Source organism: Corvus kubaryi, unplaced genomic scaffold, assembly GCF_017639235.1.
Source record: "Corvus kubaryi isolate FWS band 111438036 unplaced genomic scaffold, C.kubaryi_AGA036_p1.0 37367, whole genome shotgun sequence".
Taxonomy (NCBI): Eukaryota; Metazoa; Chordata; class Aves; order Passeriformes; family Corvidae; genus Corvus; species Corvus kubaryi.
Window position 1 is genome coordinate 1691652 of NW_024581119.1, and position 65420 is coordinate 1757071.

Consider the following 65420-nt stretch of genomic DNA (forward strand, 5'->3'; position numbering starts at 1 on the left):
AGGTCATTTGAGGTCCTGATCGGGGTTACTTGAGGTCATTGGGGTCATTTGAGGTCATTTGAGGGCCTGATCGGGGTTACTTGAGGTCGTAGGGGTTACTTGAGGTCATTTTTGTCTCTGTTAATTGATCCAGGGGTCAAATGAGGACACAGGGGTTAATTATTATGAGCTGGGACAACTTTGGTGTAATGGACCAGCCAGTGCAGTCCAGGGGAGCCCAAGGCCTCGGGGTCACCCAGTGGCCTCCAGTGTCACCCATCATTTGCCCGCTGTCCTCTCAGGGTAGTGACAGGGGCTGGTTATTAGCTTCATCAATATTTTGCATTAATTAGTAGTATATTAGTGTTTATTATCATCTCCTGTAGTATTGGCATTAGCTATTAGTACAATTATCAATAAATTCTACTGTTAAATTCTATTGACAATATTATCTTGTAAGATCCAGTGGTGTAATCACCTATTACTACCTAAAACTAGGATTATTTATTAGAATAAATAGATTTATTAGCATTGGTAGTAATTAGTGTAGTATTAGCAGCCATAGGGGCTGCTGCTAATAATAATATTATTATTTATTTTTATTATTAATAATGATTATTAATTATTATATATTTTAATTTATATATAATATTATATCTATTATATAATTTAATTATATAATTAATAAATAACAAAATAATAATAATAATAATAATAATAAATGTGTCCTGTTGGAACCTCCGTGGGATTATGGAATGCCCTTCCCACCCTCCTGCCTGTGGGAACAAACTCCAGCACTCAGCTTTGAATCCGTACTTTATTTTCACATATATAAAAAAAACCTTGCAAGTATCGGACAAAAAAAAAAAATAAACCAAACCAAACAAAACTCCTGGAAATGTACACACAATCCAACAAAAATATATATAAACCAAAGCTTTTGCTTGGACACCACGTGTAGCAGGTGGGGACGGCTCCCCTCTGGTCAGGGCTGTGCTGGGGACAGCGCTGGGGCACCCAGAGGACAAAGGCTTGTGGCCAGCAGAGCTCAGAGGCCGTGGTTGAGAGGCTGGAGGGGCTGAGCCCTCTGGGGTGAGGCAGGGGAGGGCTGGGACAGAAGCTCAAGGCAGGTTCTTGCCCGTGGCCCCGCCCCAGCGTGGGGCCAGAGGTGCCACTGAAGCACAGAGGGGAGTTGGACCTGGGGCTGGCAATGGCTGAGCACAAAAAAACCCCTGAGACGTCACTGACTGGCTCTGGCTAATGTTGATTTGAAAGCTGTGGGAGCTCTGGGACCTGCTGGTGCAGCAGCTGTGCAGCGTCCCTAAAATAAACCCAGTTCAGAGGGGAGAGGGGAGCCCTGCCCCTCGGGTCAGCACAGCTCCGAACCAGACACCCTAAAGCCTTTCTGGAGACTGGCGGCCCTTCCTTGCTCTGCCAGGTCCTCTCCTCCCACGGGATCACAGCCCCGACGGGATACACGGGGCTAAGCTGACTCAGAACAGTTCAAAGGCAAAGCAAAGCACCAAAAACCTCTCAGCAACTCACCAGCTCTCTACCAAACCCCCTCTTCCACTCCTCTCTCCTCCAACCTGCACTCCACTACAGCTAAGGTGCCTCGGACATCCCAAAAGCCAATTTCACCAGCCTCTCTGAGCAAGGTCAGGGTAAAAAAAACACATCAAAACCTTCCCACACCTGTACAGAACAGATTACCTGAAAGAGCCTCAAATCCTTCCACCAAGTAGGGATTAATGGGATACTTCTTCCTAATATTGCTGTGGCTTCTCTGGAGTAGTAAAGCGAGTCCAGCTTTGCTGCTAAGGCAACACCTGCAAGCCCAGGGCTGAGGTAATGGCCAGGTGAGTCAGGGAGGTGGCCCCTGCACGCCCAGCACGGTGACACACGGGTGGGCTCTGGCCGTGCTCCCCAGGGGCTGGAGCAGGGGTGGGAGAAGGCAATCCAAGAGCAGGAAAGGTTCGAAGGAAGAAAGCACTTAGTAGGTTTCCTCTCTAGTTTCTCAGATCGATGTATTTCTCGCTCTTCAGTTCCGCCAAAACAGAGAGAGGGGGAGGGAAAACACACGGTTAGGGATGAACACGAACCAAATCCTCTGCTGCAGGTGGGGCAGTGGCACACACGGTGGGGTGGAGGACAGCTGGGGCACCCCAGGGTGGCTGAGCCAGGCAGGGGCTCTCTCCCGGCCCAAGGCAAATATAACCTCAGTGGGCTCAGGGGCTGCATCCTGTGGCTGGCACGGACAGTGGTGGCCCAGCAGTGACACTGTGAAAAGCTGCTCCATCCCAGGTGAAGGGAAAGCACATGGCCCAAAAGACTCATCCCAAGAACTCTGGCTGAGAGCACCCATTCCTGCAGCCGCTGCCCTGACTTCTGGCCAGAGATCTTTATATTTCACTTCCTACTCCCAAAGGCCCCTGGGGAGCCCGGCTCCTGCTCCACAGAAGGAGGCAGAGCCCAAGTAGGACAGGCAGTGGACACTGCCACGGGGCAGAGCTTTGTCCCCTCCCGGCTTTGTCCCCTCCCCTCCCTCCCACAGCCCCCCCGAGCGCTGCTGATGGATGATGGAGGCCCGTGCAGGGTGGGCAGTGCCGGAGGAGGGGAGCGAAGCATTACCTGGGTGCAGCCCCGGCCCTGAGCTGCGCTCCCGGCCCCGGCCCGGCGCTCTGTCCTACCTGGTCAGCTGCGGCTCTCTTCTCGCCGTTGGCGCCCTGCAGGAGCCCCGCCTCTTCGGAAAGTTTATCTGACTTAACTTCAACTACAATCTTGTCTTTACGGGCCTCTGGCTTTGTGCTAGGGGAGGGAGGTGACAATTTTTGAGACACGTTTGCGATACCCGGGAGGGCACGTGGCCGGCCAGGCCCTGGGGCTCCATCTCAGGGGATGCTCTGCAGTGGGGCCGGGGCTCAGAGCGCTGGGGTCAAAGAGACTCCAGCTCACAGAAAGCTTTGGGCTGCGCAGCCGCTGCCCAGGGAGAGCCCCCCTGGCTGCTCTACCACTCTGCTGTCTCCTCCCTGCACGGCAGTGCCCTGTGGGAAGCTGGAAAAGCCGCCGAGCCCCCGGCGCGGTGCCCCCGAGGCCGCGCTCCCGCCTCGCTCTGCACTGGGCAGGGAGCAGCTGGAGCGATGGGATGGGATGGGATGGGAAGCACGAGCGATGGCAAGCACCCCCAGCCCCACGGCAGTGCTTACATGTCCTGCTTCCCAGCGCGGCCACACGGGATCTTGCCTTTCTTGTGCAGGAAGTAGATGACAGCGCCCAGCACGGCCACCACGAGGATGGCCACGATGATGGCCACGATGATCACCCCTTGGCTCTCTGCTGTTGACTTTTGATCTGAACACAACAAGGAGAGGAAGAAATTAATGCCTGTCCCACCATGATCCTCTCCAGCTTCCCCTGTGTGTTAGGAAAGGGCCCCTTCTCCCAAAAAAGCTCCAGTGCTTCCCCAGCTGCCTGCAGGATGCAGATTTCAGCACAGAAACGCTCTGTTGGGGCAGTTTCTGTAGGAACACGGAAATTCTGCTCCAGGCTGCCATGCCCCCGGTGCCACAGCAGGGTGGATATCAGGAATTCCTGCAAGGCACCAGCCATCTCTCTGCTTCCTTGCCCAGCAGGTCTGGGCTGAAAGAAGCTGCCCTTGGTGGCCGCGCTGGGGACAAGCAGGCAGCTTTCCCCCCGCTGGAGCCAGAGCCTCCGCCTCCCTCCTGGCTTGGCAGGGAGAGGAGCAGGGAGAGCAGCAGTGTAGAGCCAGCAGCCAAGCTCCCTCCCCAGGCTGGAGGTGAACATAACTCGTGTCCTGACAGACACCATCAGCAGACTGACCTTTCCTGATGGAATCATCTGGAAGAGCAGGAAGGCAGGGAAAGAAAAGCACCGAGCTCAGCCGCCCCACGGCAGCATGGCACAGCCGGCACCGGGGCCACGGCCGGGACTGACACTGCTGGGGGGTCCTGGGACAGCGCCTGACACTCACCCAGCAGCTGGATGTGCTTCTCACTGACGCCCAGCGTGTTGGACACCCGGCACTTGGCTCCCGCCTGCAGCAGGTCGTGGCTCACCCGCACCGTCAGGTTGCTGGCGATGTGCTGGTTGTCCATGTACTCGTGAGCCTGGGCAGGGCAGGCAGAGCAGGATTCAGTGCCTGGGCAGCCCCTGGGACATCCCAGCCTGGCCCCTTCCAGCTCTCACCGTGCCGTTGATGCTCCACTGGACGGTGGGACGGGGGAAGGCGATGGCCTTGCAAGTCAGGTTGACCACCTCGTCCTGCCGCACGTACAGCGGGGAGCTGATGGCCACGATCCGCGGCTTCCCTGCGGGCAGGGGACATCAGCACCCACAGCTCCTGGGGCAATGGGTGCTGGGCAGGCAGGGGTCACTCTGCACCCACAGCTCCTGGGGGATGGGTGCTGGGCAGGCAGGGGTCACTCTGCACCCACAGCTCCCAGGGAATGGGTGCTGGGCAGGCAGGGGTCACTCTGCACTCACAGCTCCCAGGGAATGGGTGCTGGGCAGGCAGGGGTCACTCTGCACCCACACCAGGTCTTACCCTCAACAGTCACGAACACCTGCTTGCTCTGCTCCAGCCCTGGCACGCTCGGGGCCATCACCTTGCAGCTGAAGGTTTTGGAGGTTTCAAAGGTGAGGTTCCTCAGGACGAGCTGGTTCCCTTCCCCCACCTTCTCGCCCTGTTGGGAAGGGATGTCCCCAGCAATGAGCCCTCTGTGCCCACATCCCAAAGGGGTTCAGATGCACAGGGAGGGAGGCTGCAAGCACAGGACTTCCCTGCAGTACTGGCCAGGAAGTGACAACATTGGGGTGGACAATGCAGGCCCATGGGAGAGGGAATCCTCCCCCTGGCCTCTCAGGGGAGATGGAGCAAGCTCCTGACTCTCCCCAATTTGCTGCAAAGCCCAGGCTGAGCCTGAACACGACAGAACTGGGATGCCTGCTCACCTTCCCATCACTCCACTGGTAATTCAGGGCCACGGGGCTGTGGGCATCACAGCTCAGCTTCACATCATCCCCTTCGCGAAGGTTTGAGGATGGCTCCATCTTCACACGGACCCCTTCAATGTCTAGGAGAGGGATGGAGACCAGAGCAGGGTGAGCAGGAGGAACAAAGCACCCACCGTGAGATCCACAGGGTCCATTCCCCCCCGTCTTACAGTTCACAACAAGATCCACATCCTCCTCTTTCTGTGACAAATCATCCAGGTCCAGTGACTGGCACCTGTACGTGCCACTGCTGCTCTTGTTCACGTCGTGCAGGTTCAGGACCCCGCCGTCGGACTCTGGCGACGACAGATCCTGCCACTCATCCAGCTGCAGACAGTGGGCACAAAGCAGAGTCCTTAGCCCCACACAGGCCCCCTGCCACCCAGCCACTGCATCCCCCTCCTCAGAACCCTCCGGGCAGGGGACAAGGAGCAACCAGGAGATGTTTGCCAAGGGAAGGGTACCCCGGTCCCCTCTGGCCTCACGTTTTTCTTAAAGAAGCTGAAGACAGGCGGTGGGTTCCCATCAGCCTCGCAGACCAGCGTCACATTGTCCCCTTCCTTCACCAGCGCCGAGGACGACACCACCTGCATCTTCAAGTGCTTGGTGGAGTCTGGGGGCAGGGATGGGCAGGGTCAGTGCCCAGCCCTGCTGCAGGGCACCAGCACGGCTCCCCCAGCCCCAGACTCACAGAAGATGTTGAGCTTGACCTTCTGTGACTCCAGGGCGTGCTGCTGTCCCCGCAGCCAGTAGTGCACGGTGCAGTGGTAGCGGGAGTGGCGGTCCTCGCGCGTGACGGGCGCGTACAGCACGCTGCTCACCGTGTACAGCCCGCTCGACTCGCGCGTCAGCGTCGACTGCATCATCACCTCTGCAGGGGACACCGCCGCTGTTCCAGCCACCCTTGGGTTCTTTGGGTGCCAGCCCCTCTCTTGAGCCGGTTCTCCATCCCCATCCAACTCACCGTTCTCCTTTGGGTGCAGCTGCTCCCCGTTCTTGTGCCATGTGATGTTAGGAGGTGGGAAGCTGTTTCTGCTCAAGCACTTGGCAATCTGTGGTGGCAGAGACAGTTGTGAGCATGGGTTAGGGTCAGCAGGGAGCCTCCTTGTCACCTGTGTGCAGTCTCTCCTCACCTCTGGGACCTCATTGCTCCTCACGGAGATGCCTCCTGAGCTGGGCTCAATCTCAGGGGTCTTGGGGACCTCTGGAAAGAGAAGCCACCCCACACGTGTTAGAAGGGACCGGATGGGATCCCCGCCAGCCCCACAGAGCAGCTGCCCAGCCATGCTGCCCTCCCGCCCTGTCACTCACTGTAGACTCTGAGCTCGGTGCTGCTCTCGCCCATGCCGTAGCTGCCAGCTCCCACCTGGCACATGAAGGTCCTGGCGTCCTGCACCGTCACTGAGCTGATAGACAGGGCCTTGCCCTCCTCCAGTGACAGCCGCCCCTTGTAGTCCGTGTCATCCTCCAGGACGCCGCTGGCCGTGACGTGGTACAGCCTCACCTGCCTGTTGCTGCGGTCCATCTGCAAGGTGAGGGGCGAGGCTGGGCTGGGCAGCCCAGCAGGAAGCCCTGGGCTGGTTGCCACCCCAGCCCACCAGCCAGAGCTGCTCTCCCAGGCCAGCACTCACGTAGAACCAGTCGATGTAGGTGTAGGAAGCATTTTCAGGGATGTAGAAGTTGCACTCGATCCTGGCTGTGCCCCCGATCTCCACTTCCACCACAGCTGGCATGGAGATCTCCAGCTTGCTGGCTGCAGCTGTGGGGCAGAATTTGCTGTTAGGGGCAGGATGAATGGGGAAGAATGGGCTGTCCGAGCACGGCCTGTCCCCATCTCCATCCCTCAAAAGCTGTGGGGCAGAGCTGTGCCAGCATCCCCTAGACACTGTGTCCCAGCCCAGCAGGAGTGACAGCCAGGACCCCACTGCCTTCAGCATCCACAGAGAGCCCATGGGCTCAGGCCAGCGATCCTGTTCCCAAAGAGGGGACAAGACAGGTCGTGCCCCCACCAGGGGGGTGTCCCCTGGAAGTTGTGTCCCCAGGACACCGTTGGGAGGCAGCACGTCCCCAGCCACCACGGCCCTGGCACAGCTCTGACCCTGCTGCCCCAGCAGGAGCCCGGCAGTCAAACATCCATCCCTGCAGCATTCCCAAGGTGTCCCCTCGCTGCTGCTCTGCTCCCTGCCCAGCTCTGCCCAGCCACAGCACCCCTGTGAGCAGAGCTTGCCCATCCCTGCACCCCACCTTCCTCCCAGCCCAGCCGCCCGCAGCAGTAATGGAGCTGCTGGCCCTGCTCCAGAGCGGATGGGAAAGGTAATGGCTATTGATCCAGGACAGGGAACGGAGCAGCTTCCCAAGGGATTGGGAGCAGAGCAGCCCCAGCCAGGCAGAGCAGAGATAAGGGTGGCATCACAACAAGGCTGGGAATGTCACTGCCACCATCCCTGCCAAAGCAAAGGGGGGTCTGCACGCCCTGGGCTGGCACACGGCCCTGCAGAGGGGACAATAGTCTGTCCCCAAGCAACAGAGCCAGCCCAGGTATGGGAGCTGGGGACAAGAGGCTTGGAGGAAGCAGCTGTGTCAACATCTCCCTTGATAGCGCCCGCTCTGTAACAGCCACCACCGAGGCGACTTCAAAGGGCAGAGCCGTGCCCACAGAACGCTCTTTGTTTGGAGTGGGTATGGGGTGGCACATTGCCAGAACGCAGCCAGGGGCCCTTCTGCCACAGCAAAGGCCCCAGCGTGCAGGACCAGCCACCTCAGAACTCCCCAAAACACAGGTTTTGGCCCTCGCCCATCCCATCAGTGCATTGCAGTTGGCACTAGGCAAAGAGGGATGAGCAAAGCACGGCACGGCAAAGAAGGTGCTGGAAAAACAGGTGAAAGTCCCAGAGATAAGCACGCACTGGGGACAGGAAACTGGCTGAGAGTACAAAGCAGCTGCCCACCTGTACGGCCACGACTTGGCTGCCTGCTGCAGGAGGACACCTGCACAACTGGGCGAGCCTGGGGCTCGGGTGTGTCCCTGCTGCCCCTCCGCTGAGCCCTGGCACCCTAGACTGCAGGCAACCAGGCCAGACTTGGCCTCTCTATCATTTTCAGACCTTTAGCAAGGGCCTCAGGCAGACCCAGCCCCTGGGAGAGCAGCTGGTCCTCCCCCTGACCCGCTCGGCATGAGAGCCCTCAACCAGCCAGCGGAGCAACCGAAACCATGAGCTCAGAGCTGGAGAATGGCTGGCATCTGGTGCTGGCATGAGGAACACAACCCTCCCAGCCATCCACTGCCCTTGAGGAGGCCGACACGGTCGCTGCAGCCCCCACACTGCCTGGAACAAGGGCTCGCTGCTGCCCATCTCCTCCAGGACAGGCTGGAAGAGGGACACAAGGGGACACTCACAAGGTCCCCCACAACCCTGGGGACACAAGGCTCGCTTCTACAGCTCCAAGACCTTTTGCTATGTGCGTGGGCACGCTAAAGAGGCACTGGGCACAGCCGGCCTGGCACAGCAGACTCTGGGAACTTGGCGATCCTCCTTTGTGCCCAGCGCAGCTGCAGGTTTGGTGATGGAACCTGGGGAGATCCATCGGCCACGCGTGGAGCAGCCCAGCTGCAGCACCGAGCTCCATCCACCCCAAGTGCCTGGCACAGCTCCAGCGGAGACCTCGAGATCTGGAGAGAGCGTCTGCAGGGAGTGAGCGGGGAAGGAAGGAGAGCCCCCGCGCCTTTTCCATCTGGCTGGCGGACAGCCGGCCGGCAGCCAGAGCTCCGCAAGAACAAAGATTTGCTTTTAGAGCTGGGGAAGGGGGTGGGGAGCAGCTCAGTCCCTCGCCAGCCTCCTGCAGAGCCGAGGTGTGCGGGGAGACGGCGAGAAGTGCGGCTGCGTTGGCGGCGCAGAGCCCCCGGCGCTGAGCCCCCGGCCCGGAGCACAGGAGGGGCACCACAGGGGTCTGGAGCCGCACGTGGGATGCCTGAGGTTTCCGTGGGTTTGTGTTCCCCTCTCAGGGAAACCAGCTGCGGCCAGATCCCGCCTGCTGCCGCACAGCCACACATGCTGCCCTCCTATTCCCCGGGAAAGATGCACGGATCCCCGAGCCGGGGCGCCCCACCTCCCACGGAACAGCATCACCCGCACCCCGGCTTCTTCACAGAGAGAAGAAAGAGGGTGCAGAGCCCCAGCCCTGCACGAAGCAGCACGGCCAGCAGCGCCCAGCACCTCCACACACCAACCACCGCCGCCCAGCCCTCGTCGTGCCGGGGATGGGGACGGGGCCAGGGCTCTGCTGCAGCCAGACCAGCACACTGCACCCCAAAACAACCCCACCAGCCCGCCAGGACCCCGCCATGTGCACCTGGAGAGGCAAAGTTCTCAACCCCACCCCGCAGCTCGGTGACAACATCCAGACACCTCTCTAACAGCCAGACTGCGGTGCACAAAGGGCTGGGGTGGCTCAGGCAGCCCCGGGGTGGGCTCAGCCTCCCGTTCCAGCAGCGCTGGCTGGCCTGGGAATGTCTTGGCCGTGGCTCCTTGTGCTTCTGGGAAGCATCAAGCCTTTCACGTCGCTAGGCTTCCAAATACACCGACGCCGCCAACCATTGAGAGACTCCTGGCTCAGCACATGTGCTGTGGGAAGGGGATCCCGGCACGGGACGGGGGTGGGAGCAGCCTGCTCTAGACTCCGGTCTGAGCCTGACTTTGGCTCCAACACCTCGGCCTGGGCAGGTTCCCAGCGCCGAGGCCACCTCCGCAGCTCGGCGGGGCAGGGAGCAGCCAGCGCACCGGGACCGCTCCCGGGCCCCCGGCGAGGGGAGAGCGGGATGCGGGGAGCGGGGCAGGGCAGGAAGCGCAGCCACCCCCCGAGGGTGAAAATGGACTGGAAAGTGGATAAAAAAAGAAGGCACGAAAAAAGCCAAGAGAAACACAGCGCTCAGGGGAAAACTCCTTAGAAGGAAAGGGGTGGATGCTTCCTAACAACAAGCAGTTCACCCCGGTGCGCGCTGAACGCACGTGGGTCACCCCTCAACCTGCCCTGCCCTGGGGGGCTGCAGAGGGGCCCCGAGAGCGGGACGGGGCACCCAGACCCGCCCCGCCGCGGATCGCCGGGCCGTCCGGGCGGGGACACACGCTGGGAAGGGCCGATCCCACCTGGGCTGCCCCGACCCCGCGATCCGAGCATTCCCGGCGCCGCGCCAGGCACCGCCCGAGGGGCGCAGCGCTCCCGGCTGCCGGCGCTGGCCCCGCCGCGGCTCCGCGGGGACACCCCTCCGGCTGCCACCCCGGGGAGCTGCACAGGGGCAAAACCCAGCCCCGCAACCCCCGCTGCAGCCCGATGTCCCCGGGGCGAAGGACATCCCTGCCAGGGCTCCGCGGGATCCCGCGCCGCGCCCCGGAGCGCTCCGCAGGTGCGCGCGTCCGTCCGCCCCGCACCGCCCGGCCCCGCACCGCCCGGCGCCGCCCTTCCCGCAGCCACTCACCGCAGCAGAGCAGGAGGCAGCAGCCCCAGCCCAGGGCGAGCCCCGCCGGCCACCGCCCCCCAGCCATGCCCGCCGCCGGCCGCCCGAGACTGAGCGGGGCCGTGGGCTGACGTCAGGCGGAGGAGGAGAGGAGGAGGTGGAGGAGGAGGAGGAGGAAGGCGCGGTGCCTGCCCACCGCCCGCAGCTGCTTATCACCCCCAGCAGCAGCCGGGCGGGTGCCGCCGTCGCCGCCCAGCCCCGCAGCGCCCTGTCCGGCCCCGCACGGCAGCGGGCAGCGCTCGGCCCGGCCCCCAGCCCAGCCCCCGCCGCGCTCGGGCCGTTCCCAGCTGTGCCGGAGGGGCTCGCAGACCTGCGAGCTCCTGCCTGTCCGGGCGTGCACGGGCTGAGCCGGGCAGACAGCCGGGCGCTGGAGGTGGGATCGCTCACAGACCCAGGGAAGGGGCCAGAGGCGTGGGATGTGTTTTTCAGAGTGTTTGGGGAACGCCGGCGACAGTCCCTGAGAGTCCAATGTGCGGGTAGCGGTGGCGATAATCAGAAGTGACCTGTTGCCCTGCTCAGCCCCAGCCCCAGCCCCGCATTGCCCTAAAGCTCAGCCACAGCTGCTGGGTCACCTTTGAACCCTCACCAAACAAGGACAGACACAAAATAAGGAGGCAGAACACTCTTTGTCAGTGCCTGGGCTCCGAGAGACACCTGGGGGCAGTTTGGACTGCGGGGCGGAGCGGGGTTTTGTCCCAAGCAGATCATCAGGGTCTGCAGGGTCGGCACCCGAGCCTCGCTGAGCCTCGGTGTCCCCCAGCCCCGCCGGGAGCCCCGTCCTGTCCCCGAGGCGGGGCCCCAGGGCTGCACAGCGATCGGCGGCCCGAGCCCAGCGCAGCTGCTGCTGAATGGGGTGGCTGTGAGAAGCCGTCCCCCGCGGTGGCCGGGGCAGCAGCCTGGCCGGGGGCCGGCCCGGGGGCGGGGGGGCTGGCGGGGCTGCACAAGGCTCCCATTATCCAGGGGTAATCACCCAGCCCAACACTGCCCGGCCCCTCCGGCGGCCCGGGGCAGAGCCGCGAGGAGCACAACAAACCCCGCCAGGTGCTGCGAGTTGGCCACAGCCAGCCACGAAGGACAGCCGGCCCCAGTGTCCCTGCCCTGTCACAGCCTGGCTCTGTGCCTCAGTTTCCCCCGGGTCACTCGGAGCCAGAGGGGCTGTGTTGGAGGACAAAGGTTTTCCCCCCCTTCAAAGCCGTTTTGCTTCCCCATTCCCAGGATTCCCCAAACTCACTGTTTCAGGTTCATCCCACATGAGGAAAGACCCAGGGCCTGCCCCAAACTCCCAGGAACTGTGACAGTGCTCTCCTCCCGCTCTCAGCCCAGAGGCTCTGAACGTTTGCACATCCTTTTCTCTCCTCCACTTGCCTTCCCTGCAGTGTGAGCCGTATTCCTGTCCCTTGGCAGCAGGGGTTGCATCCCTCCCCCCCTCCCTGAGCCACTCAAGGGCTGGGCTGCAGGGTCCCCTGTGCCACAGCATTCCTCCTGGGAATCCCCAGGCACCTCTCCCACCGCCGGCCCCTGTGCTGGCCCCCGGCCCCAGCCCCGCTCCCCGGCTGGTGCCATGCAGCGGCCCTTCCCATGCCCTCCTCCTCCACCTCCTCCTCCTCCTCCTCTGCATGCCTGACCAGCACCCCCCCCCACCAAGGCTTTCCCAGCCAAACACACTCAGTGATTCATCGGAAATGATTAAGTTTTTCCCCAGGAGATCAGTTGCTTAAAATGGCAATGCTGGGCAGAGATAAGGCTCAGAGCCCTCGCGCTGCTGCTGGAGAGGGGAGGCCTCCTCCCTTTGCTGGGAAGAACAAGTGCAAGGGAGCTGTGCCATCATCCACGGGATGCTCAGGAGCTGCTCTCCAGCTTCACAGCCCCAGTTTTGGGATGCTCTCACACCTCATCGCAGGAGCTCCCTGTCTGTGGTGGGGAATCCACCCCCTGAGTGGGTGCCCTGGGCTCAGGGACTCCCCAACAATGTTCTTGCTCTTCCCCTCCCTCCAAAGGGCAGGATGCTGCACTGGAGCAGCCTCAGGCTCTGCACTCCCTGGAGCCTGGAGCAGGGAAAGGGATGTTCCACTTCGCACAAAACACCACAGTTTAAACCCCTCAAATGCCACCCCGAGAGGGAAGCGGGCCCACGGGAAAGCATCCACCAAAGTAAAACAAACAAAGCCGGAGAACTCAGCTGACACACCCCTGGTGCATTTTGTTCTGGGGCTAACTTTTATTCCGCATTAAAAACAAAGCAGAACGTTGCTAAGAAAACCTCTGCAGAAAATTCCCAGCAGTTGGAAAGGGCAATGCCACTCCCTGGGGAAAACAGGCTGGCCAGCCCCTGTGGCAGGGAGCGTGCCACCTTCAGACAGCCCCCTGCTCTCACTGCACGGCTCTGCCTCCAGTTGGTTGGGCTTCAGCCTGCTTAACTTTGAAGAAAACTCACTTTTCCCCCCCCCCAACAAACGAACGGTTCTGGGGAAGAGGGGAAGGATTTGAAAGCAAGGCATGAACAGATGGCATGAAATCGCCCCGCCGCGCTGTGTGTGGCACCCGGCAGGCTCGGGGACTCTGCGTGGGGAGCGTGGCGGGCTGGCCACCTTCATCTTCCCTCCCTGCTGCCTGATCTCACGCCTCCTTGTTTATCTGCTTGCTTAATGGATTTGGCTTCAGTCCCCACTCACAGCGATGCACACAAACTGTGGATGAGGCTCCGGTGTCGCAGTCCCACGCACACAGCTGGGGTGGGAAAGTCAGGGAGCAGAGGTCTGGCTCCACCTGAGGCACAGAGCAGCTCCCACAGCTCCCACTCCCTCGCAGTGGAGGGAATGCTGGTGCCTGGGCCCCCCAGCACTCTCCTGCTCCATCGCTCCTGCCACCTCTCAGATGAGGCTGCGCCTGAGCAGGCAGTTCCGCCCCTGGCAGTGGTGGGGCTTTGCCAGTCCCTGGCACAGCTGCTGGAAACCTGGGATCCACAGGACCCTGCCCAGGGCAGGGCTCATTTTCCAGCGTTATCTGAGCATCGCAGATTGCAGGAATGATCTGGAAGTGTGTAATTGCATTTGCCTCCCTCCTCTGGCTCCCGCTGGGCCTGGCTCTCCGCAGCCGGAGGGCAGCGATGGCCAGCACAGAGCCAGGCCTGGGGCTCTGCATCCCAGCACACACCACAGCCCCTTCCACCTTTTCCTGTGCTCCCAGCAAGATCCTGGCTGATACAGGGCCTTGGGATGCTGCCAGAGGGAGCTGGCCCAGCGCGGGCTGTGCCTGTGCCTGTCCTGACACATGGCTCGGCGTGTCCCAGGTGGGGACGGGGGGCCCGGTGCCTTCCCCAAGCCCTGCAGCCCGCAGCCGTGCCCGTGGGGCTCAGAGCAGCTGGGGTGGGTCTGGGGCGCTCTGTGCCGGCTGCCCCCAGTGAACCCCTGCCAGTGCCGATGGGCGGGGGGCTGGCCCGGCTCCCTGCAGGTCTCCGGGGTGGATGGAGGGCAGCCGTCCAGGGCGGAAGCCTCTGGCTGTGTCCACCCAGGCCTGCACCTCTTCACACAGCACCGTCAGGGCCGAGAGGGCCCCGCTCCCCGGGGAAGGGACGGGATGCAGGCCAGCGCCGAGCTTTCCCACACGGCCCGCGAGCGGCCGGCTGCTCCCCTGCCACTGCTCCCCTCACCCTCGGGGCACCTTCTGCCAGTCCCTGCTGCTGCATTTTGGGGGGGCTCTAGGGCTCACACGAGGCTTTGCACTCTGGGCTAAGTACAGGAACCCTCCTGGGCTGTCCAGCCTTTGGCTCTCTGCTCCCTGGGTGCCATGAGGTTACTTTGGGGTACCCACGCCCCATCTCTGTTCACCTCTGGGAGCCCTCTTCGAGGCCCGTGTCCTCCAGCTCAGGAAAACGCCTCCTTCCAACCCCCTTCCTCGGCTTGGCTCCCAGAGGCTCCTTTGTGTCTCCCCTCTCCTTCCTCTCCTCTTGTGCAGGGCCTTTCTGTGGGGATTATTAACCATGGCTACGGGGCCTTTGTTCAGGAGGGGCCAGGAGCGGGGTGAGGAGCCGGGAGGGTGGAGGAAGGAAGGACAGGAGCGGAAGAGGGGAAGGAAGGTGGGGGGGGGAAAGGAAGGTGACATCTGGATTTCTGTCACGGGGGACTGCAATCCCTGGAGCAGCTGTGTGGGGATGGCTGGGGGATCAGCGGATGCAGAGCAGTGGAAAAGCCCCAAAAAGGAGCTGAGCTGGCAAGGGTCACCCAGCCCAATGCAGAGAGATCCTGCCCTGGTGATGGTGGTGCTGACAGAGGACAGAACCAGCACTCCCGGGCTCCAGGACTGCTTTGTGGTGCACAGGGGTGGCAGGGAAGGCTGTGGAGCCGTGCAGCCCTTCCCTTGCTCCCTGCTTAGGAGCCCAACCCTGGTGGTGTGTGGGGTGGATGGACAAGGACAGCTGGAGCACGCCTGGAAGAACCTTACCCAGCTGAGAGCCACTGCCAAGGCACAGGGGGAAGGAGCCCTCTGCCCAGGGCTGGGCTGACACTCGACATCCTGGGGTACAGGAGCCCCGTGGCCCGGGCAGGTGCAGCCCTGGGACAGGGTGTGACAGCCACGTCCTGCCCTCCCTCGCACACGTCCCGCTGGGCTGCTCACGTCCGTGTCCCAGGCTCCTCTCCCAGCCTGGGAGCGCAGCGGGCATGGAGCAAGGGGCAGGATTTGGGGATAGGCGCTGATGGGGCAGCCAAGGGAAGCCAGGAACTATTTATAAACCGGCCTTTTCCTTGGGAGCACTTCCGAGTCCATCTCCCCCCAGCGCCGGCCGGAAAAAGACCGCATTGTGCTGGCGCCGGACGGGACAGGGCCGGGCACTCGCCCACACAATGGGGGAGATAATAGGTCTGGCTATGGGGTCTGGTGGGGGCTGCCCAGGGGATAGTGAGGGGTCCTGGCCATGCTCATCCAGCACAAGCCAATGCCACAGCTCCCCATAGGAGCGGGCAGGAGGAACGGCCCTGCCCTGTGCTCCCCGTCACCTGGCTTTTCTGGCTCCCTGCCAAGGAAGGGAGAAGCCAGGATGGGGACAAAGCATCACTTCACGCACTTGCCTGCAGGGATCTCTTCCTCCCAGCTCTGCCTGGCTTGGGGCTCCCCCAGGACAGCTCATTAGGATCATCTGTGAGAAAGCCTAATGAGAGATTAGCCCCAGGCAGGCCCAGCTCTGGGAGAGCCCCTTTTGCAGGGGATCCCTTTGGAGGCCTTTGGGGAAGGTTCCTCCTGGAGAGGGGTGAGGGCAGCTGAGGGCTGGCTGGGATGAGGCAGCAAGCAGAGCACAGTCCCTGTGTCACATCCCCACACCACTGGCCCCACAGCACTGGGGACACCATGGAGCACCAGGGCCCAGGGGAATGGTGGGGCTGGCCTGGCCAAAGAGGAATTTCTTCTTTCAGGACTTTCCCATGGAAGACTTGCCTTTCCCAGGGCTGTCTGGCCAGGCTCCAGGAGGAGACAGATATCCCAGCTCCCATCGTGGGGAGACACAGAGCCCTCCGGAAACACGGCGAGCAGCCCTTGTGCTCCTGCTCTTGCCCAGGGCTGCAGGGTGAGCAGAGGCAGGGAAGGTTCCGGCTGCTGGGGACACAGGGCTGGGCTCCCTGCAGCTCCCGGTCCCTCCCGAGGGCTCTCCCCAGCAGCCGCGCCGCGGGGTACGAGCCGTGGGGGGATTCCATCACCTGCCCCTGCAAGGCCAGAGGAAGAGTGAGCCACAGCATCCTGGAGCGGAGCCTGAGTGGGGCCGGGGGGTTTTCCGGAGCGGATGCAGCCAAATGAGCCATTGTTCCCGCCTGGGCTGCGAGCACTGGGCAGGGGCGTCCTGAGGGGACCCGAGGTAAGGCTGCTGGCAGTGCCCAGCAGGACTGTGCTGCCCGCCTTGCCCCGGCTGTCGGGGCTGCCCCACGGCCCTGGATCTGCAGGGGAGGGCACCCTGGGAATGGGCCCCGCTGCTCAGGCAGCTGGGAGCACACTGGGAGCGCTGGAGGGAGTGATGCCAGCAGGACCCACACTCCAGAAATTCCCTCAGGGTGTGCCCAAGGAGCAAGGGAGGCAAGGGAACGTGCTGGGGCTGGGGAAGCCCCCCTGGCACGCTGGGCTCCAGAGAACCCCTCAAGCACTGGGACACCCAGCCCGGGAGTTACTCCCTCTCTCCCGGTGCTTCCAGATAAATCCAGAAGGACTCAGCACCTGCGAGGCAGTGCTGGAGCTGGCGTCCTCTGGCTGCTGTTTTTCTGGGATGCGCGGTGAGCTCAGCAGCGGGAAGGCAGCTCGGAGCCGTGATGCAGCAGCCCCGTGGTCGGGCTCGGTGCCAGCAGCCGGTGCTGCACAGCCCTGGGTCTCCGTGCAGGGCAGAGCTGCAGGAGTCACACACCTCACGGGCTCTGTGCCCTCAGGGTGGGCTCTGGTGGTCCCAGGTAGCAGCAGAGCTTTGTGTGCCCTGTGCTCAGTGAGGCTGATGAGGGGAGGGGGCTCACAAGCGGGGTACCCCCTGTCCTGAGCTGCCAGAGCTGCCACGGGCACAGCTGGGAGCGCAGTGGCATCATCCCAGACCTCCATCAAGTGCATAAACAGCTGGGGGGACTGTCCTTGAGAGGAGGGGTCCCACCCACAGCCCAGCTGCCAGGCACCTTGGCAGGGGCCTCCGTGCCCCTGCAGAGCCCCGGGAAGGGTTTCCATCCAAAGCCCCACTCTACTCCAGCCAAATCACTGTCCCGACCTGAACTGCTACCAGGTGTTCCCAGCCCCCTGCACCCCTCCTCGCCCTGTGCTGGGGTGCCTGAGCCCTGTGCCTCTCTCCTGCAGGCCTGGACGCCCTGCAGCTGGACATCCTACCGGAATGGGAGCAGGCACAGCTCCCCTGCATCCCACGGAGCACAGAGAAACTCTGCTACGGAGCCACGACCTCTGAACGCTGCACCCCCAGCCCGGCACGGAGGAGCCCACCGGGGTGCCCCGGGCATGGCAGGGGCTTGGCAGGCACCGGGAGCGGGGAGGGTGAGGCAGGTGCACAGCTGGAGGCAGGGAACGAGTGGAGCACGCCCAGCCCTTGGCTCGGCTCTCTTTTCATTCTCCTGTTTGGTAAAGCAATGAGAAATCCAAACATTACCATAAATGCTGAAAGCATCCTGACTCCGTCACTGGCGTGTACTCCCTGGGGATCCAGGCGCCGGCTGCCACAGGGCTGGCGGGGGCCAGACAGCAGGACAGAGCCCAGGCAAGGACAGACAGACACGGATGTGCCACCCCGGCTCCTGCCCCGCTCAGGGTGTTACAGGGAGGCAGCTGCAGGAAGGTGACCCCAGCTCCCTTTGGAGCCTCGCTGCCCGGGGTGTGGTGCTTCCCTCCTTGGCCGCACACTGGCCGGAGCCTCCTGGGCTGCACACGGCTTTCCCATGGGTCATCACCCACTGCACTTGCCCTCTCCTTCCTTAAAAAGCCTCGGGCTTCAGGGCTGGATTTTCCTGAACTTGACATCACCATCAAGGCGGCAGGGCTGGACCATCCCCTGGGGCACGGCGGAGCAAAGGCCAGAGGTTTTGACAGCCCCACGCCCTGGCTGGGAGCCAGCAGGGAGGGCAGGACCTGTTCCAGGGCTGTAACCTTGGTCTGAGCCACGGCCATGGCTTTATTTTCGAACCTCCTGCAGGAAACTGCTTGGCCGGATGACCCTGGGCTGATCCTGAACCAAACAGGCCCTGGGGATCCTGCTGGCAAGTGCACACCTTCCCTGTGCCAGGGCTGAGGCTGGCACAAACTCATCTCATGCACGGACACTGAAGGTGGTGGGTGCCTCCTGCACCGTTTGGAACCAGGATGAGGGGGCTGATATCAAACCCTGTCCATCCCGTGCACTGTGCCTGCCGTGTCCTGGCTCCTGAACCCAATCCCATCACTCCATCCCTTGTCCCAAGTCCCTCTCCAGCTCTCCTGGAGCCCCTTTAGGTACTGGAAGGGGCTCCAAAGTCTCCTCCTTCTTCTCTTTTCCAAGCTGGACACTCCCAGCTCTCCCAGCCTGTCTCCAGAGCAGAGCTGCTGCATCCCCCTGAGCACCCCTGTGCCCTCCTCTGGGAGCGATGGGACAAGGGGGAATGGCTTCCCACTAACAGGGGCAGGGTTAGATGGGACATTGGGAAGAAATTCTTCCCTGTGAGGGTGGTGAGACCCTGGCACAGGTTGCCCAGAGAAGCTGTGGGTGCCCCATCCCTGCAAGCGTCAGAGGCCAGGTTGGACAGAGCTTGGAGCAACGTGGGATAGTGGAAAGTGTCCCTGCACCCTGAGCTTTTCGTCTTACCGTAGTGGTCAGGCAGATCCACTTCCACAAAGAGACAGGGAATTACCTCGACATTCTTCGTTCCGCAATTAAAAAACTGCGAAAACCGACGTCGCGCGTGGGGAAGCGGAGCGGTCCGGACTAACGGGAGCTGCTGGCCCTTTAAATGAACGGCAGTGGGCGCGGCCAAGCTCGCGCCGCTGCTGGAAGCCACGCCCCCTCCGCGTCCTGCGAACCGACCAATGGGAAGCGAGTTCAGGCGGAGCCCCCGCCGCTGATTGGCCCCGCGCCGCACGGCGGCGGGTGCCAAGATGGCTGCGCCCAGCGCGGAGGGGCCCCGCGGCTGAGCCGCCGTACGGGCCCCGCGGGGACCATGGACGTGCTGTTCGCGCTGCTCCGCGGGCTGCGCCTGCTCGTCGACCTGCTGCTGCTGGTGCTCGACCTCAACTTCTTCCTGGTGTCCTCGCTGGTGTCCGCGCTGCTGTGGCTGCTGGCCGCGGCCTCCAGCCTGCCCGCGGCCGCGGCCGCCGCGGCGCTGGCGTGCTGGGATGCGCTGGTGCTGGTGCGGGGGTGCTGCGGGGCCATGGAGGGCATGCGGGCGGCCGGGCACCTGGTGTCGCACCTGGCGCTGCGGGGCCGCGAGCTGGCGCAGCGCGGGCTGGGCGCCGTGCTGGGCTGCGGGCAGGCGCTGGGCCGGCAGCTGTGCGAGGCGCTGGCCATCGGCACCAGCCTGCTGATGTACCTGGTCAACAGCCTGGTCAACGTGTGTCTCATCGGCACCCAGAACCTCTTCACGCTGCTCGCCGCCCTCTGGGACTCGCTGGCCGGGCCCGTCCTTAGGGTCACGGACCTGCTGGCCGCGTTCCTGGCGCACGTGTCCAGCGGCGCCATCGCCGTGTCCATCCTGCTGTGGTCGCCGTGCCAGATGGCCTTCGAGCTGCTCTGCTCCGCCACCAACCTCTTCATCAGCGTCTTCTTTGTCAATGTCTACGGCCTGGGCTTGCTGCTGCTCATCGTGGTGGTCAGCGCCTTCGTGTTCAACCCCGGGCTGCTGTGGACGCTGACGGGATACCTGCTGGGCTACTTCCACACGCTGCCCTCCTTCCGCCGCCTGCAGCGGGACGTGTGGCGGCTCTACCAGGTGGCCGTGCTGACCCTGGGCGTGGCCATGACCTCCCAGCCCTGGCGCAGGCTGGTGGACTGGATCCTGCAGGTGACCGACTGGAGCCTGCAGGTGACCAACTGGAGCTGGGGAGGAGGCAGGATGGTGAACCAGGGGAGTGACCAGCGACGGGCTGTGGCTGCCCCCAGAGCCCCGGCCCCCGGCAGGGTGACCCCGGGCCAGCTGCCGGCCGAGCAGGAGGAGCAGCTGGGTGCAGAGCAGGGGCCGCAGCCACGGCCTGCTCTGAGCCGTGCTGGGGCAGGACAACGTCACCAGACATCCAGGGAGGAACCAGGCACGTCCTGGTGGAAAGCTCCGAGGAAGCAGCAGCTGAACGCGACAGCCGGGAATGCTGAGGGAACCCCCGACAACGACCCCTGGGTGCTGCTGAAAGAACAAGAGGAGCGTAAGAAATGTGTCATCTGCCAGGACCAGACCAAGACAGTCCTGCTGCTGCCCTGCAGGCACCTGTGCCTGTGCCAGGAGTGCACAGAAGTGCTCCTGCAGCAGGACATCTACCAGCGCAACTGCCCCCTGTGCCGCCAGATGATCCTGCAGACCCTCAACGTGTACCTGTGAGCCCACGGGGGGCTTGGGCTGTTTTCCCAGGAGGTCAAGGGCACCCCTGTCTGCACTTCCCAGGGCTGCCAGGAGCAGTTTCCAAAGAACTGTGGATGGTGCTGGAAGGGCAGAACACTGTGGGGTGTCTGCTGGTCACATTTGCTGCGTAACTAATTGTAGCTCTTGCTAGCAAGCACAATACTGATCTCTGCAGCAGGCTGGAAGAGTTACCTGTTGTTTTCTTTGACAACTTTTGCTGTTTCAAGGCCTCTTGGTTGCGTTGAGCCTGCAGCAGCCTGAGATCCAAAGCAGAGCACAGAAAACTGCTCTGCTCCCTCCTAGCCAAAGCTGATGGAAAGGTTAAAGGCTGTGTCCTCCTGGGAGTCACAGGGGCTGGTGCAAGGCAAGGGAGGTTTTTCCCCCAAGGTTTCACTATGAAACTGCCTGGCAGGCTGCATCCAGGCTTCTGTTTCCTCCTCCCACCATCAAAGGGGAGGAGCTCCCTGGGAAAAGGGAAGAGTGCCCTGTTTGCAAGGCCTGGGGAGAGCAAGGAGCACACTCGAGTTTTTTAGTCTTTGCTGAACCTGGCTCTCAGCTAGACAACAGGGTTGCTGGGGTACTTCATCACCCCCGTGGCTTTGCTTTCTGAGGGCTCTCCCTTGCCAGGCCAGCGTGGAGCTGTGATGAACTCGGGCTCCCTGCAGAGCTCAGCGTTGCTGCTGCTTCCACGCATCACCTATGCAAGCCTAGCGAGCACACGTCAGGTTACCTGCACGGGGAGGCTGGGGGGAGTCACTCCTTCTGCAGGGCTGGTGGTGCTGCTTGGGGATCCCCAGAAGTGGCCACCCAGCCAGTGCTCCCAGCCCTGGCAGCAGCAGCAGCCCAGGTTTGAGCCAAGGCTGGAGAATCCAAGCCCCACACATGGCTCAGAGTGCCATGAAACAGGGAGGGTCACTCCAGAGCTTGCTGGCTCCTTCCCAGGCTGGGCTGGCTAGAGGGAAGAACTCTTTGGGAGGAGAGGGAGCACCCCAAAGCTCCTGGGAGCTCGCAGACATTCCAGCTCCAGGCACAGTTTCTGCACATCCATGCTGTGGATCTGCAGTTGTGTGCATGGAGCAGTACCAGGACCACGGATCTCTTGGATTAGGGCAGGGCTGGACTGTTGTTTTGTCTTCTTATCTGTCACCAATGTAGCTACTTACATTCACAGGCGTCCCCTGAAGTCTGACGAGGGCATCCCATCCTGGCTGGGGGAGGCCTGAGGTGGCTCATCCCAGCTTGGGGAACCAGCACCATTCCAAGAAATTGCTGGGCTACAGGAGGGTCTTGCACTAAAAAGCTTTTCCTTTTCCAGCTGCTTGCCTGAGGTCAGCCACACGCCACAGCCAATTTTGGCTGGAGCCAGACTGGAGAGAGTCTTGACTCTGGACTGCAAGCCAAGAGCTTGAGGGCAGCTGGCATGGTTTTCCTTCTATTTTCCTTCTTGATTAGCAATTTAAGCCAAAACAGAGGCAGCAGAGAGGCCAGGCCATGCTGGAAGATGCCTCTGAGCTGTAAAGCTGAGCTGTGGCAAGGAACTATCTTCCTGTTGAGAGGCTTTGCTCGGAAAAGCACTGCCAGGGCTGGTTGTTCCCACATTTCCTGGGAGCTGGAAGGTTTCCCTGGGTCCAGCCAGGCTTCTGAGCACTAATGGGTGGTGGAAGGGCTGTCAGCTGCTTCCACTTCACTTCAAAGAGATGCAAAGCTCCCCATGGCTCAGCCTCTTGTCCCTGTGCCTCCCCACACACCTCCCTTGTTACTGTTGGCTCTCTCCAGCCACCAACACTTGGGAGCAGCCAAACCCTCGCCAGAGCAGTGAGCGTGACCCCAGGCTCTGGCTTGTCCCAGGCACTTGCAGAGGAGTCAGGGACCTGCACCTGGAGCCACTCAGGAGTGGGATTGTGGCCGTGCTTCTGGCCACAGGCAGCAGCATTCCCTCGGGACCAGCTCGTGGATCAGGGGGTGCAACGTTCCCTCCATGAGTTACAGGGTGGGGGGGGAAAGGAGACCTCCCCAAAACTGCAGTTTTGTTCCCTCAACCCCTTTTTTTATTACTATTATTATTATTATTATAGCAGTCACGCTTGTTTGTTTAGGGCCTGTTTGCTGTTTATAAGAGAAGGCTTTGCCTTAAGTTTAACTCTTTGCACTATGGACTAGATACTGAGCAGATTAAAATCTCCTTTACCAAAAGCTGGGTGCTGCCTTGTTCTTGGGAAGGTTTTTAGGGGGGAAAATGTGTGTTTGTGTCTCCTCTATCCACCCCTGGACTCCAGGGGAAGCCCACGAAGGGTCAACACCACCTGCAAATCCCGGGGTGTTTGCTCCCAGAAAAGCAGTGCTGTGGGATACCCTGCAGCCAGGCTGCTGCACAGGGAAAATCCAGCACCCAGGAGATGAATTTACACCCAAACCCACTCTGGGTGGGCTTTTCAGAGCTGGCAGCCCCCAACTCCTGCTCTGCCAACCCATGGTGAGAGGAGATGGTTGTGGATATGCCACACCAGGGGACAGGGAGGAGGGGCTGGGGTTTCCCAGCATGTTCCAGGCTGGCAGGAACATGCTGGGACATGTTCATTCCTGTTCCTGCACGTGTCTGATGCCTCAGTGTCCTGTGTCAGACTGTCCCCAGCACCGGGATGGGTCCTGTCTTGCAGAAAGGCTGTGGCAGGCTCAGGGTTGCCGTGAGCAGATGCATTTGCTGCACAAGGAGCTGCTCCCTGGCTTGGATCTGAGCTCCTGGCAGGTTGCTTTGTGCTTTTAAGCACTCTCTGCTTCCCCAGCATCCTTGTAAATTGTTTGGAAAAACGTCTCAGGACCCTGATGGGCAGAGACTCCAGGAGTCCTGGCTTGCCCTGCCCTGGCAGGGCCGTGCCAGCAAAGTGGCTCATTTTAATCAGGATGGAGACCAAGAGAGGGGAGATGGGAGCTGCTGGGAGGCCAGAAAGGGGCCAGATCTGCTCAGGCACGGGGAGGAGGGCAGTGCTGGCAGCCCTGTGGGGACCTGGCTGCACATGGGTGACAACTGGGCAAACTGAGGCACTTCTCTTGCTCCCAGGGTGTGACCTGAGGCTGGCTGGGCACTTGGGGAGGCTGCAGAGGGGGCAGGAGGGTGGGATCAGCAGGGGAATGTCTGCCATGCCCTGCACAGGCAGGATGCTCCCAGCCCAGCCCCCCCAGCAGGGGATGGGAAGGGTGCTTGGCCACCTCAGGCCACTGCGGCCGAGCTTTCCCAGAGAGGACAGGATGTGCAGGACACAGCCCTCCCCCGGGAGCCATCCTGCACACACTTGGCTCCATCTCTGCTCAAGCAGCCAGCAATTGCAGGAGGAAAATGCAACCACCCCCCTGCTAATGGACAAGGTCCGTGAGCCCTGCCTGCCCTGGCAGCGGGTGCTTGGTGCAGGGCTTCGCTGCCTGGGCAGCAGCATCGCTCGCAGACCACTCCAGGGCACGGGATCTGCAGCCCTCGGGGTATCCCCTGCTCCAGAACGTGCTTGGGAGCCTCCCACACGAGCCAAGCGGGCTGCTCTCAGCTCAGCAAAGCGCCAAGACCCTTCCCCAAGGAGGGAGGAGCACGATGCTGCCGGGTGACCCCAGTTTAGGAGCACTGCGGTGGTCGGCACTGGCAGCCCGCTGAAAGCAGGAGCCCTCAGGCGCTGGGAAAATCCCTTTGTCAGCCCAGCTGCAACTCCCCCGCCCTAATGAGCGGCTCGTCGCAGCCTGGGGACAAGAGGCACGGTCTGCCTGACAGCAGGGAGCGGGCGGGACAGGCGGGAGCGCAGATGTGGCACAGCAGGAGCGGGGAATGATACCCGGCCGGGAGGGAGGGAGCAGGTGAGGATCAGCAGCGGAACCACGGGGGGCCTTTGGGCTGCTCCCGGCACCAGCTTGGCTCTCTCATTAGTGACCCAGCACTCATCAGCTGCCTGGATGCAGCAGCGATCCCGGTGTCTCGCAGCCTCAGGGACACGGAGGGGCTGAGGCTGGCGGGAACATCGAGGTCAGGCAGCCTAGAGCAGCTTGCCCAGTCCTGGGGACAGTGGGGCTCCCAATATCCCCGTGGAAGGAAACTCTGCTGCCCCTGGGAGCAGCCCGTGCCAGGCTTTGATCAGCACAGACAAGCTGCCACCTCCCATCCCTGCTCCTTGGGATGGACTCGAGTTTGGAGGAACAGACCCTTCATCCTCTTGGACACCTCTCCAGCACATGGGATTCTCCCAAGGACATCGCTGAAGGAGCCAGTGTCTGCTCTCCTAAAATCCAGGCTTGTGGTCCTTTTCTTGCTCACTCCACCCCCACATGAGCAAGGACTTTCCCCTCTCCTGCCCATTCCCAGGTTAAAGGGCTCCTTACCAGGTCAGCAGTCCTGAAGATGTCTGGGAGTGTTCCCTGCACCTCGTCAGCGATGAGGCCTCTGAACCTGGGCCATAGCCAAACTTTGGGCAGAGCAGGAGCCATCCTGCTGCTGCCAGGAGTCACCAGGACACCCTTCACCTCTGGGGGCATTTCCACGCTCTGGCACCATAAGCACTGTGCAGCTGTAGGGTCTCAGAGATGATCCAGCTGATCTCTTTAATGCCCTCTCTGGTGCCTGCTGACCTCAGATGCCAAGGACACGAGTGCTGCTCTGGAAAGAGGTGCTGACATTTATTTTTGTTTCTAAAAACTCACAAACCAACCACAAAAACCTCAAAAGAAACAACAAAACAACCCAAATGCTGCCTCTGTCAGCTGTATCACAGCACCTGTGGCCTCAGCCTGGCTCTTATATAGGCTTCTCACTTGCCCTGGCTGAGGGATGCTGGCCCCTCCCTAACCTGGCCTCAGCTGGAACAGGGCCTCCAAGCTCTCCTTCCTCAGGGGGAAGCTGGCAGAGCTCATCAAAAGCAGCTGGAGCTCACTGGAAACCTGTCAAAGTCTCCTGTGGCTCTCCTTCCCTTTCCCTTATCCTTTCCTTTCCCTCTTTCTCATCCTCCCTAGGCAGCAGCAGGCACCCCCACGTTCTCACAGAGCTCCCCCGATCCCAGACAAAGTGTCCACACGACCAAGAGCATCCCATAGGAAGCAGAGCCCAGAAAATGCTGTGCCAAGTGCTGCGGCTGCCTCTGCTGTCCGTGCTCCCCCACATCGTGACAGCGACCAGGGAATGCTCCCAGCCCCCACACACTTCATGCAGAAAATTCCCTTTCCTCCTCCCAGAACAGCCATCGATCTGCTCTGCGGCGTTGTTTGCCCCCTGGGCAGCTCTGCTTACAGAAAAAGCCATCTCCAACCCAAACAGAGGCTTCCGCTGCAACCCAACCCCGGGGCTGGCTGAGGGGCCTGCAGGGTGGCTCCAGCACAGCCCCTTGCACCCCAAAGGGGCCCGAGGTGTCACCCCTGCTCCCAGCACCTCCACAGGCCCCCACGAGTTGGGGGTGGCCCAGGCAGGTTGCGCTGATGTGCCCATGGTCCCCGGTCCCGGAGTGGGGGTTTCCCTTGGGGGTGCCGCTGGCCCTGTACAGGGGTGCCCAGGTGTGCCCACGGCTGCTGCAGCTCCCAGGTGAGCAGGGACACGGGGTTTGGGCACAGCCGTAGTCCTGGGGGTCCATCCGGCACGGATGGGGGGCAGGGGGGGATCCGGGGCAGAGGAGGGGTGGCTGCCCAGCTGTGTACGGGGGTCCTGGGCTGGGGAGCGCTGCGAGGTCCCGCTGGCACGGCCAGGAGAAGAGCCGGGCCCAGCTGGCACCCTACGGCCGGGCAGGGCTGCGTCCCAAGTCCTTTAAGGGGGTTCGGCCACTGGCCAAGAGCCCCCTCCCCGGCTAGGACCCTCCCCTAGGGTCCCTAGGGACCTATTTTGGGCAAGGAATGAGGAAGCTCTTCATTCCCCCGCTAAAAATAGAGACCTTTCCCAGCGGCGGGTCACGGCGTTCACACTGGGGCGGGGGGCGGGCACGGGGGGGCTCCGCAAGCCCCGTTCGGGGACGGACGGGCCACCCCCGGGACTCGTGGCTCTGCTCGCCCCGGGCAATCCGCTCCCCGCGGGGTGGCCCTGACAGCATCGGGACCCTCCCATCCAGCGAGAGTCGGTCCTCGGGGGGACCCCGAGGGTGCTCCCGCCGCGCTCCTCGCTCCCGAGCCTTGGGGAGGTGCCGGGGGCTGTCGCAGAGCTGCGCTCGTGGCCCAAGGACGCCAATGCCACCATCTAGCGGCTCCCGCTGGTCCTGCGGGCACATCCCGACGCGGTGGCCCCGGGCCGGTGTCCTCCCCGGCAGGGCTGCGCAGCCCCCGCAGCCCTCGGGGCTCCCGCACCGCCGAGGGTCCCACGGGGGCACAGGCAGGCGGCACACGCGTGGCTGAGCAGCCCTTTATTGAGGGGAGGGATGGGGCAGGACCCGTGGTTCGGGCTCCTGGCCCCGCAGCCCGGCTTGCCCTGCCCCGGGGAGCAGCGGGGAGCGCGCACCGTAGTGCGGAAGAACAGCGAGCTGCTCAGCAGCGCTGCTCCAGGGTTGCTCCCACGGCACGGGGGACGTTTCTCCGCCCTGAGCAGGGCGGGGATCCCGGTGCCCCGGCTCCCACCACGCTGGTGGCTGGGAAGGGGCACATGCCCGGCCCCACCCGCAGCCGAGGGCGAGCTCAGGCGAACACGGCGGAGTTCTGCCAGTAGGAGTAGACGAGGAAGCCGGTGAAGGTGCTGTCCGTCTTGACGCTGGCGTAGAAGCCGATGTAGTCCCCCACGCCCACCTGCACCCACACCTCGTCCTCGGGCTCCAGGCGGACCAGGGTGCCCCCCGAGAGCGAGGTGGGCTTGGGCCAGTTGCCGTAGTACTGGAAGAAGGAGGCGATGGAGTGGCCGTTCTTCATGATGTCGAACTGCAGGCTGGTGCGGTACACGGTGGCGTGCACGGCGAAGTAGTACAGGCCGGGCACCTCGCAGGTGAACTTGCCCGTGGTGGGGTCGTAGTGGCCCTGCTCGTTGATGAGCACCACGTCGAAGAGGATAGGCTGGTCAGCCAGGGGAGGGCTGCGGGACTCGGAGCGCTTGGCGCTGAAGGCCGAGCGAGGGGCCACGGCGCACTCACCCTGAGCCCCCTTCTCACCGTGCAGCCCGTCCACACCGGGGCTGCCCATCTCCCCGCGGGGACCGGGCACTCCTGGGGCAGGCAGGAGGGGACAGGGTTACCTCTAAGTCGCCGACACAGCTCCTCCACCCCTCCTGCCCAATCCCAGTCCCACCAGGGATTCCCTGCCAGGGCCAGGGCATTGCATGGGGAAGCAACACAAATGGGGAGGGCTGGGTGCACGAGGTAATTTAGCTCAGCATCAACAAATCGTTGGAGAAAACTTCAAAGGCTGGGAGAAAGCCCAGCTCAGGAGCCATCGCAGGGATGATGAAACCCTATTCCTGGTGATCTCTCCTAAAGCAGGGCTGGAAGAGAGGGGTGGCATCAGGGATGGGGGCAAATGCAGCTTTGCCAGTGACAGGGAGCTGCTGCCCTTTACAGGAGCACAGGGGCACCACAGGCAGGGCCAGAGGGGTGGTGGTGGCATGGGAGGGGCACTTCTGCAGGACCCACTCTCAGTTTGGCAATCTGTGCCAGCATGCAGGACTCCCCCCCTGGCATGAGGGCATTCCCCATGGGCAGGGAATGGCAGATCCCCCTCCCCAGCTGGGATCTCTCCTTGCTTACCAGGAGGGCCCATCTCGCCCTTCTCCCCTGGCATCCCCGTGGCCCCATCCCGGCCATCTCGTCCGTCTCTGCCTGGCAAACCCTGGCCCCCGTGCAAGCCTGGGGTCCCCGGGATGCCTGGCTGCCCTGAGCACAGCCCAGGGATCTTGTTGTCTTCAATCTGCAAGGACCTGGTGATGAGCCCGAGGAGGAAGAGGAGGAAGAGCTGCGTCATCTTGTCCTGGAGGGGCTGGAAGGGGGCAGAGAAGGATCACAGCTCTGGGGACCGCAGTGAAGAGGGTTGGGAGCGCTTGGCAGGGAGTGCCAGGGGGTCAGCAGGGGACATTCCCCTCTTCTCTTCCCTTTACAATTTGGGCTGCTCCCCTCAGCGAGGCCCCAGTGCTGTCTGCACCTGCCACAGCATCCCCGTGGCCCGGGTGCCATCGCACCACCCTGCAGCCCCCGGGACAGCTCAGGATGTGTGTGCGGTGTGGCTGTAGGGCCAGGGACTGTGCCAGTGGCTTTGTTTGTGGCTGGGGGCTCTTTGGGGTGGGCACTGCCCTATCGTGCCCAGCGATGGGGGAACGGGCAGGGGGATTTAGGGCTGTCAGCTGCTGAGCTGTGAGCGTGCCTGGGGTGGGGTTGTTGCCTCTGGGGGGTGCGTGGTGGGGCGGCAGCTCGGGGAACGCGGGGCTGTGCCGTGGCCCTGCCCTTGGCAGCATCCCGGCTGCCGGCGGCTCCGCTCCAGCCCCGGCCGGCTCCCCGGGGCACCGCTGCCCGCGGCTGCAGCATCCCCGGCCGTGCCGGACCACCCCTCCGCCGGGACCACCCCCCTGCCCGGGCTGCCCTCAGCCCTTCTCACAGCAGCGCAACGAGGGCTGAGCCCCAGGGCCAGCGCTGGCCCCCTCCCCGTGGCCTTGACCCAGAAAAGCTGCTCTCTTCCCTCTCCACGACGGCAACAAAGAGGAAAAGGAGGAGAAAAGCGTCTCTCCTCCGCCCAGGCGCCGGAGCCAGGAAGGCAGGGAGTCCCAGCTGCCCCCGGCTGGTTATCCCCACTCACTGTGATCCCGCGGTTCCTGTCCCGGGACCTCGCTGCTCGCCGCTGTGGAAGGGCTGAGGCTCTTCCTGGCCACTTCGCTCTGACGAAGGCCCTAAGAGAGGCAGCCTCTCCACCCCCCCTCCTCCCCACGTCTCTCCTCCCAAACTCCAAAGGAAATCAAGGGCCTTGGCAGCCAAAAGCTACAAGACAAGGGGAAAAAGAAAAATAATCCCATGATGTCGGAAGTGCTGTAAGCAGGGGGAAGGGAGAGCTCTGCAAACAGCCTGGCTGAGGGAGAGGAGGCACTGGCTGTGAACCACCTCAGCTGGGCACGGCTGGGCACGTGGGCAGCAGGATGGAGGGCAGGAAAACAGGGAAAACAGGCAGCAGAGGGAAAGGAAACAAGATAAAAGCTGAGGGAGGGAAATCCAGCAAGGCAGAGAGAGATGGAGGGGCAGAAAGAAGAGGGAGCTCTCAGGCTGTGCGGGTGCCCTGACTGGCAGCAGAGCTGAGGCAAAGGGGATGGCAGAGCACAGCCAGCCTGGCAGTGCCAGCCCTGGGAGCATACAGGGGAAGCCGCAGGATCCATCTGGGCAGTCCCAGCACGTTGGGCTGAGCGTGCAGGGCAGGTGGAAGTGCAGGCAGAGCAGCGCTGTGCCCGTGCCAGGAGGCAGGGCTGGCCCCAGGGAGTGCGGAGAACGTGGTGAAGCTTTCGAGGCACTTCCAGCTCGCCTTTAACTTGTTCCAGCGCCGGGTGCGTCCAAGGGACACAGTGACACGCTGGCCAGCGGGGCGGGCCTGTGGCTGGGGATGTCCCCATGCCCGGCAGCAGCTGGGACATGCAGGGAGCGAAGGAGCTGGGTGGGCTCAAAGCCCCAGAGCTGCGTGGGAGTGGCAGTGCTGTTCTGGGTACAGGGGCAGAGCCGTGCTGGCATGAGTGGGTCTTGCTCTCAGTGACCCCAGCCAGGCTGGGGACTTCCCCACACGCTCAGGGCAGCGGGAAGCACGGTGGCACTGCTGGCTCTCTCCTCCCTGTGCCTGCAGTGGAGCAGGTGACATTGCTGGCTGATCCTCTCTGACCTGGATGCCCGGGGCCAGGCTGGGTGCTGGCAGGGAACTGCCTGTCTCCTCTCTCCCAAGGTGTGAAGGGACTGTTGTTTTTGGCCAGCTGGACACTGGTTTGTGGCCACGGGTGTTGCCAGGCCTGTGGCCACCAGGGTGGCCTCCAGCCAGCACAGCCAGCAGGGCCACAGCTCTTGGTGGGGCAGGTGGGTCCCTTCCCTGCACCATGAGGTCACCAACTGGACCCCCTCTGAGACCCATCCATCTCCCTGGGACCCTGCAAGCCTCCAGCCCTGTGAGGGCACAGCCAGCTCTCCCCTGTGCCCCTCCATCCCTGCTCAGATCCCCCACCCCATCCCTGGCTTCCCTCCCTCGGCCCATGCCTCAGTTTCCCCTAGGATCTGGCAGCATCCACACACAGTTCCCTCCCCCCAGATGAGTCACCTGCTCCACTGGGTTTGTCAGCTGCTCACACTGTTTATTCTGCTGGCTTTGGGGCTGTGGGACACGGGCAGCCCTGGGCTCTTGTGCCTGCAAGCCTGGCTCACCTCTGCCCAGCCTTGCTCCGTTTGGGGAGCATTCGCCCTTTCCCTGGTGCCCCCAGCACAGCCCCTCCGGCACGAGCCTTTCCCTGTGGGATATGTCACCTGCTCTCTCGGAATTTGGAGCTGTGGGCAAGCCCGTGGTATCCAGGCACCGAACCAAGCACTGGGCAGCGGGGCTGACCCGGCGCAGGTGAGGGGCCACCCCAGCAGCTGGGTATTTACAACAGGAAGAGCACGGGAGGGACATTTGGGGTGGGGAGGGTGGCTTCAGCCCCTGCTCCTCTCCTCTTGCCGGCTCAGGGCTGGAAGCACTCTACGGGGTCGTTGGAGTCGGGCAGGATGTTGCAGTTGATGGGCCAGAGGATGCCGAGGAGGCCGAGGGACTGCTGGCAGCGCAGCTCGGCCGCCAGGCACACGGCCCGGCAGGGCTGCAGCACCCCGCCGTCCGGGGTGCACTTGGGCACGAAGAGGCTGCAGATGAGCAGGCGGAGGTGCTGGTAACACGCCAGCTCCATCAGCGTCTGCGGGACAGCGGGAACAGCGGCGTGAGCCCGGTGGGGTGTGGCGAGGGCAGCCCCGAGGGCAGCCCCGGGCAGCTCACCTGGTAGTCCTGCAGCACCTCGGCGGCTCCCTCCTGGTCTGGGATGGCCAGCCAGATGTTGGGGAAGGAGGTGGCGTTGTAGCCCAGCCCCAGGCACATCTCCACTTCCACGGGCTCGCAGACAGACCCTGCCACAGGGAGAGGGGATTCACCCGTGCCAGCGACAGTGCTGCCCACCGGGACCGGCTCAGGGGGGACCGGGTGCTGGGTGGGGCACCCAGGGGTGGCACTCACCGAAGGCCGGGTAGGACACCCCGGTGCAGTTGAGCTCGTCAGTGCCGTCGGGGCAGTCGTGCCAGCCGTCACACACGGACTCCAGCGCCTGGCACTCGCCATTCCCACAGGAAAACTCCGCGGGGCTGCAGGTCTCTGGGAGGTGAGAGGGCAGGGCATGGCTGGCAGTCAGCCTGCTGACCACCCCTGTCTGCTCTTGGTCACTGGCTAGGGGATTTGGCAGGTCCAGCTTGGGGAGATCCCAAATTCCCTGGGTTATTTGGGGGCAGGCCTCAGGTCATGGATCACGCCTGTGTGCAGGTGAGCCCTTCCAGGTCACACCCCATGGCTATTGGGTTATAGGGTAAACCAGGTGAGAAGGGACCCCGGGGGCCCGTGGCCCAACCTCTTGCTCCAAGCAGCGTCAGCTGTGGAACAAGAGCTGTTTTTCCCAGGTTTTTATCCAGCCTTGCCTTGTAGCCCCCCAAGGACGGCGGTAGCACAGCCCCCCTGGGCAGCATGTGCCCCCCCTTGGCTACCTACTCTCTGTGGCATTGCGGGCGTGGTAGGTGGCAAAGAACCCATCATCTGCTACTCCCTCATCTGCCACGAAGAGGACGGTCATGACATGCCGTGAGGAGGTCAGGGTGGGTGGCAGCTGGTGGCCACAGAACCTGCCGAAGTCATGGGACGAGGGATGGGGTCAGGGGGCTGACCAGCACCTCCCCAAACCCTGCCTTCTGGCGGCTCCTCCCCACCAGCCAGCCCCGTGCCTCAGTTTCCCCAGCTGAGCCATGACATCGGTGTCCCCAGGGTGGCGCAGCAGGGCTGGGGGTGTCGGGGATGCCTGTACCTGCCCATGAGGCTGGCAGCCCCCGTGCCCGCGCTGTCGTGCACCTCCACGAAGTCGAAGCTGCAGTCCCCGTGCGACTCCAGGCTGAAGTTGTGGAAGTGCAGGTCGATGACGTGGCCCAGGGGCACCGAGATCTGCCAGAGGCACAGCTGCGGGGCGGGGGAGCAGCCGGCGACACCCGTGAAGCTGGGCAGGGGCACCCCCCAGCTCTCCCCGGGGGGAGGTTGCCTTCCTCCCTACCCCCCTCGCCCTCACCGTGCTCGCACAGCACCCCTTCTCTCACCTGCTGGTGCGGGTACGGCTGGGGGTGGTTTGGGGTGGACAAGTGTCCCTCCAAGGCGGTCAGCGGCCCCCCACACTCTGGAGGGACACACACACACACACACACACGCAGAGCTTTACCCCTGCCCCTCTCTCCTCCCTCCACCTCCCCACTCCCCGCCCGGTGCCGCGGGGGCTGGGGGCTGCAGGTGGGGTCTGTCCCGCCCACCTCTGTGCTTCAGGCTGCAGTTGGCCTCGTCGCTCTTGTCCGTGCAGTCGTGGAAGCCGTCGCACACAAAGCCCGGCTGGAGGCACAGCCCCTGGTCACACAAGTGCTCGTCCCAGGCGCAGCTCTCTGCACGCAGCCAGACACCCAGAATGGTGGGGGGGTTCCACCGGACACCCTCCCCTCCCCGCGGGCTCTCCCCACGCCCTGCCGGCGCTGAGGGACCCCGGCAGTGTCCTGGGGCGGGGAACTCACTCTCGGCCGGGGTCACGGCGCGGTAGCGGGCGCTGAAGCCCTGGGCGCCCACGCTGCTGTCGGAGACGAAGGTGACCCGCAGGCGGTCGGAGTTGGAGTTGAAGGTCGGAGGGGGCACGTTGCCACAAAACCTGGGGGCACAGCGAGGGCTGGCACCGCTCGCTGCCCCGCCCCGCTGCACCTCCGCGCTCCCCAGGTGTGAGGGGCCCTACCTGGTCGGGGCCCCCCGAGCTGGGGCAGGGGCTGTGCCGCCAGAGCCCGGCTCTTCGAGGAGCTCCAGGCGGTCGAAGAGGCAGGAGGCGGTGCCCTCCACGCTGAACGTCTCCATCCGCAGCTGGATGGCGAGCCCGGCGCCCACCTCGATGCGCCAGACGCAGAGGGCGTTGGGGGGGTAGGGGCCGGGGTAGTTGGGGGAGCTGAAGGAACCCTCCGGGCCCCGCAGGGTCCCTCCGCAGGCTGAACGAGGCAACGGTGTGGGCATGAGCTGGAGCGGGGCACCCCCATCCCAAAACACCGCCCCACGCGCGACTTACCCGGTACTGCTGCGCGGGCCGTGGGCAGCCAGCTCTCGGTTGGGCTGGCAGCTGTTCCGCGGGCCGGAGGGTCCCTTCGGGGGGGTGCTGTGGTGGTGGTGGCAGTGCCACGGGCGGGCAGGGCTGTGGCCGGGGCGCCGGGTGGGTGTGGGGACGTCAGTTCTGTGCCCAGGGAAGAGCAGGGACTGCTCAGCCCCAGCGGGGAGGGACGGCTGCGGTGCAGGGAAGGGGCTTAGGAAGCCCACCCAGCCCTGTGCTCCCACGCTACCCAGAGGTGTGCAGCTCTCCCAGGGGCAGTGATCCTGCCGCATCCCAGGAACGTGGAAATCCACCTTGCTCCTATGCGTGGGGTCATTTTCTCCCCATAGCGGGCAGACCCTGGGGTGTCCCCTGGGTGCCCCTCTCCCCCTCTGAGCCGGTTCTGTGTCCCCCATCCCGGTCACAGCCACCTCCCGGCTCGGCACTCACGGTGGATGACGATGCCGAGCAGGAGGGAGATGAGGAAGAGCAGGATGGTGCTCATCAGAGCCACGCAGAGCCAGGTGAACTTGCAGTCGGCGCGGTACCTCCAGCCCACCTGTCCCCAGAGCTGCTGGCCTGGAGGCGAGGACAGCGGGCAGAGCCGGGGTGCTGCTGAGCCATCCCCCCACCTCCCTGCGCGGCTGGCTCAGCCCTGGCCGGATGCGTCCCCACCGCTCGTCCCCGCGGTGCTAACGCGTCCCCAGGCAGCCCCAGAGCCCAGCACCCCGCCCCCAGCCCCACGGCAGCCCCACGGCCAGGGGTGTGTGTACAAACCCCCGGGCTGGTACCGAGGCGGTCCCGGCGTGGTGCGGGGCCGGTCCCATCCTTGTCTGGAGGGTTCTCCGCGCTCGCTGCCGCCCGGGGCTCCTCGCCCTCAAAAACGGGATTGCAGAACTCGGTCTGTGGGACAGAGAGCGCGGGTGGCACCCTGGGGGCCCGTGGGTGGGGACCATCAGCAGCACCCACAGCCCCAGCCCTACCTTGCTGCGGTCCAGAGCCTCGGGGCAAAGCGTGATTTCGGTGAAGTCTTTCATGGCAGCGGGCGGTTCCCGGCGCAGCCTGGCTAAAATCCTGCCCAGTGCCCTGTGCCCCCCAGCCCCACCGCCCCCTCCTCCCCAGCTGCCCCCATGAGCCCCGGGGGGCTCCGGGGCGGGGGTGGTGGCAGTGCCAGCTCTACACGTGCCAGCCCAGCGCCGGAGCCCACCCGAGGGCCATGCCCGCCGTGCCGGGAGTGCGGGGGCCCCGGGACGCAGCAGCCCCAGTCCCCTCTGCAGGCCCCTTCCCCCTCGCCCCGTTAATCCAGCTCAGCTGAGGATGCCGAGGTCAGGCTCTGGCACGGAGAACCAGCGTCTTAAAGGGGAATGAGTGCTCGAGCCCATCCCGCTGCGAGCCCATCCCAAAGGGACCCTGCTGTGGTGGGGTCCCCACAAGGGACCTTGGTTTTCCAGCTGCCTCCAGGCTCCTCACCGCTCAGAGCAGCACTGAAAGGGCTGTGCTGGGGACCCCGGGCTGAGCGTGTCCCTCCTTCCCTCGCCTGGGCCCTGCCACCTGCATTCCCGCTGCCCCTTAATGCCCGTCTCCGTCCCTAAGCAGGGGAGAAAGGGGCCATTGTTCAGCGGTTTTGAGGGAAGAGTGTGGGCACCAGGGAACTCCGTGGGGCTGGAAAGGCTCCTTCTGGCACCTGCACCCACATCTCCCTCGCTCCAGGCCAGCCCTGGGTGCTCCTGGTCCGTGGATGCTCCTGGGTCTCCACCGGTGGCAGCTCCCCACCCTCTGCCAGACCACGCAGAGACAAAACACGCGCACCCAACGCCCTGTTCAAGCTCAAATTTATTCCTGCACGAGTCTCCCATGTATGAGACACTTCCCACCCGTCTTGCTTACACAGTAAACAAGCCACCTGCCAAGCAGCATCGCTGCCCCAGCCCAGCTCCCGGCGCGGGCAGCCCCCCTTTCCCATCCTGCTCCCCCCCGAACCCCGCTGCGATACCCCAGGCTGGGCAGGATGCTGGTGCCAGCGCTAAGCCCGTGCCCGCAGGGCAGCGACGGCAAAGCCGGCCGGGTGTGGGTTGGATGGAGCTGCCCCGAGGGCTGGGATGGTGCCCGTGTCTCCTCCCGCTGCACCTCAGGCAAGGCAGGACGGGGAGGAGAATAAATTAAAGGCTAAAAAGGCCACTGGCATTTGCTAGCTGGAGGACAGAGCAGCAGGGCGGGTCCCCGGGCACCCAGGGGGGCTCCTGATCACAGGGAGAAAAAAGCCCCGTTTGCAGATGGTCCCGGCAAGCCGCTGTCCTCCCCTCCCTCTTCCGCACAGGTTCCTGTGCACCCCCACGGTCCCCGCTCCCCTAAATGGTTTAAGGCACCGTCGTATGAGGAGGCAGGTAAAAACCACCCCGGAGCAGCTCCCGGCACAAGTCCCTGGAGAGGCAGGAAGTGGCGGGGGGCTCCAGGTGAAACGAAGTCCACTATAAATACATATAAATTCCACAAAAGGTTTTCCTCCCTCCGGTCCGTGAGTCTGGGCCTGGGCTCGGGCTGCTTTGAGGAGTGTGTGTGGGGCAGCTGCTGGGGATGTGCTGCCTGAGACGGGACGGAGGCCACTGGAGGGCTGCAGTCCTTTGCCAGGAGGTTTGGAAGTGCCGGGAGGAGATCGGGAGCAGTTCACGAATCCTCTGGGACGGCCAAGCAGATACAGGAGTGGCAAGAGGCCAGGAGGGATGTGTGAGGCTCTCCTGGGTGCTGTCTCAGGGGAGCAGAGGTCCTGGTTGAGTCAATGGGACAGGTGGCCCCATTCCTGTAGAGTCCCTTGCTCAGGATTTTTATTACACACCAAAGGAAAAAAAAAAAAAAAAAAAAAAAAAAAAAAAAAAAAAAAGAGAGAGAGAAAAGAAAAAAAAGGAAAAAAAAAGAAACTAAAACCCCGAGGTAAGAACCAAATGCCAGCAACCAGAAGGTGCCTGAGCTGCCTGAGCCCTGTCCTGACACGAGCTGCCCTCCTCAGTTCGGAGCTGGGATATCCTTGCCCGGGCTCTGCTCCTGGCTGTCCTCAGCCTCCCTCTGCAGCCACCTCAGGGGTGTCTCCTCTTCGCCTCCCTCTTGCTCTGGGGAGGCCGAATGCCCGAATCCTGGCAGAGCCAGCTCTGAGGGGTGGCACAGGGGGTCCCCAGGGAAGCAGGGCTGGCTACATGCGGGAGGACGGGCTGGCCAGCTCGTAGAAGAGCAGGTAGGCATCGCTGCTGCGCACGTGGCTCGAGGACATCGGGGTGACGCTGCGGGGAGGGGAGGAGGAGAGCTGTGAGCAGTGGGGACGGGATGCCCAGAGCAGGGGGTCCCTGCTCGCCTGTCCCACCCCACGCTCACCGGGAGTCGTTGAAGCTGTGCCACTCGCTGGACACGGGGCTCTTGCAGTAGGCTGTGTAGTGTCCCCCCATGGTGGTGCCCGAGTGGTTGGAGACGGCGTAGAGGTTGTAAACAGCGTGGTCTGTGGGGAGCAGGGGTGCTGCTCAGCCCTGCTGCCCCCCAAAGTGCCAGCACAGAGCCCCTCACCACACCAGCAGCTCCAGCACCCTGGATTCCGTGCCTCCCACCCCTCACGCCTCTGTCCCCCACCACCCGGGGACACGAGGAGACCAGGAGTCATCAGGAGCTCAGGGCTGGGACTCACTGCAGCTCTGCGAGGCAAATTCCCGGAGGTCCAGGTCCTTCAGTGGGAAGTTGACGAAGGTGGTGAGTTTGCTGCTTCGTATCCTGGCCTCGGAGAAGCGCTTCAGGTCTGGAGGGTCCCGTCAAGGAGGCAAGGGACAAAGGGGAGCCTGCAATAACACATCTGCCTCCCCCCCAGCACCCCCTGTCCTCATCCCTCTGCCCGAAGGATACGAAGCACCAGGATCTTGGGGAACTTCTGGATGCTGAATTTTTTTGTGCACCTCGTCCTGGCTTTGCAGCGACAACACGTCTGTGGGAGGCAAACAGCACAAGCAGGAGGGTGAGGGGCACTGAGCCCACAGTCCTGGCAACACAGGCACGGAGGGCAAGGGGCCCAGCCTGCCCCAAGGAGCCCCCCTGCCCTGTACCGGTTTCTCGTCCCCATCCAGCACGTCCTCTTTGGTGAAGAGCCGGAGGCAATCCATGAGCGTCACCTCCCCGTAGCCTTTCTGTGGGAGTGCAGTGAGGGTCAGGGACAGGGAGCATGGGACAGGGGGACAGGGAGCGTGCAACAGGGGGACAGGGATCACTGGGGCTCCCTCACCTTGGGGATGGGCAGGGACAGGTCCCAGAAGGGGTCGAAGGCTGTGGAGCAGTAGCCGCACTCGCTGCAGGTCAGAGAACTCTTCAGCTGCCCCACGAAGAGGTCTGGCGGGGTGGGACAGAGCAGGGTGAGACCCCTGGTTCCCAGCCTTGCTCCCAGCCCAGGCCTGCCCTCCTTCCCCCAGCCCTGCTCACCGCTGATGCGGCTGTCCTCCCTCTCCTGGTACCTCCTCCACATCTGCCGGCTCTTCTCGTCGTCACTGCAAGGATGGAGACACAGCAGGGCACTGAGCATGGCCTGGGGGATGCCAGCACTGCCACCGAGCCCAGAGGGACCCATGTGGTCACCGTCCCTGGGCTGGCCTTGTGGGCAGTGAACTCTTGCAGGGCTTGTGCAGTGCCAGCACTTACGGGAGGTGATCCAGGGTGTCGGTGCTGGCTCGGGGCCGCACCAGCACACGGTTCACCTCGCTGTGCAGCCCGTCCAGGAGGAACCGCAGGAACTCCTGAGCATCCTGCTGGCTGCAAGACACGGAGCACGGCCAGTGAGGGGCTGCAGGGGGCTCAGCTCCCCCCACCACCCTACACCCCCCCCTTACTTGTATCCGACAAAACGTGGGGCGTATCTCTGGATCTGCGTCTTGAAGTCCGAGGGGCTCACGCTCTCGTTGGGGGACGAGGTCCAGAGCAGCTGAATCAGCTTTGCAAACTCTGCAGGCAGGGAGGCAGCTCAGCAGGGGAGGCGGCCCAAGGGGACAGCTCAGGGCTGCGCTCTAGGGTCTCAGGGCCTGATCCTCCCCTGGCTGGGCAGCCCAGAGAGGAGCTCCGAGCTCTGGGTGGGGGTCCCGCAGGACGTGGGGTATCTCAGGGATATGTGGCAGGGATGTGCTGCGGGAGCTGCTGCAGGGAAGGCCCCGCAGCCGCCAGGCCTGGGGCCGGCCATTACCTGTCATGAGCGCCGTGCGCATGCGGCTGTTGTTGTTGAGGTCCCGCAGGTACTGGTTCTGCAGGCAGTAATCCCGCAGCTCCTTGGTGTTGCTCAGGCACTGCAGGATGGAGTTCATGAAGCACTGGGGGAGGCAGAAGAGAAAACCATGGCAACGGGAAGCAGAGGGAGGCAGGCCGTGGCAGGGGGACACCTGGGGCGGGCGGGCAGAGGATGGGGACGAAGCCGTGGGGAGCAGGGGAAGCTCCTCCTCAGGCAGCACCGTGGGGAGCGGGGTGCAGGGAGCTGCCAGGGTGAGGGTGTGGGTGTTGGGGGCCAGGTGAAGGGACAGGGCTCCCCCTGCCCCACAGATGTGCCCGCTGTGAGCCAGAGGCCTGGGGACACACTCACCGTGTTGCCGAGGTTCCGCAGGCCGGTCAGCCCCTGCACGGCCTTGGAGCTCTGCAGAGAGAGGGAACAGGGCTGGGACGGTGGGCTGGCCATGCCTGTGGGCAGCCCAGCGAGGCCATGGTGCCACAGACCTGCCGGTGGAGCAGACCCTCAGGGGCAAGCAGAGGCCCCATCCCGCTGTGACATCATGGGCAGAGCCAGCACCGAGCAGCTCTCTGGGCCAAGGACCTGGTGACAAACCACGGCCGGCCTGCCCCGTCCTGCTGGCCCAGGACAATGCACAGGGCTCAAAGTTCTCTCTGCCTGGCAGCACTTTTGCCCCATGCCCTGGATTGTAGGTGAGGCCGGCAGCCCTGGGGGTGCTGGGGGGTGGCAGTGCCCTGTGCCTGCCCCACGCTGCAGGAGGAGCACAGTGCCCTGTCACTGCCCATCTGGTCCATGCCAGGTGTCCATCCCCTCCAGGACACCCTGCACAAGCGCAGCCCAGACTTTGGCACAGCTGTTTTGCAGGATAAAGTCCACCTGGGAAAGTGCAAGCCCAGCCCTGCGGCAGCGAGCGAACAGGGGAACAGGGCTGTGTGCCCGGTGGTGCCTTCCCAGCCGCTCGCTGCCCAGGCTGTACTGCACCTGTGCCACGGGGTGGCAATTCCAGGTGATCCAGGTGCTCCCTGAGCTGGGAAAAGCAAAGATGGGCATGGGCAGCTGGGCGCTGGGGCCAGGAGGCATCACCACTCTTTGCTGGAGAGACCGAGAGCACAGAGGGGTTTAGGGGTGCCACCACCCCTCTCCCAGCATGCAGGACAGGGGGCAGATGGGGGACACTCCCTGCACAGGGGAGCAGCAGGATGAGCCTCCCTGAAGCAGGGTTGGGTCTGACAGGGCTTGCAGGGTCAGCCTGCTGATTGTGCTCCCCCAGATGCCCAGGATTTAAGGATCCTTAGGCAAACACCCCAGCTGCCCACCCCAGGCTTGAGGAGGAGGAGAGGAGGCGAGAGGAGGGGAGGGGGCCCAGCAGCTCCGAAATAGCAGCAGCTGGTGTGTGTGTGGGAGGTGCTGAGCACCCAGCCCTGACAGCAGCCCAAAATAACCCAGATCCAGTTACACGTGCTCCTTAGCGACGGCACAGGCATCACCCACCGCCGCAGGGACCGGCACCAGTGGGGACCCGGCTGCCCTGCGTGGGCACGTGCGGCTCTGCCAGACTGACCGGGTGCCCTCTGTGCCATCGGGTGCCCCTGCAGTGCCCAGAGCACAGGGGCGTCCCCAGATGTGGCTGCCTGTGGCTGTCAGTGCCGGGGGGTGACTGTCCAAAAGTGCCAGGCAACTCCCTGGCTTCTTCCTGGGTGCAGACAGGCTTGGATGGGCACAGGGTGCCAGCAGGATGTGACAGGTCAGTGCCACACCACGGCTGGAGGAGCTGGCCTGGCTCTGGTCCCCGAGCAGATGGCAGCAGGAGAGGGGGGCCTGTGTCCCAACACCTTACATCCATCCCTTGGAGGATCTGAACCCCAAGGCCTTGCTCATGTCCCCACACCTATCCCAGGGAAGGTCACAGTGCCAGGGGTGAGCAGCAACCCCTGGGAGTGCCCCAGTGTGCCCCAGCCATCCCCAGCAGGACACTGCTCATCCAGTTGCCCTGGTTGGGCAGCTCCCGCCGTGTGCAGGAGGGACTGGACAGTCCTGCCCATGTGGGTGCAAACCTCCCCACAGATCCTGCATTCCCCCACAGCCAGGTCCTAGGCTGCCCTCCCAGAGCCTGGAACAACCCCTGGGGAGGGCTGGAGCTGAGGACGGGGTGTCAGGTGCTCCCCTAGTGTGGCACAAGCCCTGTGTGCACCGAGGTGTTACTTCCCCCCCTGGATTTCCTTCCCCTGGGTGACTCAACTCCAGCTAATCCCCCTCTCCCGTACAGGGCTTTATCTAGGACACGACATGCTCAGAGGCGGTGAAGGAGAGCTGGCTCACGCGGCGCGGCTGGGGACTCCCCGAGGCTGCACTGCAGGACGGGGACAAGGGACAGGCGATGGGGACAAGGGACACGATCCGGACTGTCCTGCCCCATCCAGGTCCGCGTGGCAAGTGCCTGTTGGGGCAGCAGGAGAGCTGGAGCAGCCAGACTTACATAAGTGACCAGACCCTGCCCTCTTTGCCCCTTGCTCTGCCATCCCTGCAGGAGAGATCTGCCCCAGCACCGTGGCTCTGGGGAGAGCCAAGTTCACTCCGGTGACGCTGCCAAGGGGCTCAGTGTGGCCAGCAGACCCTTCCTTGCGGTGGGACACGGGGACCTGGCCAAGGTCACCGCAAGGGCAGGGCTGGGAGAGGAACCCAGGTGTCCTGACACGTGCAGTTCACCTGCCCCCTGCCATCCTGTGGGACACCGGGACACGCTGTCCCCACGGGCAGCCGGGAGGACACCCACCCCAGGCATCACATCCTCGGGCACGGGGGATGGCACAGGGCATCCCACGCTCCCCAGGGAGGGCAGGGGGTGCCCCCTTCTCTGCCCCCAAGCCGGGGGCCGGCGGCTGCGGGCATCTCGTACCTTGGTCTTGTTGAGGACGAGCCCGACGAAGGTGGAGACCAGCAGGGACCCTGGCATGGAGGTGCGGGGCCGCAGGTCCTTGTGAAGGTCGGGGAGCGCGGGGGGCTCCTCGGGCAGCGTCACCGTGTAGGAGTCCCTCATGATGGCCCCGGCGGGCACCGCAGGACGGCGGGGAGCAGCCGCGGGCAGCGGGGCTCCAGGGGACACCGGCCGGGCTGCCCTCGCCCGGGGCCGGCTGCAGCCGGGGGCGCGGGGTCAGGTGCGGAGCCCCCCGTGCTGGGCGTGCGGGGCCGGAGCCGGTGCCGGCTGCGGGGCTGACGGCACCTCAGCGGCTCTGACATCAAATGGGTGGAGAGGCGGCAGCCGGGCTCGGTGACGGCTCGGTGACGGCCAGCCCCCGCGCACCGCGTGGTACAGCGCGCCGGGAGCCAGGGGGGCCCGCGAGGGGCGGCTCTGCCCCGGGGACACGCTCCGGAACGGGGCGGCCACACCGCCCCGGCTCCGAGGGGGCTGCGGGACCCGCGGTGCTCCCTCGGTCTCTCTCTCAGCGGGGCTCCCCGCGCTCCCGTACCCCAACACCGGCACCGTGCGCGCACCGCGGGGGCAATGGGGAATTGGGGCGAGGAGGAAGCCGGAGGAGCGCCTGCCCCCCCAGTGCTCCCCCGTGCTCCCAGCTCGGCGTGCCCAGGGCTGGTGGCACCGGTTGTCCGGCCCCGGGCATTCTGTGCTCCGGGCAGGCACTGGGCAGGGAGCGGGGCTCCCCAGCTGGGGGTTACTCGCCAAAATTGCCTTGGGAAAAGTGGGACGGTCCCACAGCATGTGGGTGCAGAGGGTGTCTGTACCCAGAGAGGGGCTGTGGGCTGCCAGACAGGGTTGTGAGGCTCCCGGTCATGTGCCGTCCCTGCAGTGCCAATGCCAGGCACCCAGGCAGTGACATTTTGGGGGAACCCCCCTCTTTGGGGGATGCATTAGCACTGAGCTCAGAGGATATTTCAGTGCCTTGCTCTGGGGAAAAACTCCCCGCAATTCCTATGTGGAGCAAAGACCCCACCTGGTGTCTCCCCTCAGGAAACTGAGGCACGGCACGGGCAGGATTCCAGCTCCTCTCCTGCAGCAAGGGCAGATGCGGAGCCTGGCAGGGAGCCCGGGTGTCCTGCGTCCTAGTCCTGCGTCTCCCGCTGCTTCACCCCTCTGACCGCGGCAGGACGAGCGCCGGAGCCCTGCGCCTGCTGTGCGTGCCCAGGTGTCTCTCTGCCTGCTCAGGGAAATTTCCATGGGCAACCAGGGCAAGGGAGTGCGGCTGGGCTGCTCTGACAGAGCCACAGCCTCCAGCCTCATCGAGAGGGCTCCGAGCAGAGCCTGATTTCCTCCCCTGGAGCCCCCAAAGCACCCCCATCCAGCGGCGGGGGCTGCTGAATCCCGATGGCTGCAGATGCAGCCTCCCCTGTCCACGGCGGAGCTCGGCACAGCCAGCGGAGGGGCTGGCTGGGGACGGGGGGGAGGGAGGAAGGGAGGGAGACTATTTTTGGCACCAGCAAAAATATCTGAGGAGGCATCTTGCAGTGTTATTCATCTGCAGGGCCAGGGCTCTTTTGCATCACAACCGGAGGCCTGTCGTAACCGGGGCCTGCGTGTGCTCACACGTGTGTACATGTACACACCCCACGCTGTGTACGGTGTACACACACGGGGACACGCTGTGCACGCCGGGGCACACGCCCCACTGCCCTCCTGCAGCCTGTGTGGGTGCCCTGCTGTGCCCAGGCTGGGCCTCCGGGCTGTGGCACAGCTCCCTGAAATCCAGGGCTCCTGCCACCCTGCCCGGCAGCGCGGGTGGGTACGGCAGGGGCAGGATGGCCCCGGTGCACAGCCTGCCCCGAACGCTGTGCAGGGAGCTGGGGCAGCTCTCCCCGTGGGGATGAACCGTGCCGGCCGAGCCGGTTCTTCCATGGCAAGAGGGTGGTTCAGCCACATCCCGTGTTGAACCTCGTGCCCCGGTGGCATGGACCGCCCCAGGCCAAGGACCAAATTCCCCGCCAGCCAGAGAGCGGCACGCGGGCTCTGAGGCTGGAGTGGGAGAGAGAAGGGGAGACCCGGTGGGACGGCATCACCCAGAGCCAGATCCCTGCCCTCGGCTGGCCCCTCTGCAGCGGTGACCTTCTGCCGCGGGCAGAGGTTGCCACCGGCCCGGTTGGCACCGCGGTGGCAGGCAGGGCCAGCACTGGCTGCGGGCCAGGGACGTCAGCTGCTCAGGATGGGACTGTGGAGAGCTGCCGGCGGTTTTGTGGGTGGCCCTGGCCTTCTGACCCTATGTACACCCGGGGTGGTTAATGGGGCGGCACAGCTCCAGTCCTGCCCCCTACCAGACTGCCCTTCCCGGGAGCCAGCGCGGCCCTGCAGCTCCGCAGGCACAGCCCCTCGCTGAAACCGCACCTGCACACACCTCCCTTTGCCCATGGGGTGGTAAACTGAGGCTCGAAGTGACAGTGAGGGTAGGGTCATACGTAGACACCCCCACTCCTGGCTGCAAACCCCTCTGGGGGGCGGTTTCTGTGGCGCAGAGGCAGGAGGCGGCGGTGGAAAAAGGGATGGGAGGAGGCGCGGGGCCAGCCCCGCCGTCCCCTGGCTGCGTCGGGAGCGGGTGCTGCTGACACTGCCCTCGGGGCTGGGCAACGGGGCAGAACCGATGGCAGCTCCGGGGCTGCAGTCTGCGCTTGTTTCCGGCACCTGGCACGGCCGCAGGCACCCAAGTCTGGTTTACGATCGGGACATTTGCTTCCCGGCTTGGGAAAGGGAGGGAAAAAACCACAGCAGTGGAAAATAGCAGGTGTGCCCATCAAAGCAAGGAAACCTAAGGCAGTGACACTGAGCCTGCCTGTCCTGGCATGAGTGTCTGTCCCAGCGCCCTGTGCCACCTTTGCCACCCACCAGCCCTGGCTGTGTTCATGTACAGAGCACAGGGCTGTGGTTTGGGACTTGCACAGCCCCTGCTGCCCTGTGGGCATCCCATGGGATCAGGCTGGCACCCCATCACAGCAGTGTGTGGGCACATGGGGCGGGCAGCCTGCCCTGGCAGTGGCAGTGTGGGCTTTTGTGAGAGCCAGTGGCTGCAGCAGCTGCTGGATCCCCCCTTGGTGCCCCCCCAGCAGGGCCTGGTGTGGGAGATGGAGGCAGGAATTCCCTTCCACAGCACCGATCCTGCACTCTCCTGACTCCCCAGCCCGCTCCCTCCCCCCAGGACTGGGGGCCAGGGATGAGGCAGGTGGGCACAGCAGGTCCCACACCACGGAAGGGCACTGCTGAAGGTGGTTCTGTGGGGGAAGGGGCACAGGGAGGGATGTGGGGGCACTGGCTGCAAAGGGAAAGATTGCTGGGGGATTCTTTCCTGCTTTCTTGCGAGCAGGACAGGACTTTTCCTCCCGGTTCGGCTGATGGTGGTGGGACAGAGACGCAGGCAAGCAAAGGGCAGGTCAGACCATGGGTGAATGGAGGGTCACTGGAAAGACAGCGGGAGACAATGCAGGCAGAGCCTGGCCAGATCTTGGAAGGAAACCTGAGTGGAAAATTACCAGGCTGCTCCCCTGCACGGGCTGCGTGTGCGGCGCCTGCTCCCGGCCCGGGCCGGGGCTCTGGGGATGCCGCAGCACTGACGGGGGCCTGGGGCACCGAGGACCTGCCAACACGTGTGGTGCTGCCCAGAGCAGCACTGCCACAGGGAACCCGCTACTGCCACGCAGGCTGGGGCACAGGGCCCCAAACTGGCAGCAGTGGATGGTGCCAGGGAACTGGCATCGCTGGGCACCGAGTCACTGTGGCAGAGCCAGCACCAGACAAACCAGCTGTGCCAGCAGGATGAGTGCCCAGCCTGGTCATGTCACCTTCCCTATCTGGGATGAGGCGGCAGGAAATCCCCGTCAGCCCCACATGGGGCCAGAGCCATCACCTGCTGTCACATGCATGCAGAAAGTGCAGCGGGCACAATCCTGGGCACAGGCTGATCCTTCCTCCTTGGGGAGTGTCCCCTGCAAGCGCAGCCCCTCAGAGGACACCCGCCTGCCCACACACGGCTGCCTCAGCAGCTCCAGCCAGGACTGCTGCGCCAGCAAGGGCATCTCGGAGGGTCGCACACAGAAACTGAGGCTCGGAGCAGCACACCCACGTTCCCAGGCAGAGCACGGGTGCCTCGGGCTCCTCGGCTCACCACAAGCACGGCCCACATCCCCCCCAGCACAGCTCTGTCCCCCCGCCCCCAGCCAGCTCCGCGTACCATGGGGTCCTGGGCGGACACGTCGCAGTGGTCATCGCTCCCCTCGCAGGGCTGGCTGGCACAGCGGGTGCCCGAAGGCGGCAGGGTGGCCTGAGAGGAGCTGAGGTGGTCGGTGGAGAGGCTGCTGTGGTGGCTTTTCCTCCCGTAGCTCTCCAGGTAGCCACGGACATAGTCGGAGTGCGTGGCAGCCTGGTACAGACCCTGCAGGTTGCCGAGCTCTGGCCGGGTGCGGGCGCTCAGCGCGCCGGCTGCGGGCAGGTAGGCGCTGTCTGAGGTGTGCAACCCCGAGAACTCCCGCGCCAGGTCCGAGTGGCTGATGGATTTGTGGCGGCTGAGGGGCGCTGTGGAGGGCAGGTAGCCTGTGGGGCTGCCGGGGGTCCCGCTGAAGGTGTAGCAGGCACCCCCACTGAGCCCGGCGCCGGGCGGCCGTGGCTGCGTGCGGAGGTACAAGGGGCTCAGGCGGATGCTGGGGTCGGGGTACAGCCGGCTGCTGTCATAGCCGCTGGTGGGGGACAGCCCCCCAGCATGGTGGTAGCGGGGGGAGGGCAGGTAGCTGGCTTTGAAGCCGATTTTGTCACTGTCTGCGTAGGTCGTGGACAGCGTGGAGCCATAGGAGCTGTAGGAGCTGTAGCCGCTGGGCACTTTGCTGTAGGTGGTCTCGGCGTAGCGGGAGGAGTCCACGTACCGCTTCAGGGTGGAGGAGAGCTGGGACATGCTGGAGTCTGGGGTTCAGCAGGCTGTCCTGGAGGCATCGACTGCAAGGGAAGAGCCCAGGGATCAGCTTCCACAGGCCCTGGTCAGCACAGCAGGGCACCCAGCAGCTCCCACCCAGCAGCTCCTGCCTCCCCTGGAGACCCCCTGGGAGAGGCAGGAAGGTGACAGAGGGGATCCAGGGGCTGTTGGCCACAGTGTTGCCATGGCTCCTGCCACCTGCCAGCCTTCCTGGAGAGCCGGGGACAGCAGGACCCAGCTGGCACTGCCACCCCCGTGCCCCCGGGGACCTCATATCGCAGAAGGGCACAGCCAGAAGCACCCAACATCCCCATATACACCAAGGAACTGCAGCAGTCACCTCTGCCCCAGCCCTGACATCCCTGCCACACCATCCAGTGGCTGTCCCACTCCTGGGGCTGGAGAGATGTCCCCAGTGCCTCCTCCAGGTGGGAGGCAGTGGCCTGGTCACAGGGCTTAGGCCCAGCTCTGGCTGAGACAGGCAGGTGGGATGGACCGATCCAGCCAGCCCAGCACCTTCCCCTGGTTACTCACAGTGAGCGCTGGGGCTTGGTGGGGGCTGGCATTTCAGCGAGAGGGAAACTGAGGCGAGGTCAGGATCTGGGCAGCTTTCCTGTCTCCCTGCCGTGGCTGTGCCCCGTGAGCCCCCATCGGTAATTCAAGCCGAGAGTCCTCCTGGTGAGGTGGCAGCTGTGCCCCTGCCAGCCAGCCAGAGCCAGCACTCGGTCCCCACGGGGAGCTGGTGGCTTCTGCCCCGTGGCACCCGCACAGGGCAGGAGAGGAGCATACAGGGTACAGCGACAGAGGTCCCCAGAGCACACACAGAGCCAGCCCGGAGCAGGGACAGGGCAGTGCGGCAGCCAACAGCCCCCAACACGGGCTGTCTGGAGCTGGAGGAGAGTTTGCCCTCAGTACCCACGCTGCCAGGCTGATGGCTGGATCCCTACCTGTCCTGGGGCTGTGGGTGGCACTGGGGCAGGCAGGACCCCAGCCGAGCTCCTCTGCCCTGGCGTTGCTGGTGCTCAGCTCCCGGGGTGACTGGTGTCCCTTCCCTGGCAGGACAGTGGCTCATGTGGCTCCGAGAGTCTCCAGTCACCCGGGAGATGACCCTGATTCAAAGGCTTTTCCCAGCCCAGCCGGGGAGGGCTCTGGCCCGGCTCCAAGCCAGGAGGTGCCGGAGCCTGTGCCTGGCCCGTCCCTTGCACGGCCCCGGCAGCACCGAAGGGGCACCCGGGTTTGGGAACGGGCCAGGCACTGCACCCCGGCAAGAGGAGCCGCCGCGGCGGCACTCCCCGCCTGGCCCCGCGGGGACCCAGCCTCCTGCTCAGAGCCCCGGAGGCTCAGTGAGGAAATGCCCCGGGAATGCTTTTAGGAGAGGGTGGTGAGAGACAGCAGCCAGCCCCGTGGGCTCCTGGCTGGCAGCTGCCTTTGCAGCCAGCCGGCTGCATCGCGGCGCTGTTGTTATTGCCCAGGGAGCAGCCGTCCCACAGCCGAGAGGGAACTATTTACAAGCAGCAGCGAGGTGGAGCGCACGGACCTGTTTGGGGACGGAGGCTGAAGGGTGAATAATCTGCTCCCAGGCAAGGGCTCCACGAAACACCCGGCTCTGCCCAGCCTGGCTGCGGCCGCCCTCATCAGGAGAGTGGCTCTGCCAGTCAGGATTTGACACGGACAGCGGGGAATTTCGCTCAGAGGGAGTGGGACCCCAGCCAAGGGACTGGCACTGGAGTGCCAGGATGAGAGTGACGGAGCCCCTGGGCTTCCAGAGAGCACATGCCTGGCTGTCTGCCCTGCTGGGGCACGGAGCAGCCTGGCACAGGGACTGCCCCTGCTTGCCATCCTCCTCGCCAGTAGAGATGATCTGGGCTTGGGACAGTGCCAGGACAGCCCCACGCCATCGTCCCCTGCCAGGTGCCCACGCTCTCCCACTGCGGCACCTCTGGCACCAGCAGCACCAGGAGAGCAGCAGTTTGGGAACAGGAGGGCAGCAGGTGCTCCTGGCAGCAGGACAGGTCTCCACAGGGCAGCACCTGCCCTGGGGATGCGGAGGAGCCGATGAAGGGATGCAGAGTCGGGAGTGGGCACTGGCCCCAGACACATGAGCTACCCCATTTCTTGGGAAGAGAGGCCTTACCATGGAGGAGTGTCACATCTGCCAGGCTTGCCTGTGCTTCCAAGTCCCCATGTCACATCCAAGCGGACCCCAGGACGGCGGGAGAGCGGAGCGTGCCAGGAGCCAGAGAAGCTGAGGGGGTGTGAGAAAACCCCGGTTCCTCCCAGCGCTTCCTGGGCTGCCTGGCCCCTCCCTGCCCGTCATTGTGCTGAGCTTTCCTGCTGCCTGGCAAAGCCCTGGGGCCGGCACGGCTGAGTCAGGCCTCCTGCACCCTCATCATCCTCCCGGGGTGTCAGGGGAAGCTGAGGCACAGGAATGTCCGGTCCGCAGTCATGTGGCCAGGCAGGAGCAGCGCCAGGACATGGGAGTGGGACACCGTGGGGCTGCTCAGGGTGCTGGGGAGTCCTGCCCTGGCTTCCAGCTCCAGCAGCTTTCCCAATGGGAAGCTGAGCTCAAAGCAAGGAGACTTGCTGAGGCAGAGAAGCAGAGCCCCTGCTCTGTCCCCAGCTGCTGTCCTGCCCGTGCCCAGTGGCAGGTGTCCCCTCTGTCCTGCCCGTGCCCGGTGGCAGCTGTCCCCCTCGGTGGCCACGGAGCCCCAGAGCAGGCTCAGCTCAGCTTACATAGCGCTGGCTCCATCCAAGGTGTCACAGCACAGCTGCTTCTCGCTTACGCAGGCTCGGAGCTGTGTCCCCTGTCCCCTGAGACACAATGTCCCAGCCTGGAGGTTACGTGGGAGCTCCCAGCACTCCGCAGTGGTGGATGCAGAGAGGGGACCCTGTGTGAGGCACTTCACACGCTCCAGAGTACAAATGGTTTGGGGCTGAGGGGCTCTGTGTCCAGCTGAGAGTGCCAGCAGGGTGGGAGAGCCTCCTGCCAATTCCCCAAGGGGAACAAGGCACAGAATTCCTCCAGGTACCCATTTCCCTCTAGGAAGGGTGACCACGAGCAGCCCTGGGGGGAATGTGCCACGAAATGTTTGCTGCCTGTAAGGGACAGGAGTCATCCTTGTCAACAGATGGGGACCCCAGTGCCTCTGTCACAGCCCGGCTCCAGCGCTGCCCCCCACCACTCCCACCCCCCAAAGTGACAGGCCCTGCCCAAGGTGACTCATCCAGCCCGGACCAGCCTGGCCAGGGCCCTTCCCCTGCCAGCCCTGGGCCTGAGAACCCTCCAAGCTCACACCACATGGCCGGGAGTCATCGCCCTGGCCTCGCTCCGCGCTGCTGCCACATCCCCACCCTGCTGCAGAACCTGCTGCTCACTGCTCCGGGGCCGCCCCCCAGGCAGCAAAACCCCAAACCCACGGGGGACCCTGACGTAAAACCCAGGGCATGAGTTACTGCTTTGAGGTCTGTGGGTGGCAAAAAAGAAGGGAACCCCCGGGCAGGCGGCTCTGCCCACGCCGGGGGACAAGGCAGGTGCCGGGGAGGGCGGCTCAAAGCCGGGATTTTGTGTGTGAACTCTGAACCCGCTCCTTGGAGAGAAACCTCTCCCCCTGGTTTTATCCAGCTGAAGGAAGAGGGGGGCAGTTTTCTCTGTCTCCGTGTCCCCCTCCCCGGGGCGGTGTCCCCACGGCACCCCCTGCACTCACCTGCATGTGCCGCGGGTGGCCGATGGCTGCTCAGGGCACGGCGAGGGGCGACCAGCCAGGCATTTGGTGATGCCCTCGGGGCTGATTCTGCCTCCTTGGGGAGCTTCCCCCTGGCACCGGCGATGGGCGATGTGGAGATGGGCAGCAGCCGAGCCCTTTGCAGGGGACAGGACACCCCGGTCTCAGCCCCTCCGCCCTGGGAGGCAGCGCAGTGGCCGGAGGCGGCCGAGCCCGAGGGCTGTGGGGCCACGTAAAAACACCACCGCAGAAATTCAGGGCTCAGGTTACCGCCAGATAAATATAGTGTCTTTATCTGACCTCACAGGGCGCTGAAATGCTCCTCTCGCATTCCAGCCTGGGGAGGCTTAAAGGGGACGTGAACCGGGGGGGCCAGTGGCCCGCGGCAAGGGGGTGCCGGGAGGGGAGGCTGCGGGGGCAGCGGGAATGGAGAGGGATGACTGAAGGTAAGCGTGAGGAACGGAGAAATTTAGGGAGGGAGATGGAGGTCCAGGAGGGAGAGGATAGAGGGAGGGTTAAGGGAGGGAGCGGGGGGGACACAACTTGGTGTGGGGGGCAGGGAGGCACAAAAAGGCCTGGAGTAGAGCACGAGGGTGAGGTGAGGAGTGGGACTGGGGTTTGCCCCCCTTGGGGCGAGCTGTAGGGAGAAAAGCCCCCTAAACCTTCAGCAGAGGTGGGCACGGGGCAGCTGGCGTGGCTTGGCCACCCCTCGTGGGGACACCGGGGCAGCGCTCCGGGACGCCTGACCCGCCCAGGGTACGGCACCTGCGCGGCCGTGACTCAGCGAGCACCTGCCGAGGATAATGGGGAGGGATGTAATTAGGGTGGCATCTCCCTCCCGCCTGGCTCCAGCCCTTAAACAGGGAGGGACGCGTCGGGGCGTCACTCTGAGAGGTGGCGCAGGGTCACCAATGGTGTTAGGGGGTGGTGGCACGGTCCTGCCGCTGGTTCCTGGTGCCGGGGTGGCATCTTGACCCTGGGCAGGGCAGCGTGTGGCTGCTCCAGAGGACACCGGAGCCCTTGGCAGCCCTCCAGGCAGCGTGTGGGCACACGGGCTCCGGCGGGACTCTGGTGTGATGGGCACAGGAGCTTTGGGACACACGTGCACACCCAGCCCCACCCCCAAGGCCACTTCCACCCCTGGTAATTCCCTCCCCAGAGGATGGATGGGCCAGGACCAGACTTGGGGTCCCCTGCTTTGCCTCCCTGCCACCGCCGTGGGCACTAGGTGGCCTCTGGGATGGAGCCAGGGGTTTAGGGACAGGGATAGGGGACAAAGGGTCTGGGCACGGGGGCCATGCTCCGGGTGAGCAGGAGGGGGTTGCCCTGCCCAGGAAACTCAAGTCTTTCCCCCCGCCTGCTTCTCTCCCACAGGCATTGGGGTGCTGGAGGCACAGGGGGGCTGCCTGGGGGGCTGTACCGCTCAGCAGGGTCCTGGAGCCCAGCCCCACACAGCCCCTGTCCCCACTGCCACACACATGGGCGCCTGTGGCTCCAACACACAACCTAGGTAGGGTTTTATTGTGCAGACAGAGGAACACTCCTGGATGATAAGGTGGTTTTTTTTGTTGTTGCTTTTCATAGGGTTCTTTTTTTTCCGTTTTTTTTCTTTTCCCTTAACAGAATTTCTTTGACGACAAGCTGTGGAAACAACTACAAATGTTCACAAAAAAATGAGACTTGAGCTGCGTCCGTGCTCTGCCGCTGGGCTCTGTGCCTGCCCCGGCGCTCACCAGCACGCCCAGGGAGCTGGGCACAGCCAGGCCTCAGCTGGGCACGACCTCAGCAGCACTAGACAGCAAGCAAGCAGGCAGGGATGGGCAGGGGATGGGCACGGGGGAAGGAAGCAGCTCTGGAGAAGAGCAAGGAGTGGGGAGCAGCTGCTGTGTATTGCTCTAAGCTGTGGTGGCACAGCCCAGGCTGCACGGGTAGCACAGCTGGGGCTCACCCCATGGACCTGGATGCTCCTGCCTGCCTCTTCCCTTCCCCGTGCCCTCCCCTCGGCGAGGCTCCTCGGGGTCCCGTGGGCATCGGGGCAGCCCTGGGCTGGCGGATCTGAGCTGTGCTGGCCATCCCTGTCCCTGCTCTCGCCAACCCCTGGCACCATCCTGGCCTTACCGAGGTTGTGGGCTGCCCTTAGGTCCTTTCCTGCTCTTAAAGGGAGACAGGGAAATGCTGAAAGGGAGGAGGGAGAAGGAAGGGGGCACACGGGCTCCTCCCAGGAGCACAGTGGGATTCCAGGAAGACTGCTCTGCCTCTTTATGAGGAAGGACTGGGGTCCCCAGATGTTCCCTTATGAGGACAAGATGCCGGTGCAGAGGAGTCCCTGCAGAGACCCTGGGGTCACACTCCCAGAGGGGAGCCCCCTCCCCACCAGCCAGCCTGGGTGCAGCTCAGGGGCCCCTGGGGAGGGCAGTGGGGCTGTGGCTAGCTCAGAGAGGCTCTGCTTGCCTCCACTGGTGCTGGCAGCAATTCTCTCGTCACAGCTAAGGACTGCTCCCCAGGGAGAGCGAGGGGTGTCTCTGGCTCGGGCAGCCCAAAGGTACCAGATGGTGTCGAGGAGGCCTCACTTCCCGCTCAGCTGTAAGAAACAGATTAGGAAAAACTTGTTGCCAGAGCACGTTTGTACTGACCCCATTCCCAGGGCCCCAGAGGAGCCCTAAGGAGGCAGGGGGGGTTCAGTTCATGGTGGCTCCTGGACCTGCTCCCCTCTCTCCTCCCCTCCTGCCAGGCCCAGCAGCAGCCCATGGCTCCGCTGTTCATTGAGACAGGAGTCATTTTGTGCCCTCTCCCAGCTGTGGCAGCTCAGGGTGAGGCATTGGTCACCTGGCTGGCAGGCAGGGCAGGTGGGGACACTAGGAACCCTGTCACCTCCAGGGGCTGTGGGCACAGCACCCACCACGGGCATCCTCTGCACGCTCTCCCGTCACCCCTCTCTCTTACCTGCCAATCCAGCTGTCTTTCCCCAGTTGAGAACAGGCAAACCCCAAGAGTTAAAGGGATGGGACAAGCGAGGCTGAGGCCTCCAGTGCTCCCAGCACAAGCAAACCAGCCAGCCTACGGAGCGGGAAGGCGCGATGGGAGAAGCAATGCTGCCTAGCAGAGCCACCATGCTTCGGAGCGGGGCGCGTGTGCGTGGGATGGTGGCCTCGGCACGGGACGGTGGTTAGCGTTAGATATACGGCTAAATAGAGATAACACAGAGAGGTTTCACGGCTTCCAGACGCTTCAGCTTCTCTTTCCAGGGGCTGCGAGGAAGGCGGGGTGGCTGGGGTGCTCGGTGTGTGCGTGCGTGTGCGAGCGCTGTGTGTGTGTGTTTCGCCTTTCACAGGGACACGAAGTCCACGGCTTGCAGGAGAGGCAGGGAAAGGAGCAGCAGCAGGAGCCATGAGGTGTTCTGGATCAAGAGGCTGAAGCCGGCGCATTTCTCCAGTTTGTCTGTGAGGAGAAGGAATGGGGAGGGAGAGAAGAGAGGCCATGAAATCCCTTGGGAACGGGGCTCAGGCTGGGTGTTCTAATGGTGCTGGAACCCAGCTTCTTGCCTTTGCTCTGTCACAGAAATGCAGCAAGTCCCATCCTGGCCCCTTGACTGTTTCCCTCCCACCATGTAGCAGCAAACTTTGGGGTCACAGGGACACTGAGAAGCATAACCCTGCCTGTGCCTGACTGAGGTGACAAGGGGATGGGCACCAGGTGAGACAAAGGGCTCTGCACCTGGAGGACTGCTCCTGTGCGATGTAGGTGTGGAGACTCCCCACTGTCCTCTCTATGGGAGGATATTGAGGCAATGTGCCTCAGGTGGGACCCAAGAGAGGCAGGAAAAGCAGTGTGAGATGGGGCAGAGTGAGCCCATCTGTGGGATGAAGCATGAAGGGCATGTCAGGGTGGGGACACATTTATGGAGCTCAGGGAAGATCTGGGGACACCACAGGGAGTCGTGGTGTTCTCTGCTTGCCCTGCCAAGCCAAGGAGCTGGCTGAGGCCAGGTGCCACTGCCTGTCTCACCTTTGATAACAGTGATGTTCCTGATCTGGTTGCCGGTGTAGTCATTGGTGGCCTTCAGCTCGCACATGTAGATGCCCTCATCGCTGGTGGTGAAGCTCTGCAGGTGGAGGCACACCAGGTTCTTGTGCATGGTGACGTTGGCTCGGTTCCGGTAGATGTTCTCAGAGACGCTGATGGTGCTGTGGATGACGTGCTTCCTGTTGTCCTTGGTGATGCTGAACTCGTAGGTCAGGGGGTTGTCGGTTTTGTTCTCATAGCGACAGTCCACGCGCAGGTTCTGGCCCAGCAGGCAGGCACTCAGGTCCTTGATCATCTGGCAGTGGGCGGCCTGGAGCACTGGGAGAGGCAGGAAGGGTTGGACAGGGAACAGAGAGCTCTGGGGGTGCCCATGCAGCCTCCAGGCTGCTCTGGGCCAAGCAGGGAGCAGGGAGGGATATACCTGTCAGGATGACAGCGATGCCCACGGTAGGGTTCATCTTGTCTCTGAGGTGCCCGGTGGGGGCTGTCTCTGAGAGGGGAACCTGGGCAGGGGGAGAGAGAGGCAGTTAGCCAGGCCATTGCCCCATGGATGTGGGCATTCGGTGGTGCAGGCTGCCCTTCTTGCACAAACTATGCTCTAGAGCCTGCTCCTCCTCACCATGGCGTCTGATTCACTGCACAGAGCCCAGCTGGCACTGCAACCAGCTGGGGAATCAGGCACTGTGTGTCTGCCCAGCATCATCTTTCCACATCTCCAGGCAATGCCCCATCCACACTTTGTTTTCCTCGTCCAGATCCTCCCAGCAGACATTAAATGAGCATGGCCAGACCCGCAGCAAGGCCTGTGTGCGCTGCCTCCTCCCCCTTCTGCCCCATGGCCAGCCAAGGTGCAGAGGTGAAATCAGGCTGCACCCCAGTGCCTGCACACCTTGACCAGAGGTCTGTGGCTCACGGAGAGGGAGCTGCCAGGTGAGGGACTCTCTCTCGGGGCTGGCAGGCGCCTGTCCTGCCAGTCCTCCCGCAGCTCCAGCGGGTGAGCTCAGCAAGGATGAGTCACTGCGATGCAGTGAGGGAAAGGGGCCAAGAGCAGTGAGGAAGAGGGACACAGCAGCTGGACAGGGAGCCAAGACAACCAAAGGATGGCACGAAGCCTCCAAGAGCTGAGCTCAGCCTGCCTGGCCACAGGGTGGAAGGGGTTTGGGTGGCAGCATCCACTTTCTGGGTCCCTGCCTGGTGCCTGTCTCTCTCCAGGCTGTGTGTGGGCAAGGGACCCGTGATGTGCCATCCAAACACCAGGGCTGCTGATTCCAGGCAGCCCAATGCAGCCACAAGGAATCAATTAAAGGTTTGCAGCCTGGCCAAGCAGCCGCATGGGGAATCCAGCCACAGACATGCGGAATGGAGGGACAGGGTGGGGGAGCAGCAGTGAGGCAGCCGCCAGGCTGAAGGACACACCGAGCACCCTGCAGTCAGCCCTCCAGGCTGGCCATGTGGGGCCAGGTCCAAGAGGGGGAGCTGATAAACCACCCCTTCGTGACTCTGGGTTGGCAGAGGGGACAACAGACCCTCAGTTTGCTCCCTCTGAGCTTGGCAAAGCATCCAGGGAAGAGCTAGGAATTGCCTGTACCACAGCCAGCTGCATTTTTCTATTTAGCAAATTTTGGGTCTTTCATATAACATTCTAGGAGGAAATACCAAACCCATTTGCTCACCCTGAAGCTCTGAAAAATCTCTTTATCCAGGAAGAAAAATTCCCTTCTGGGGAATCGTTGGCCAAGAAGAAAAATTCCCTTCTGTTTGATCTTGACAACCAAGAGGTTGCAAATGGGGCACATGCCTGAACCTCTGGATTCCTAGAAACTGTCCCCCGTGTCCCTTGCTTTGTCATTTCCCAGCACCAACCTGCTCCTCTTTGAGTGTCCTGGGACACTATCTAGGTCATAGCCTGGCTTTCCTCCAGAAAATCAGTGCAAAGAAGCTCCCAGAGAGGGGGTCTTCCTCCCATCTATGTGCCCAAGCACTCAGATTTTCTAGGCTCTGGGTTGATAGCCCTTGGACCCCTCTTCTCCTCCTGACAGCAGTGCTGGGAGCAGAGCAAGCCAGGTAACTCTCACTCCTGCATGTTCCCAGGGGTTTGGCGTAGGGACAGGGCTCAGGAGGATGGCAGCATTCGAGGGGCTCCAGCTCTTACAGGGCAAAGTTCCCGGCGTGGTCCCCACTTGCTCGGGGTCACACCACGGCAGTACCTACCCCCTGTGCCTACCAGCGTGACAGGCTCAGGGTGACAAACGAGCTGCGGGGATGGGGACGGGGACGTGCAGAGCCAGACTGGTGAGCTGAGAGAACCCCAGAGCCCCAGGGAGCCGGCTGTGCCAGGGGGTGGCTGCCAGCAAAGAGGATGCACGGGGACGCGGTGCGCAGGGAAGACGATCGGGCGACCCTCGAGAGGGGCAGCAGGGCTCGGGGTGGGCGAGCTCCCCCCCTGCAGCAGCGCGGAGCGGGAGCGCGGCTGCGGTGCGGGCGTGCGCGCGGGCGCGCCCACCGGGAATGCCGCAGTCCCGAGCCGGGGGTCGGGGGTATCGGCAGCGGGGCGAGAAGCTGAGCCCGTCCCCTCCGCCAGCGCGTTCCGCCCGGCCGAGCATCCCCCGGGCGAGGGGCGAGATGCTCCCGGTGCCACGGCCGCGCCCGGCGGCTGCGGACCCTCCCCGCGCCCGCAGCCCCGCGCTGTGCCCCGAGCCCAGCGGCTGCTCCCGGCCCGGCAGGGCGCGGGGCGCTGCGGGCGGTCGGTGCCTACCTGCGGGCGCTGTCCGGTGCTGCCCGCTGCCTGCGGGGCTGCCGGCGCTGTCCGGGGCTGCCCGGCGGGCTGTGGGCGCGGCGCTCCCGCAGTCTGGGCAGGGCTGGGCGGGCGGACCCAAGCAATGGGGGACCGGGAGGCGTCACTGAGGCTCGGCCCCCGGCCCTGCGGCGGGGGGCGGTGCGGGGGGGGGCCCTGCCTCTGCGGGACTCGGACGCCCCCGCCCCGGACAAGGGGTGCGCACTGGTGCGGAAGGTCCCACTCGCCCCCCTTATGTTCCCCAGGAAGGGCGACACATCCCCATTGCCATGGGAACATCATTTTGCGGAAGAGCTGCCAACCCTCATCCTCCCCGGCAGCGTGGGAGGTGTTTTGCTGGGAAAGGAGGATGGGTTGGGAAGGGGAAAAGGAGCCTGGTGTGGGCTTTGCTGAGGAGGGGGCAGGTATCATCCTCTGCCACCAAATGAGTTCTGCTCAGGTGCCCAGAGAGGCCACCCTGCACCAAGTCACCACAGGCCTGTGTGACACAGCTCTCCTTCATGTGGGAAACCATTGTGGCAATGGCAGGACACACAGCTGAATTAAAGAATCACAGAATCATTTAAGCTGGGAAAAGCCTTTGAGACCAACGAGTCCAACTGCTAACCCAGCACTGCCAAATCCACCACTAAGCCATGGTCTAATGTGTCACATCTACAGGCTCTGTCTGTGATATCACTGGACACAGACCTTCAGTTTTAGGCCCAGGTCTGGTGAGAGTGAGGACACACCAAGGTTTTGCTCCCCACAGGCTCCCATCAGCATGTTTGGGAAGGGGATAAGCAGAGCTGCTTCTGCACAGGCAAAATGGCTTTGGATCCAGAAAGAAGCCTGGGACAAGACCTCCTCCCTGCTCTTTGGCAAGGTCATGACAGGAGAGGAGGGCAGCATCAGAGAGCTGTTTTCCCTGGGAGTTTGGGTCCAGAGGTATCCCAGGAAGGCACAGAGACACACAGGATGGCCTGCCCTGCCCTCACCTTCTCCCACAGCCCTGGCTGGGCTCTGCTAAAAGGGCTGACACTGGGAAAGTTGATATGAAAGTCATGTTCTGCTCCAGCAGAACCTGATCCCAGGTGACACTTGACTGCTGAGGTTTTGCAAGCTGGCTGTGCAGGGGGTTTTGCTAATTCTACAAAAGCTTGGCTCAGGCTGCTGCATGGGCTGCAGGTGTGCTGGCCCAAATGGGGACAGCCCCCTAAGGTGGCTGGGGGGTATTGAAGGCACTGTGGCAGCACAATGACACACCACACTGCTGGCCCAGGACAGCTCAGGCTGGCAGGGCTGGCTATGGATGGGATGAGAGGCATGGCAAAACAACAGGGAAAGATACCGAGACTGGGAGCAGATGGATGCAAGGCAAAGAGACAGACATGAGGCATGCTGCAATGTTGTCAGGGTGGAAAAATTGCAAGCACAAGGTCTATGTCCAAACACAGCTGTGATGTGGGGCAGTACATGCAATCACACACACACACACACACACACACGTCCTTTTCACATTTAGCCTCACATCTCCACAAGCTGCATCACCTTCACATGCCCAGCCTCACTCCCAGCTATCCCACAGGGAACCAGGGAATTCAAGCTCCAAGGACTGGCTTTTAGAGGGATGCAGTGACCCAAGACCCACTGCGAGAGATTTGGGCTTCGTATCAGTCTCTGGCTGCAGTGCTGAGGAGGCAGGTGTGATTGTGCAGTTTCTGGGCAGTGCTGGCAGCCACTGTCCTGCCTAGGTATTTGCAGGAGGGTCCTTGCAGAGGTTTTCCCTCTGGATAGTCCTTTTGCTGCAGATTGCAGCCTGGCTGCTATCCACAAACCAGAGAAAATCACCCAAGTCATACCTAATGCAGAGGCCTCCAGATAGCGGCCAGAGGAAAGGGGTGGGGAGGAGAAAACCTAATAATGACAGACCAATGGAGAGGGGGGCAGGCAGTGTTTGCCGTGGCAGGTGTCAGTCAGGGAGACAGACAGCAAGAGGGACAAGGAGGCAGCCAAACAGGCACAGTGCAGCACAGCAGTGCAGACACCAGCAGGAGCCAGTGGATGCGGCAGGACAGACCGACCATCAGGCAAGAGGCAGGGCACAGACAGCTCTCCTGGGAGCTCAGATCAGCCAAGCTGCCCCTGAATCCCCTCTGGAGAGAAAACCAGGGCATGAGGGGAGCCCCCGGGGGGAGATTCACTGCTCCCAGTAGCTCAGTAGCTGCAGGAGGCAGGCTGGGAGCAGAAGCTCTGAGGGGCACCATGACTCGGGTGTCTGGTGATGCTGCAGCAATTAAAACCTGGCCTTGCCCAAGGACATCCTGCTGCAGGAGACACCCTTCTAGAAGAAAGGTGGATGCACATCCTTCCCAAGAGGAACATATCTGCCCTGCCCTCAGCCTATCCCAAACACAGGAATTGGAGAGTCTCTCCCTTTCCCTCCTGCTCATGAATCACAGCACAGCAGCACACCCTGGGTCCTACTCAAAACAATGCTGACACAGAAACCATTTGCTCCCACACTGCCAATTGCTGGGGAGAGGAGATGTGAGGACATGGACCACAGGACCTGGGGGCAGCAGTGCTGTGGAGAGACCCCTGACACCCTCTCCAAGGCCATTAGAGCGGGGGAGTTACAGCATGGAGGAGTAACGGAGGGCATGTGGGAATCAGTGGTGGATCTGCAGAGATCACAGCCCTAGGAGTGACTTGCTTGCCTCACAGCTCAGCCCCTGCCCCAGACACAGGAGGGCTGCAAAGGGTTTACTCCTCACTGCACTAAGCCAAACCCAGGCCCTTCTCACCCCATCTTTGAGGGAAAAGGAAGGGAGGCTGCAGAAGAGCTGTGCCCTTGATTGGAGGTACGGAATGGCCCTCGGGAGCCCAGCGAGGCCCCACAGATGCTAAATGTAGCATGGCCCAGATAGGAAGCCCCTGGGCTTTGTGGTGGTGCTGCACAGAGCAGGGGTGGAGGAGACGGTGCTACCCTGCTTCCTGCAGGCAGCACAGAGCCAGGGAAAACAGGCAGGCAGGACTCCTGCTGCAGCACTGGCCTGGGGTCATGTCAGCCTTGCAAAGGAGATGGCTGGCACAGAGCCCCAGCCTTGATAGCCTGAGCTACCAAGTGCCTCTGCTTTGTGCCTGTGTCCTGCATAAAGAGAAGCCCCAGAGACTGAAGATCTCTGTCTAACAGTGATCATGGCTAGGGAGTGCCTGTGAGCAATCAGCTCCAACCCTGCAATGAGACACGGCTGCCAGCAGGAACATCCCTCCCTTCCCCCTGTTCCTCCCTGTTTGCTGCACACTGTTATCCTGTAGCTGCCTTGTAGCCCCCGGCTCTGTGCTCACATTCAATCACGCGAGTGGCCCAAAGTGGGAATGCTGTCGAGGGGGCTTCTCTGGGAGGCTGCCAGCAGTGAGCATTCACTACAGCGTAGGATCCTCCACAGTAATCCCTGCTTCGCCTGCACTGCTGCCTTCCCAGCCTACTGGGATCCACCAGACAAGAGCCCAGCAGTGCAGCTCTCCTGCCCAAGCAGAGCGGAGCCATTCTCCTTGCAGCCCGATATCCATCTGGAGGAGTGGGTGACTATCTCTGTCTGCCTCCAGCCCAAGGCTACTAAAATCTCTTTGCAAGAGTCTTGGGAATCCTTGTGGGAGCCAGCCAGGACACGAGGAGCCAGCTCAGCCTGGAAGAGGAGGTTGACTGAGGTAGAGAACTCTTAGTTTGCTCCATCTGCTCTCCAGACTGAGTGGGAAGGGTGCTTGGCTGCCTGCTCCAGCCTCCTCCTCACTGCCTCCCATCACATCCTGTTACTTCTTGGCAGGGGCTGGGTTTTTTTGGGAGAGCTGCTTTCTGCATCATGCCCTGCAAACCTGATCTCTGCTGAGCTGAGAGGGAGACTTGTCCCTGGGGGCAGGAGAGGCATCTCTGCCAGCTAAGCCAGGCAGGTTTGGCAGGTAACTCCTGGTTCAGTTTGCAGACCTGTCTCTTACCTGCAGGGTCAGTGGCCACAGGGCCTGTATTCCAAGCTCTTTGCAAGGTGCCATATCCCACGGGCTCTTTCAATGGGAGTGAACATGGGCAGAGTTGGAATTGGGAAAAGCTGCCACTTCAGATGGTGAAACTCCTCCTCCACCTGCTGAACACCTGTGACACCACCACCCCCACTCCCTTTAAAATGGGGAGTACCTGTGGGGGCTGATACAGGTTGTGCAGCATTGGAAACCCTGAGAGTGAACTGATTCCCAGATAAACCTTAAGCCCCTTTGTTTTAGGGACATTTACTCATGTTGGAAAGGAGAAGCTGCTGGGGACCTCCCAGGAGGTGCTGGACAGAGAGAGGTGTGGAGCACAGCCCAGTTTCTGCCGCCCATCCCCAGCCAAGCTTTCCCCTCTGTCTCAGGAGAGATGACTAATGCAAGTTACAGAAAGTGGAAATAGCTTCCTTGATTATTCTCTTCCTATCTGTTGGACCTTAAGTAATAGAAAGTGTTTAACAGCATTCCTTATTTATGAAGGAACCATTAGGCTGGGCTGGTTAACTCTCACCACACAGGTTCCTAGGGATAGCACCAGAGAGGAACCACAGGGAGCAGCTGCCTGCAGGGTCTCCCTATGCTCTGAGCCATCTGGGAAGCTCCAGACTCTGGAGAGAGGCAGGTTAAACACAGTCTACAGTTAAATACAGTCTACAATTTCCTCCTGAGGGGCAGCACCAATCTCTGCTGTTTGATGACCAGGGACAGGACCTGAAGGAATGGCTGGAGCTGTGCCAGGAGAGATTTAGGTTGGATATTAGGAAAAGAGTGTGGTGGGGCACTGACCAGGCTCCCCAGGGAATGGTCACGGCCCCAAGGCTGCCAGAGCTCCAGGAACGTTTGGACAATGCTCTCAGGCACAGGGCGGGATTGTTGGGGCTGTGCTGTGTGGACTCAATGACCCCTCCCAACTCAGGATATTCCATGATTCCATGATAAACAAAGGCAGTTTTTCCCCTTTCTGGCACTGCACAGGGCTCAGTCCTACCCTGAGGCTGTCAGGAACCCTGTCTGGGACCTGGGCAGTGCTGGCAGGGCAGGGGCTGTGGCTGCACACACAGAGCTTCCCTTGAGCAGCCACCAGCTGCTCCTGCCCTGGGGTTTGTGTCATCAGCTCCAGCGCTCCCTCCTCTCCCCATTGTTAGCAGGGACAATGGCACATGTGCAGGGCTGAGGGAGAAAGGGCTTCCCCTGCTCTGTGAGCAGCCCTCCTGCCCCAACCACAGCCGAGTGCCTGGAAGAGGAGGAGGCAGCCCTGCCTGTCTGCCGGGCTGTGGCTCCTCCAGGCACTCGGCCAGCCCTGCTGCTTCCCTTCTCGGCATCACACCCCAAACACCGGCAGCCCTCCAGCCACATCAACCTCTTCTGCTGTACACGGTCACTCAGGGATTCCTCCCAGTCCATAAGGACAAACTGTTTGGAGCAGAGGGGGATTTTCAAGTGCTTCCCAGGCAGCTCAATACCTATTTGTTGTCTGCTCCTGCTTAGGCTGGAGAACCCTGGAGAACGCACAAGTGTCTGGGCTCTCACAGCAGAGCTGGAAGCCCAAGTCTCCCATCCCTTCTGCTGTCTCCTTCAGGGACAGCAAGTGGGTCTCTTCACATCACTGGGGAGCAGTCTTGCCACAGAAAAACACACCCTGAAGAAATTACTTTCTTTTTTTTTTTTAGTCCAGGCCAATGCTCTGATTTGAAATATTAGTGTAGGAAAGACTGTGGATATAGACAGCACTGTCATAAAGAAGCACTGAGCTTTAGAAAGGAGAAGCCCAATGTTAGAAAACAATTAGAAATGAAAGGGGAAAAACATCAGGATTGTAGCAGTGAGAATTTACCCAGGCACACAAAGAACTGTGCTGGTGAGTGCTCATCTCTCTGAGCTATTACTTATTATCCATTATCATTAATTATTTATTATCTATTATTATTATCAATTACTTATCTCTTTATTATTTATTATCTACAGTACCTAAAACTCAGCAAGCAAAGGCCCTGCCGCTTGGAAAATGCTTTAAGTTTGGCCAAGAAGCACAACAGACATGAGCAAAACCAGGTTTTACTCTCCTGGTGCTGAGGAATTCACAGCTGGTGCCCTGTACCAACCCCAGGAATAAACAAATAAAGGCAACACATGCTTAATAAATCTCTCTTAAATGTTAAAGTCTTCGTTGCAAAGAGCAAACACCTCCTGTCTGTGTTTAATGGAAGAAATTTCTCCCTATGGATGAGGGAGCTTGAGCATGTTCCAAAGCAGAAGCTACACAGCACCCGGTGTAACATTTATGCCTAAGGGGTTTGGGATCCTGCCAGCCAACAACTGATTACAACTCACTCTCCTTTTCAAATAATTCATGGAGATCTGCCATAAGATGTCAGCTGTAGCAGGGCAGTGGCACCTACCTGGACACCAGAACATGGTAACACAACTGCATTTAGGAGCACCAAGGATGGACGGACACCTCTGACATCACAATCTGCAGCTGCAGGGGAAAATGTTAAAGAAATACAAGACAGTTGTAAAAGCATGAGAGAAGAAAAATGGTGTATGAAAAATTGTAAAACAGAGTCTGAAAAAGCATTTTATTGATGGAAAAGAAGATGGAGGAACAGCTAAAATGGAAGTCACAGCTGCTGTTCCTGGGGAGAAAAAAAGAAAGATTTTGTGGATGCTGAAATCCAGATGTTTTCTCCCCAGTAAAAATGCTGTAAAAAACAAAAACAGGTTGAGAGACAAGACCACCACACTTCTCTAAACAAGATGGGCAAAAAGCCTAAAGGAGCAGGGCAAAAAGACATGCTCACCCTATGCTAACATCCTTCCAAGATGTTCCTCCTGTACCTCACAATTACCTCAGATTTCGCCCCATAATATTAATTCTGTACACGATAGATTATCTCAGATTTATGCCCAAAATATTCCCTAAAGAGTAATTCAGCTTTTCCCTCCAAGAGTTTCATTCTGTCCCTCAAAATTTACCTCAGATTATGCCCCCAAAATGCCCATTCTGTCCCCTATAGATTATCTCAGATTTTATCCCCAAAATGTCACCTACAGAGTAACTCAGCTCTCCCATACAGAATCTTTATTCTCTCCCTGACAGATTTTACCTCAAAAATCCCCTGGCTCTCACTTCAAAGTTCCCTCAGCTTTCCCCCGGCGAAGATGTTGCGTCCCGTCTGAACTACCTAAGCTTCTCCCTCGGCAACTCCACCGAAACACCCTGCTGCCTTCTGACGCCGCTGCTCAACATTCCCTCCATCTGCAAGAGCCCCCAGTCTGCCCCAGGACCACTGCAATACCTTTTTTCGAGCCGCTCGGAGCGTCCTTCGCCTGCGCCCGCCTCACGGACCGCGGCGCTGAGGGATCTGAGGGCGCTGAGGGGACAGGCGGCAGGCGCCCCCTTGCGGCGCGGAAAAAGCTACGCGGCAGCGGCACAGCCCCGCCCCTCCCCGTGTCCCTCAGGGCAGCCCCAAGGCCTCTGAGTGACCGCCTTCCCCCTCAGTGACCCTCTGTCCACCCCAGCGACACTCCAGGCACCTGTGTCTCCCTCAGTGACACTCGGGGCACCCACTTTCCCCTTCAGTGACCCTCTTTCCACCCCAGTTACACTCCAGGCACCTGTGTCTCCCTCAGTGACACTCGGGGCACCCACTTTCCCCCTCAGTGACCCTCTCTCCACCCCAGTTACACTCCAGGCACCTGCCTCTCCCTCAGTGACACTTGGGCACCCACTTTCCCCCTCAGTGACCCTCCTGGCACCCCAGTTACACTCCAGGCACCTGTGTCTCCTTCAGTGACACTCGGGGCACCCACTTTCCCCCTCAGTGACCCTCCTGGCACCCAGTTTCCCCCTCAGTGACCCCCCTGGCAACCCAGTTACACTCCAGGCACCTGCCTCTCCCTTAATGACACTCGGGGCACCCAC

General features: G+C 62.5%; 6 protein-coding genes and 1 long non-coding RNA gene across 10 annotated transcripts; 1 reads left to right on the plus strand and 6 right to left on the minus strand.

Moving 5' to 3' along the window:
• Nucleotides 1-777: 777 nt before the first annotated feature.
• MCAM (melanoma cell adhesion molecule) lies at nucleotides 778-10705 on the minus strand. Of its 2 annotated transcripts, XM_042034163.1 has the most exons (15): nucleotides 10466-10704; nucleotides 6624-6751; nucleotides 6304-6517; nucleotides 6126-6196; nucleotides 5957-6044; nucleotides 5684-5863; nucleotides 5478-5605; nucleotides 5163-5319; nucleotides 4951-5072; nucleotides 4544-4682; nucleotides 4186-4307; nucleotides 3971-4106; nucleotides 3186-3330; nucleotides 2670-2787; nucleotides 778-2018 (listed from the first exon to the last, which is right to left on the minus strand). In XM_042034163.1, the coding sequence occupies exons 1-15, from the start codon at nucleotides 10530-10532 to the stop codon at nucleotides 1989-1991; spliced, it is 1845 nt and encodes a 614-aa protein (XP_041890097.1). In that variant the 5' UTR covers nucleotides 10533-10704; the 3' UTR covers nucleotides 778-1988. The 2 variants fall into 2 exon arrangements, with proteins under 2 accessions (XP_041890097.1, XP_041890098.1); XM_042034164.1 differs by lacking the exon at nucleotides 2670-2787 and having other exon boundaries at nucleotides 10466-10705.
• Nucleotides 10706-19068: 8363 nt separating this feature from the next.
• RNF26 (ring finger protein 26) lies at nucleotides 19069-22740 on the plus strand. Its single transcript, XM_042034192.1, has one exon. The coding sequence runs from the start codon at nucleotides 19159-19161 to the stop codon at nucleotides 20524-20526; it is 1368 nt and encodes a 455-aa protein (XP_041890126.1). The 5' UTR covers nucleotides 19069-19158; the 3' UTR covers nucleotides 20527-22740.
• Nucleotides 22741-26882: 4142 nt separating this feature from the next.
• On the minus strand, nucleotides 26883-29386 carry C1QTNF5 (C1q and TNF related 5). 2 transcript variants are annotated; one of them, XM_042034239.1, is made up of 3 exons: nucleotides 29260-29386; nucleotides 28221-28449; nucleotides 26883-27683 (listed from the first exon to the last, which is right to left on the minus strand). In XM_042034239.1, the coding sequence occupies exons 2-3, from the start codon at nucleotides 28432-28434 to the stop codon at nucleotides 27166-27168; spliced, it is 732 nt and encodes a 243-aa protein (XP_041890173.1). In that variant the 5' UTR covers nucleotides 28435-28449; nucleotides 29260-29386; the 3' UTR covers nucleotides 26883-27165. The 2 variants fall into 2 exon arrangements, with proteins under 2 accessions (XP_041890173.1, XP_041890172.1); XM_042034238.1 differs by lacking the exon at nucleotides 29260-29386 and adding an exon at nucleotides 29062-29210.
• Nucleotides 29387-30757: 1371 nt separating this feature from the next.
• Nucleotides 30758-35073, minus strand: LOC121667523 (membrane frizzled-related protein). The gene is made up of 13 exons (XM_042034237.1): nucleotides 34789-35073; nucleotides 34597-34708; nucleotides 34256-34384; nucleotides 33788-33949; nucleotides 33467-33710; nucleotides 33255-33385; nucleotides 33003-33128; nucleotides 32796-32872; nucleotides 32513-32661; nucleotides 32203-32333; nucleotides 31681-31815; nucleotides 31447-31574; nucleotides 30758-31366 (listed from the first exon to the last, which is right to left on the minus strand). The coding sequence occupies exons 1-13, from the start codon at nucleotides 34840-34842 to the stop codon at nucleotides 31142-31144; spliced, it is 1803 nt and encodes a 600-aa protein (XP_041890171.1). The 5' UTR covers nucleotides 34843-35073; the 3' UTR covers nucleotides 30758-31141.
• A 547-nt stretch (nucleotides 35074-35620) lies between these two features.
• Nucleotides 35621-49555, minus strand: USP2 (ubiquitin specific peptidase 2). 2 transcript variants are annotated; one of them, XM_042034081.1, is made up of 13 exons: nucleotides 49068-49555; nucleotides 46202-46956; nucleotides 39393-39443; nucleotides 39003-39126; nucleotides 38656-38767; nucleotides 38468-38578; nucleotides 38252-38316; nucleotides 38058-38161; nucleotides 37882-37962; nucleotides 37685-37763; nucleotides 37473-37580; nucleotides 37169-37289; nucleotides 35621-37077 (listed from the first exon to the last, which is right to left on the minus strand). In XM_042034081.1, the coding sequence occupies exons 2-13, from the start codon at nucleotides 46913-46915 to the stop codon at nucleotides 36990-36992; spliced, it is 1758 nt and encodes a 585-aa protein (XP_041890015.1). In that variant the 5' UTR covers nucleotides 46916-46956; nucleotides 49068-49555; the 3' UTR covers nucleotides 35621-36989. The 2 variants fall into 2 exon arrangements, with proteins under 2 accessions (XP_041890015.1, XP_041890016.1); XM_042034082.1 differs by lacking the exons at nucleotides 46202-46956; nucleotides 49068-49555 and adding an exon at nucleotides 41935-46139.
• A 2593-nt stretch (nucleotides 49556-52148) lies between these two features.
• On the minus strand, nucleotides 52149-57540 carry THY1 (Thy-1 cell surface antigen). The gene is made up of 4 exons (XM_042034083.1): nucleotides 57434-57540; nucleotides 55100-55181; nucleotides 54661-54996; nucleotides 52149-54093 (listed from the first exon to the last, which is right to left on the minus strand). Exons 2-4 carry the CDS (start codon nucleotides 55134-55136, stop codon nucleotides 53981-53983), a joined length of 486 nt encoding a protein of 161 aa, XP_041890017.1. The 5' UTR covers nucleotides 55137-55181; nucleotides 57434-57540; the 3' UTR covers nucleotides 52149-53980.
• Nucleotides 57541-64052: 6512 nt separating this feature from the next.
• On the minus strand, nucleotides 64053-64851 carry LOC121667456. The gene is made up of 2 exons (XR_006017069.1): nucleotides 64795-64851; nucleotides 64053-64197 (listed from the first exon to the last, which is right to left on the minus strand). It is a non-coding gene; the product is annotated as an uncharacterized LOC121667456 (long non-coding RNA).
• Nucleotides 64852-65420: the final 569 nt, after the last annotated feature.

Bases quoted from the DNA above. Each gene is read 5' to 3' on its own strand.
- MCAM (XM_042034163.1), bottom strand. From the start codon at position 10,532: ATGGCTGGGGGGCGGTGGCCGGCGGGGCTCGCCCTGGGCTGGGGCTGC. The intron at 5,320-5,477 runs GTGAGGCCAGAG...CACTGTCTGCAG, and splicing joins TCAGCTTCTTTAAGAAAAAC to CTGGATGAGTGGCAGGATCT. The intron at 4,683-4,950 runs GTGAGCAGGCAT...CCTTCCCAACAG, and splicing joins ACCAGTGGAGTGATGGGAAG to GGCGAGAAGGTGGGGGAAGG.
- RNF26 (XM_042034192.1), top strand. From the start codon at position 19,159: ATGGACGTGCTGTTCGCGCTGCTCCGCGGGCTGCGCCTGCTCGTCGAC.
- C1QTNF5 (XM_042034239.1), bottom strand. From the start codon at position 28,434: ATGACGCAGCTCTTCCTCCTCTTCCTCCTCGGGCTCATCACCAGGTCC. The intron at 27,684-28,220 runs GTAAGCAAGGAG...TGCCTGCCCCAG, and splicing joins GGGCGAGATGGGCCCTCCTG to GAGTGCCCGGTCCCCGCGGG.
- LOC121667523 (XM_042034237.1), bottom strand. From the start codon at position 34,842: ATGAAAGACTTCACCGAAATCACGCTTTGCCCCGAGGCTCTGGACCGC. The intron at 34,385-34,596 runs GTACCAGCCCGG...CCTCGCCTCCAG, and splicing joins ACCACGCCGGGACCGCCTCG to GCCAGCAGCTCTGGGGACAG. The intron at 32,873-33,002 runs GTGGGCGGGACA...GTGTCCCTCCAG, and splicing joins CTGCAGCCTGAAGCACAGAG to AGTGTGGGGGGCCGCTGACC.
- USP2 (XM_042034081.1), bottom strand. From the start codon at position 46,915: ATGTCCCAGCTCTCCTCCACCCTGAAGCGGTACGTGGACTCCTCCCGC. The intron at 38,317-38,467 runs GTAAGTGCTGGC...CCATCCTTGCAG, and splicing joins GACACCCTGGATCACCTCCC to TGACGACGAGAAGAGCCGGC. The intron at 37,963-38,057 runs GTGAGGGAGCCC...GCACTCCCACAG, and splicing joins TGTCCCTGCCCATCCCCAAG to AAAGGCTACGGGGAGGTGAC.
- THY1 (XM_042034083.1), bottom strand. From the start codon at position 55,136: ATGAACCCTACCGTGGGCATCGCTGTCATCCTGACAG. The intron at 54,997-55,099 runs GTATATCCCTCC...TGCCTCTCCCAG, and splicing joins CATCGCTGTCATCCTGACAG to TGCTCCAGGCCGCCCACTGC. The intron at 54,094-54,660 runs GTGAGACAGGCA...TTCTCCTCACAG, and splicing joins GAACATCACTGTTATCAAAG to ACAAACTGGAGAAATGCGCC.